The 72089-nt window shown below is 42.5% G+C and overlaps 1 protein-coding gene and 1 long non-coding RNA gene across 4 annotated transcripts in view; both read left to right on the top strand.

Moving 5' to 3' along the window:
• LOC142013419 (uncharacterized) overlaps window positions 1–9850 on the top strand; it is a 15145-nt gene extending 5295 nt beyond the window's left edge. The window contains exon 4 of the long non-coding RNA XR_012645637.1: window positions 9767–9850. This is a non-coding gene — a long non-coding RNA (uncharacterized LOC142013419). The remainder of the gene's footprint in view (window positions 1–9766) is intronic.
• Window positions 9851–20566: 10716 nt separating this feature from the next.
• Window positions 20567–42724, top strand: ANXA1 (annexin A1). Of its 3 annotated transcripts, none has more exons than XM_074994763.1 (14): window positions 20567–20678; window positions 22089–22218; window positions 23609–23688; window positions 26773–26866; window positions 28051–28145; window positions 28846–28959; window positions 30117–30207; window positions 30855–30934; window positions 33420–33476; window positions 34899–34992; window positions 36513–36608; window positions 38806–38864; window positions 40299–40421; window positions 42321–42724. In XM_074994763.1, the coding sequence occupies exons 3-14, from the start codon at window positions 23623–23625 to the stop codon at window positions 42378–42380; spliced, it is 1029 nt and encodes a 342-aa protein (XP_074850864.1). In that variant the 5' UTR covers window positions 20567–20678; window positions 22089–22218; window positions 23609–23622; the 3' UTR covers window positions 42381–42724. The 3 variants fall into 3 exon arrangements, with proteins under 3 accessions (XP_074850864.1, XP_074850863.1, XP_074850865.1); XM_074994764.1 differs by having other exon boundaries at window positions 20664–20678; window positions 22130–22218; XM_074994762.1 differs by lacking the exon at window positions 22089–22218 and having other exon boundaries at window positions 20578–20678.
• Window positions 42725–72089: the final 29365 nt, after the last annotated feature.

Here is a 72089-nt window from a genome sequence, read left to right as displayed (position 1 = left end):
TTAAGGCACAAACAAGACCACCCCCACCCCCGCAAAAAAAAAGGATTATGAAGAATGCCACAAGCAGCAAGAAGCCTTTAAACTTTGTCAGTTCACTGTCCAAACCAAAAATATTAGTTTCAGTGCTCTCTGAAATGATTTTTTTCTATGTTGGGCAAAACAGGTACAAAAATTTGTTTCAGGTTCAAAAAACTGTTTCATTCAACCTGAAACAATGCTTAGTTTGCTTTTGCCTTTTCTAGCCTTTCAATATTATTAAAGTTAATTTGAACTAGAAAATCATTTAAAATAAAGCCCCCAAAACATTTCATTTCCAAAATGTCAAAATGATATATAAGCTGAATTGTTTTGATGGGACACGTGTAGGCTTCCCAAACACTGTCCCTAAGAGGTAGGTTTTTATGTTGTTATTATTATTATTATTATTTATTTTGTTGGTCTCCTTTTGCAAAGCAGAACTGCACCCGTTCCTTTGCATCTTCCTTTTCCATAGCCACAGGACTAGATGACAGTATTGGCACTACACTGAAAAATAAATAGGACTAATTCTCCTGGGGTGTGTCTACATAGGCACAAATCTTCAAAATAGCCATGCTAATGGCCATTTCGAAGATTACTAATGAGGCGCTGAACTGAATATTCAGCACCTCATTAGCATTAGGACACTTCCGACTGCGGCGCGGCTTCACTGATTGGAATAAGGCGATTTCGAAAGGTGTGGGTCCTTTCGAAAAGGACCCTGTGTAGCCGCGCCGAGCCACACGCTTTTGAAAGCGGGGCTTTCGAAGCGCCGCAGCCAGAAGTGTCCTAATGCTAATGAGGTGCTGAATATTCAGTTCAGCGCCTCATTAGTAATCTTTGAAATATGGCTATTTTGAAGATTTGTGCCCCTGTAGACACAGCCCTTTTCCTTATACCTGGCAAAAATTGGAAGTAAAAACAGTGCTGTCATCACTGAAATGAGAATCAGGCACAACTTTGTTTTTCTTTTCTTACTCCTGCTTACTTTTCAGTAATTTCCCATGTTACTTCTTTTGCCTTCCATATTTCTATTTGTTCCATAATTTACTCAGACAGACAGGTTTATAATTTCCCTCAGAAGTTAGGCTTACTTTATTAACTTGTTTACATTTTTCTGTTTTGATAGACCTTGTTATAGGGATGTTTACATAGAGACTTAGTGCATGGCAAACCAGAGTGTAAATAAATCTACAGCTCACTAATGTACCACCCACTAACTTCTGGTGAGAATCCTGACACTGTGCACTAAAAATTATTGTAGGGCCCTTTAAAGTACTGCTGCAGAGGTCAAAGTGCAACTGTGAAACTTTGTGTGAAGTATCTGTATATTGTAACTTAGTGGTTGTTTCTACACTCGCCTTCTCCCGTCAGAGATGGTATGGTAATGAGGCAATTCAAAGCAGACTAATGAAGTTCTAATGTGCATATTCAGCACCTCATTATCATAATAGTGGCCATGTGAATTTCGAAGTGCAAACTTCGAATTGCAGATTGACAATGTAGATGCAGGCAGCTTCAAAATAAGTCCCCCACTTCAAAATTCCCTTACTCTAATCTAGTTTCGTGGGAGTAAGGGAATGCTGCGGGGGGGGTGCTTATTTTGAAGCTGACCGCATCTACACTGTCAGTCTGCAATTCAAAGTCTGCACTTCACAATTTGCGTGTCTGCCATTATGCTAATGAGGTGCTAAATATGCACACTAGCACCTCATTAGCCTGCTTTGAATTGCCTCCTTACCCTGCCATCTCCAACAGGAGGGGGTGAGAGTAGAAGCAGCCAGTCTAGCAGGTTAGTCCACAGTAGATTCACTTCTTGTCTTGCAGCACATGAATCTCCTAGCTAGTCATAAGAACATAAGAATGGCCATACTGGGTCAGACCAAAGGTCCATCCAGCCCAGCATCCCATCTGCCGACGGTGGCCAATGCCAGGTGCCCCAGAGAAGGAGAACAGAAGACAATGATCAAGTGATTTATCTCCTGCCATCCATCTCCTGCCCTTGTTCTGAAGGCTAGGGCACCATACTTTATCCCTGCCTAATAGCCATTTATGGACCTAACCTGCAAAAATTTATCAAGCTCTTTTTTAAACCCTAATAGAGTCCTGGCCTTCACAGCCTCCTCCGGCAAGGAGTTCCACAGGTTGACTGTGCGCTGTGTGAAGAAAAATTTCCTTTTATTAGTTTTGAACCTACTACCCATCAATTTCATTTGGTGTCCCCTAGTTCTTGTATTATGGGAAAAGGTAACTAATTTTTCTATATTCACTTTCTCCACACCATTCATGATTTTATATACCTCTATCATATCGCCCCTCAATCGCCTCTTTTCCAAACTGAAAAGTCCCAGTCTCTCTAGCCTCTCCCCATATGGGACCCGTTCCAAGCCCCTAATCATCTTAGTCGCCCTTTTCTGAACCTTTTTTAATGCCAATATATCTTTTTTGAGGTGAGGAGACCACATCTGCACGCAGTACTCAAGATGTGGGCGTACCATAGTTTTATATAGGGGAAGTATGATATCTTTTGTCTTATCATCGATCCCTTTTTTAATAATTCCTAACATCCTATTTGCCTTACTAACTGCCGCTGCACACTGCGTGGATGTCTTCAGAGAACTATCCACTATAACTCCAAGATCCCTTTCCTGATCTGTCGTAGCTAAATTTGACCCCATCATGTAGTACATGTAATTTGGGTTATTTTTTCCAACATGCATTACCTTACACTTACCCACATTAAATTTCATTTGCCATTTTGCTGCCCAATCACTCAGTTTGCTGAGATCTTTTTGTAGTTCTTCACAATCCCTTTTGGTTTTGACTGTCCTGAACAACTTGGTGTCATCTGCAAACTTTGCCACCTCACTGCTTACCTCATTTTCTAGATCATTGATGAACAAGTTGAACAGGATCGGTCCCAGGACTGACCCCTGGGGAACACCACTAGTTACCCTCCTCCATTGTGAAAATTTACCATTTATTCCCACCCTTTGTTTTCTGTCTTTTAACCAATTCCCGATCCATGAAAGGATCTTTCCTCCTATCCTATGACCACCTAATTTACATAAAAGCCTTTGGTGTGGGACCGTGTCAAAGGCTTTCTGGAAATCTAGGTATATTATGTCCACTGGGTGCCCCTTGTCCGCATGTTTATTAACCCCTTCAAAGAATTCTAATAGATTAGTTAGACACGACTTCCCTCTGCAGAAACCATGCTGACTTGTGCCCAACAATTTGTGCTCTTCTACGTGCCTTGCAATTTTATTCTTTACTAGTGTTTCTACTAATTTGCCTGGTACTGATGTTAAACTTATCAGTCTATAATTGCCAGGGTCTCCTCTAGAGCCTTTTTTAAATATTGGTGTTATATTGGCCGTCTTCCGGTCATTTGGTACCAAAGTGGATTTAAAGGATAGGTTACAAACCACTGTTAATAACTCCGCAATTTCACATTTGAGTTCTTTCAGAACCCTTGGGTGAATGCCGTCTGGTCCTGGAGACTTGTTACTATTCAGCTTATCAATTAACTCCAAAACCTCCTCTCATGTCACTTCAATCTGAGTGAGTTCCTCAGATTTGTCACCTAAAAAGGCTGGCTCAGATTTAGGAACCTCTGTAACATCCTCAGCCGTGAAGACTGAAGCAAAGAAATCATTTAATCGCTCTGCAATGGCACTGTCTCCCTTGATCGCTCCTTTTATATCTTTATCGTCCAAGGGCCCCACTGCTTTTTTAGCGGGCTTCCTGCTTCTAATATATTTAAAAAACATTTTACTATCGTTTTTTGAATTTTTGGCTAGCTGTTCCTCAAAATCTTTTTTGGCTTTTCTTACTAGTCAAGCTCTTATTCTAAATGAACAGGCTGAGTTAACTCCTAATGTAAGTCTGTTTTAGTCACTGGAGTTAAAACAAGGATGCCTGTATTCCATTCTGTTTAATTTGTTTTGAGAGCCTATTATGAGCTTTGTGCAAAAGTTTGTTGTCTTAAAATCCCAGGATGATAAATGTGAACTCACCCTTTAATTGTTGTAACTGAAAATATAATCCTTACCCAAGACAAAAGGTGTGAACCCACACAGAGCTTTCTGGATGAGGATTGTTTGACTATGTTCGGAGGGTGGGGTGAAGTGGGGTGGGAAGAGAACACAGGCAGGCTGAGATCACAGATAAGAACAGGGAGTGGCGGAGGAAAAGAGGAAAGAAAACCAAGTTCAAACCTGCAAGTGCAACATGACTTTGGTTAAACCTAGAGAGCTTTTGGGTCTATTGTTGGCTAGAAAGGCTTGAGGCAGTAAGCGAAGAATCTGCTCCTTTTATTTTCTGTGTTCTGGGACACAGGACTTTGTACATTCTTTAAGGATATGGCAACACTGTAGCCATAATTTGAAATAACTAATGAAATTTGCACATTGCAAACTGTGTAATTTATTTTGAGTTAATTTATTTCGATCTTGGTGCCATGCACGTGGCACAGAAGTTTGAAATACATGGCTATTTCAAAGTTTCTGCTACTCCTCATGTTGTGTATTGCAAGGGGTACCGGAACCAGAAAACCATGCTTGAAATAGCTATTTTGAGCGTGGTGTTTAGCCACGGGTTTGCTATTTTGGGATTCAAATATATCCCAAAACGGCAACTATAATGTAGCCATAGCCTAGGGAAATAAAACTGCATTTTAAAAAAAATAAAAGCATGATGTTGCCAATTAATACTTCTGATTGAAACATTCCCAAGGCCCCAAACTTTGACTAGATGCTAAGTTCAAAAGAGGTAACACTATTACCTACTGCTTTTCATAGTGCAGATTAAAAAACATACATCTCAAGATTTTTGTGAATGAAATATATATCTTAAAAATTCTCAAATCAAACTATTAATGTTGGTTGTGTTTTTAGCACTACAACATTCAGCATATTTACCCTAATTTCCTAATCTCTTTTTTTGTAGATATTAAGAATTTGCAATTGCTAAAACTTACTTTTAATACAGTAGGCTTATCGCAAAGCATGACACTGGTGTGTTGATTGATGTGTAGACTCAAGAAGAAAGATGCACAGTATAAAAACTTACTTTAAGAGAGTTATAAAATATTTGCAAATCAACTAGTGGTTTTATAATAGGACATCTAAAATAGTCAGGAGCTTGGGTTTTGTGATCTTCCAGCTTAAGCCTTCTGAAAACAACATACAACCTCTCCTCTGATCAAAGTAAAAATGAGAGCCAGAAGAACAGTTTAAAAAAGGTTAAACAGAAGTATTCTTACTCTAGCAAGATTATTAGGTCTCTTGGATTTTTCACATTTCATTAGTGGAAGCATATATTTTTCTACACGTTTAGCTCTTTCTGTAATTCCATATACAGCTGTGAAACCCAAAACATCTTAGTTTCACTGAAATTCGTTTGCAGTCATCGAGCCTAAGAAGGGGAGAGTAGATACTAAGTCATTTTCAGGCTCTGCACTCAGCTTTCCATATGCAAGTAGTTAAATATGTTACCTAAGTTTTGCCTGGAATGCCCCTCGTGTTCCCAGGAAACTGTGTACTGACTACCAGGCAAACATTTTGCCCCTTTTCCTTAGAGAATACACTAAAGCAAATTTACCTTCATCCATGGTAAACAATCTGCAGATCAGAGACTGGCTCCACACAGGTAAAAATTAAACCTTCTATATGTCAGACTCCTGCATTAGGCATATATTGATCTCAAGACAGACAAGAGTCTTGCCAGTGAACAGGATACTGTGTCCTATGGAAAGTCAGAAGTGCTTTTGATGGGATCAGGTTTCTTGTGCTGCCAGTGGTTACCTCATTAAGTAAATTGGTGATGATGGTTTGTCCTACTTTTATCTGTGGAGCTACGTATACTAAGGGCTATGATAGTCTACTTTTTCAGGGGCTTTAGATTATGATCAACAACACCTTGAATCTGGTGTGCCATGGAGCTGACTAAAATTCAGGAATACAAAAGCTCGCGATATATACCTCAAAGCATAAATGTCCATATTAAGGCCTAGAGTGGGTAATTTACACACAGGTTTGTATATAGGGCCTTATAGAGGACCATTGTCCTGAGAGAAGTAACTCCAGAGGTTTAGGGTATGTTGGGGAGACTAATATTAACACAAAAAAATGGCAAAGGTGCTAATGTGTGTTCACACTTACTCCTCTGTTGACAGATTGTGTTCATATTGAGACCTCCCAAATTGAAAGCAGGAGCAAGGCACTGTGGGTATGTATCCCACAGGGCCTGGAGATACCCATTCATCACTAGGTGTTGTGGGACCATGGAGGGGAGGACAAAGGGGAGGCAGTTGCCCCAGGGCCCAGCTTTTCAAAGGGGCCCGGACTTCCAGCCGCTGCTGCTACTACTTCGACAGCAGTAGTAGACAGAACTCTGGGCTTTTCTGAAATGCTGGGCCCCATTTCTGATTTTGCAGACATGGGATTTCCCAACTGAAGGGAGAGTGGAGAGGGCAATAGATGGTACACATATTCCTATTTCAGTGCTAGCCCATCTTGCCACTGAGTACATCAGCAGGCAGGGATACTTCTCAATGGAGCTTCAAGTGCTTGTGGATCGCTGGAGGTGTTTCGCAGACATCAAATTGGAGTGGTCTGGAAAGGTCCATGATGCACACATATTGAGGAACACTGCCCTGTACGGAAAGCTGGAGGTGGGGGACTTTCTTTCCACACCCAAAGATTACAACGGGGGATGTAGACATTCCTGTTGTGATCTTGGAAGAACTGGCTTACCCCTTGCAGCACTGGCTCACAAAACTGCATGGGGCAGCCAAACAGAAATAAAGGCCATTTTAAAAACAGGCTGAGTAGGTGCTTCATGGTGGTTGAATGCTCCTTTGGAGACTGAAGGTGAGATGGACAGCTAAACCGCATTGAGGACAATATTGCCCATGGTTATTGTCGCGTGTTGCATTTTGAATAACTTGTGTGAATTTAAGGGGCAATTGTTTGCTCATGGATAGAGCACTGCAGCATAGCTATTAGCTGCAGAATTTAAGCAGCCAAACACAAGAGCTGTCAGAGGAGCGCAAAGGGCTGCTGTTAACATCTGGAGCATGGGTGTCCAACCTTTTGGCTTACCCAGGCCGCATTGACTGAAGAGGAATTGTCTTGGGCCGCATATAAAATATATAATATAGTTAATATATATGAATCACATAATAATGTTAAAAGTTTACGATCTTGTGGGGCCGCATTACTAGCTGTCCAGGGTCGCATGCGGCCCGCGGGCTGCGGGTTGGACACGCCTGATCTGGAGGGAAGGATGTGTACAGCCAAATCCTGCCCTCTCTTTGTAGCCTTTCAGAAAATTTTCTCACTGAAGAAAGGAGTGAGCAATCCTTGCTTATAGGAATTGTTCTTGTTGTGGGCCTTAGCGCACACCATGTAAGGGAGGCATCTAGCATGACCTACAGTTCCATGTACTTGAGAAGTACTGATCACAGTCTGGCCCCAAGAAAAGTAACGGTGGTGCTGAGAATTATTTCTTTTATATTCCTTTACTTCCTCCCACCATATTTGAATATGTAGCTCTCATCTTGTATAGGCACTAGTATGCAACACAGAGCTCTGAAGAGTCTGACAGCAAAGCAAAATAAAGAACACTGCTTAAATTATTAGAGGACATTTTTAATGATCAGAGTTGATGAACTGTTTTGGATGCAAAGAATGCAAATCATAAACTTCCCTTAAAATCAGACTTGAGTGTTTGAGACGTTAGAAATGTTCAGTTTGCAAACATTGTCTGCATGTCGGTGCTGTCTGATTTCTGTTGAAAGCATGTGAAATACGATATTCCTGTCACAGTGCCAGACCTCATGAAAACCAGAAAGCACTGAATATTTCATGAGACAGCTTGTTTTCAGGTCCACATTTCAGATAAATTTCAGAAAAAGGTTTAGATAAATGTACACACTTGTACGTGTTTATCCACAATGACTTCTGGCTCTGATCCTTGTGTAACCTGGGCAACTGATACTGCCTTTAGAGCAAATATCTTTCCTGTATTGCAGAAGTGCTTTGTGGAGAAAGTATACAGAGCTCTCTTGCCCTTCTTCCCAGTCCTATGTACCTGACAAAGATCAGGGCAGAATTCAGACTTATCACTTGTAGGTCCAGTGGCAAGGAGTGGCCCTGGGAGGGAAAAAGCTCAGGCAGAGAAGGGCTGGGGCTGAAGGCAGCAAGCCTTTAGCCCCATCTGGACTACGGTGCTGGGCCCTCTTCCCAACTCTCAGAGTGGCACAGAGAAGCAGAATGGTGCTACTGCAGGGTTTCAAAAGGGCTCCAGGACCCTGGGCAGTTGCCCCTCTGCCCCCCATGCCCCCCCCCCCGCCCCGTGGCAGGCCTACACGAGCATCCTTCTCCCAGATACTGCACCTGACAGTGTGCTGCAATGTACTACAGGGGGGCATCATCAGTCATCTTGGGGAGAGACCAGCCCCAACTCTCCTCCCACTTTATGTATGTTTCTGGGGCACCGGGGCAAGCCGGCATGTATTCATTCCTTCTGGGACAACCCTAAGGAGAATTGTCAAGCATGTTGCTCTCAGACTTTCTGGACTCCTCCTAGCAGCTGCAGGGCAGGCAGAATGGCTTAGGATGAATCCCCACATAGCAGCTGCTGCTGTTCTGCTGCCCCACCTTTGGGGGCTCAGAGGAGCTAAAGCAGAAGTTTGCCATGATAATGTTATCTGAAAAACATCTTGGAACACCTGAACTAGGTGTGATTCAAAGGAGATGAATGACCTTTCTGGTCCAGCACTGTTCAGACCTGACAGTCCTGAACAGGAGAGTTGACTAGACTAGGGGAGATCCCCTGCTACCAGCCCCTAAGCCCACCACCTATTGCTTGCAAGCCATCACCCCAGCAAGTTCCCTACCTCACCCTTCACCCAAACTTGGCTGGACTGGTTGCTCCATTGCTGCCAACTTCCTGGGCTCTGGTTCCGGACTTGGGGCTCCGGGCCCAGCCCCACACTCCCGGGGCTGCTAGCAGGCTACAGCCCCAGCCCTGCGCTCCTGGGGTTTGTTACGGGGCTTCAGTCCTAGCCTCCTATTGAGTGACTGTTTCTGGGCCTGGACTGTTATGGGGTTCTGGCCCCACTCTCATGCTGCCCCCTAGCTCTCGGCCAACACTGTCACCCCTAACCCCAGCTGGCCCTCCTATTCTTATGCTCCTGGGTTCTCTGACCCAGGATTTCCTGACGAACCAGAGTGTCATTTCTCAGCGGTGCAACATATAGTGAATCTGCTTGAAGTTTTTTCAGATGAAATATTTTCCCCTCGCCAGCAAACAATTGTCTCAACAATGCTCAAATAATTTTTCCACTCAGTTCACTTTTTGAAATTTTCTGTTTTATTTTATGACAAAGTTTCAGATATTGATTTTCTCTTTACTTTTCCTCCCACCACCCCATTTACAGAGGCAAAATGGAAGAGAAAAGAGGGTGGGGAGCAAAGGAAGAGGAGGCAAAAGCAGAAAGAGCAAAAATTGGGTACTTGTGTATATCAGGTCCTTTTGAAAACTACAAAACAAATATTCCTAACATTCTTATTTTTCTTCATTCCTCCCCGCTCCTGCAAGTTCCATCTCATACAAGCTACTGGAAGCTTCGATGCGATATGTTTGCAAATATTTAAGGCTCCATTGAAGGTCACACAACTGATAGATTTTTCTGGGATTTTCTGGGATTTTCCCTTTCACTCCTTTTACCTAACTTCAGGTACAACGATGCTACCCAGCTGATCAGTGGACACTGATGGATCCAGTGGGGACTAAGTGATTGAAATGCACTTTCCTGTCAATTCTAGTACTTTCCCGGAATGAGAAGTGTATGCATAGTCACCAGGAGAGCATCTACCAACAATTTGCTTTAGTGAAGACTGTGGTAAGTAGATCTACCAGGACTTTGACTAGTTTTCTTGTGGCCTTTACAAACTGTCTGTCTGTGCCTGATTTAGCTGACAAAAAAATCCCTTAATATTCTGTTTCTTATTCTTCTCCTCCTCCTCATTTGTGCTAGCATTTATATCAGATCAGTCTCTATAATTCTCATTTCCAAAACGTCCAATCCTTTCTGAAAAGACACAAGACTAATTTTCAAGAATAATCAGCTATAGAGATGACTTCATAAATTAAAAATCAACACCAGTCTGAGACTGGACATTGTACTATTTGGCATGTTTTGTGTCTAAACGTCACTGCTGATATCACTTAGAAGAACAGAAGTGTCTTAGATCAAGAACCTTCGTTTAGTACAGCATTAATCACAATGAGGACATTAAAGTAATAACAGTTCTAATAATATTTTTGAACCAATGGGAGAAGTAATCCCTGGAGAACTGATTTAGCCTAGAGTTCTATCCGCTCTGAAATATCTGTTTTCAATATCTTTCCTTTGAGGAAATTAAGATCTTCTTCCTGACTTGCATCTGAACGTCATTGCTTGGGCAATCTCTATCAGGTCTGTTAAGTGGGGTAGGGAAGGGGAGCAATTACTTTGGGGCCCAGGAATTGAAAAGGGCTCAGGGCCCTCAGCTGCCACCATTGCTGCTGAGATAGCAGCAGTCTCCAGAGTCCCAGATCCTTTAAATTGCCACAGGAGCCACAGGTTCCTCTCCCTGCCAGTCTGTTGGAGCTGGGATGTGGCATTTAAACTGTGTCCCATCTCCAATGGGCTCCTGCTCTCCTTTCTTCCCCACATGCCACAGCATGTTTAGCATTTGTGTCTAAAGGCACAATCTAGCATTATGGCCGTGTCTACACTAGCCCCAAACTTCGAAATGGCCATGTAAATGGCCATTTTGAAGTTTACTAATGAAGCTCTGAAATACATATTCAGCACCTCATTAGCATGCAGGTGTCCGCAGCACTTTGAAATTGATGCGGCTCGCCCTGACGGGGCTCCTTTTCGAAAGGACCCCGCCTACTTCGAAGTCCCCTTATTCCCATCTGCTCACAGGAATAAGGGGACTTCGAAGTAGGCGGGGTCCTTTCGAAAAGGAGCCCTGTGGGGATGAGCAGCATGGCAGCAAGCCACGTCAATTTCGAAGTGCCGCAGCCACCCGCATGCTAATGAGGTGCTGAATATGTATTTCAGCGCTTCATTAGTAAACTTCAAAATGGCCATTTACATGGCCATTTCGAAGTTTGGGGCTAGTGTAGACGTAGCCTATGTGTGATGAGGAGGTGATGGTCCTATCTGGTCCTCATTTTCCTGTCTACAGTTACACCTCATATCAGACAGTCTTACTACCTCCAGTTATGAAGCTTCCAGCCTACAGGGGCTATCAGTTAACCGTGACATTGGTTATAACCTATCTGTTGGTGGTTGAACTAGTGTGTGTGAAAGACAGTTGATTCCTGTAACGTGGGACTAATGTTCTTAATTTAGAGTTTCAGTTTATGGCTAAAATTTCAGTTTTCCATCCTCTGCTAGTAATGTTTTAAGTATATTAATTAGCATGGCAATTAGAGTCAGTTCAAATTTTCAAAAGCTGAAATCTACCTATATCCTGTGTGGTCCTAAACCACATTACTGAATTAAACCAGGAATAAAAAACTGAATTGGCCCAGAGAGTCTGTTTATTGCTGATATTTTATGATTAATGGAAACAATGGAGAAATATTTTCTACAGGGCTTTAAGAACAGGAAATAGATTGGGAGTAATTCATGAGGCATATACAAGCATTTTACTGAGGCCATTTATATTTGTCTTTTGCTCTGTCGATAATTTCATTAGTTTTTTTAACATTTCTTTCCAGCATTCGTTCCTCCTTTTTTTACCATAACATCCCAGCATCCTGTGTTCCTATTTGCAGAAAGAGCTAAAGTCAAAATAGAGGCAGTTTTTTAGGGTTCTCTCCTAGTAGCTGTTGGCAATTGCTTTTTTTGAGAGTGTATGTGGCTGGAACTGTGTGACTCATCAACTTCCTGAAATTGGAGTAGTGAGTCACCAGCACAGAGCTGTACTGTACAGTACAGTCAGCACAGCCGTGAAACAGTGCTATAATTTGTCTTACAGATTGCTTGAGGTTGTATCACTCTTTTCTACAATGAAGTTGGTATAATGTGCAAAGGCTTGTTTTCTGATAAGTAGCAATATATGGAATGAGGCATCACTGTCATGGTACAAGTTATAGAGAGAAAAACACAAATGTTCTTCCTCTCTTGTAATCTTTATCATCATCTAATACACACACATGCTAGAATCATTGGTAAAAATTGGCATGCAACCAAATACGCAGCACACAAAATTATATATATTGGCACTGAAGTTGGTGCCAAGTGTTTAATACCATAGATTCAGATCTGGTTCCCTCCCCGCTTCCCCCTCCGAGATGGAGCTCCTGAAAAAGGAAGCAGAGCTATAGAGGATGACTGAAATTTCCTGGACCCATCTACCTACATAGTGCAGAAGAAAGCAGACTGATTCACAAAGCTCTAGGCTGTTCAGCAGCAGACTTTATTTTTGCTTAGAAATGAGCTATATGCCCTGTAGTGGCGGCTGCTGCTGCTTCTGCTGGAAATTGGTATGTGTACTGACACCTCCACCCCGAGGTTCTGCAGTAAAGGATTAGCACAATTTACTGCTAAGAAAGGGCCCTTTTGGCATTTCCATGAGAAAAGCTACATCTACACTGTGACGCTACATCGAAATAGCTTATTTTGATGTAGCGAAATTGAAATAAGCTATTTCGATGAATAGCGTCTACACATCCTCCAGGGCTGGTGCCGTCGACATTGGGCAGCACTACATCGAAGTAGGCACTGCAGGGGAGTGTCTACACACCAAAGCGGCCCAAATCACAATAAGGGTGCCAGGAACAGCTGCAGACGGGGTCACAGGGCGGACTAGCACTTCCAGGGCAACAGCTAGCCACTCCCTTAAAGGGCCCCTCCCAGACACACTCAGCCTGCACAGCACGCGGTCTGCAGAGCCACAAGCCCGCACACCCTGTGTAAGCAGCATGGACCCCCAGCAGCAGCAGCAGCAGCCAGAGGCCCCCACACCCACCCCTGCAGGACCAGTGGCTGCCCTGCTCAGTGCTATGCAGGAGGCAGCTGACCATCTTTTATTTGTGGAAGAGAAGCTGCCCCCAGGGGATGAGGAAGCAGCACCAGACCTTGCTGCCCTCCCAGCCCCCCCACCGCTGCACACGCCACCGGCTGTGGAGATACCCCACGAGCATGGCCTGGTGGGAGCGGCTGGTGCTCGGCGAGTGGGACAGCGACCACTGGCTCCAGAACTTCCAGATGAGCCGATAGACATTCCTGGAGCTCTGCCAGTGGCTCACCCCTGCCTTACAGCACCGGGACACCCCCATGCGACGTGCCCTGACAGTAGAGAAACGGGTCGGCATCGCTGTCTGGAAGCTGGCCACTCCAGACAGCTACCGAACCGTAGGGCAGCAGCTCGGCGTGGGCAAGGCCACCGTCGGAGCTGTCCTCATGGAGGTAAGAGGACCCGGGGGAGGGGGGAGCCCTGTGGGGACGGGGGGGAGCCCTGTGGTGAGGGGGAGAGCCCTGTGGGGAGGGCCAGACACACACTGCACACCCCTCACTGGTGCTCTCTCATGTCCTTCCCCTGCAGGTCGTCCGTGCAATCAATGCCCTGCTCCTCCACAGGTTCGTGTGGCTTGGGGACCCGGATGCCGCCATTGCGGGGTTTGCCAGCCTGGGCTTCCCAAATAGCTTTGGGGCTCTGGATGGGACCCATATTCCCATCCGTGCCCCAGAGTGCAGCAGAGGACGCTTCCTCAATAGGAAGGGATACCATTCCGTGGTCCTGCAGGCCTTGGTGGACAGCCAGGGCCGCCTCATGGACATTTATGTCGGCTGGCCTGGCAGCACCCACGATGCCCAGGTGTTCAGAAATTCATGCCTGTGCCGCCAGCTGGAGGCGGGGACCTACATCCCCCAGCAGGAGATCCCTGTGGAGGACACCACCCTGCCCCTCTGCGTCGTCACAGACGCAGCATACCCCCTCCGGCCCTGGCTCATGCACCCTTACACGGGCCAAGTCACAGCCAGCCAGGAGTGGTTCAACATGTGCTTGAACCATGCGCGCCAGGTGGTCGAGCGCACTTTCGGCCACCTCAAAGGGAGCTGGAGGTGTCTCTTCACCTGCCTGGATGCAGGCCTCACCAACATCCCCCAGGTTGTGGGCGCATGCAGTGCACTCCAAAACCTGGTGGAGAGCAAAGGAGAGGCCTTCTTCCAGGGCTGGGCTGTAGAGGCTGGCAGGGCCGACATCCAGCCACCCGCAGCCCCCAGTCACCAGGTCGACCCTGAGGGGATCCGGGTCTGGGAGGCCCTGTGGGCCCATTTTGACCAGGCTGCGGGGTGAACGCTGGCAGGGCCAGCTGCTGGTGAGCTACCCACTGCACCCTCCCATCCTCCACAACACTCCCTGCCCCCACGCCCACACCACAGAACTCCCGAGAGCACACACACCCCCACACTTTTCTTTGAAATAAATGGAAATGTTTTTTGAAACAAAACAGTGCAACGTTATTATTAAGAGAAGGAAGGGGGGAACTATGTACATGGGGGGGCAGAACAAAAACTATTTACAAACATGGGGGGAATATGTACAAACGGGGGGGCAATGTCCTCGGCCCCGCACCCTGTTGTCCAGTGCCTGGTGTTGGGGGGGCGCGACCCACGTCTCAGCTGGAGCCCTGGTCGAGGCTGGGTGGGGGCCGGGAGAACCGGCAAATAGGGCCAGCTGGTGTCTGCAGGCACATGGTCCCCCTTGGCGGCAGGCCCCAGGGTGGCAGACGGTGGAGGGACGGCAGGTGGAGCGGTGGGTGGCGCGACGGGCAGAGCGGCAAGCGGAGTGGCAGGGGGGGCCAGGTGCTGCGCAATCTGTTGGAATGCGCGCATGAAGGCCCCCCGAGCCTCCTGGCGCCAGGCCAGCACTCACTCCTGGAGCTCTAGCTGCTGCTCCTCCACCCGCAGGCGCCGCTCCGACACCTCCAGCTGACGGTGGAGGGTCACGAGCAGCTGGGGGTCCGTGGCCGTCCGTGGGTGGCTCCTCCTCTGTCGGCCTCATCCTGGGGCTGGTCTGTGCTCCGCTGAGGGGCTGGCCTGCTGGGATGGCCCCGGTGGGCTCTCCGGGACCACGGAAACCTCGCTGGCACTCTCCGGGCCCTCCGATGGTGCAGCTGTGGAACACGGGGAGGGAGACAAGAGTGGAGACAGCCGTTAGTGTGGGCCCCGACCCGTGGCCCTTGTCCCCCCACCCTTCTGCTGCTGGTTCCCCATCCCCGTCCCCGTCCCCCAGAGATGATGCTGCTGCTGCTGCTGATGGGTGTCCCCACCCCACGGGGGACCCTAGGTTCCACTCCCCCCATCCCCAGGGATGGGGCATGGCACTGTCCTGCTGGGGGCAGGGGCTGATGCACTCTTCTGAGGGACATGCCACTGCTGTCCTTGGGGCCATGGTCATCTGGGCGTGTGGAGGGCCCTGGTCATGTCTCTTGTCCCCGCCCCTTAAGCCCGGGGTTGTGCACTGGGGGGGTACATACCTGACTGTCCGCTCCCACGTTCGGGGGAGACCCATTGGGCAGACGCCCTGCTGGAGCTGCGGAACGGGAGGGCGATGTGGAGCGCCCCCGTCGCTCAAGGACTCCCCCCCCTCCTCCGGCATCCCGGGGTGGGCTCCTGGGGGGATCCCTGGAGTGCAGGGCTTGCCTCCGGGGCAGACTCCGTCTCCGGGGCCTGCTGGGGCTTGTCGGCCAATGTGTCAAGAGTGGCCAGGGGGGCGAGGAGGAGTACCGGGGGCCCAGGATGGACCTGAGCTCCCTGTAAAAGGGGCAAGTGGCGGGGGCGGCCCCAGAGCAGCTGGCAGCATCCCGGGCCCGGGCGTAACCCTGCCGCAGCTCCTTCATCTTACTCCTGACGTGGTCACGAGTGCGGGCAGGGTGACCCCGGGCAGCCAGGCCCTTGGCCAGCTGCGCGATCGCATCCGTGTTCTGCCTCTTGCTCCCCATTACCTGGAGCACCTCCTCCTCGCCCCAGAGCCCCAGCAGGTCCCAGATCTCGGCCTTCGTCCAGGAGGGGCCCCACTGTCTCTTCCCCTGCTGGCTGGCAGGCTGGGAGCCCTGGGCCCCCTTGGGGGGGTGCCCTGTGGGCGCTTGGGGGGCTGGCTGGATGCCATGGGGTGCAGGGCTGTAGATTGGGGCTGCTGAGGTCCGTGCAGGCTGTGCACATGGCTGTGCTGCTGCTTGCACGAGCTCTCAGCTTCCTGCACAGGAAATAAGGGGGTGGGGAGCTTTAAGGGGTTAGGGTTGCAGGGCTGCACGCGGCGACCATAGAGCTCAGGGGCTGGAGAGAGCATTTCTCAACCCCTCAGCTGATGGTCACCGTGGCAGACCCCGCTATTTCGATGTTGCGGGACGCGGATCGTCTACACGTGCCCTACTTTGACGTTCAATGTTGAAGTAGGGCGCTATTCCCATCTCCTCATGAGGATAGCGACTTCGACGTCTTGCCGCCTTACGTTGATTTCAACTTCGAAATAGTGCTTGGCACGTGTAGACGCGGCGGGCACTATTTCGAAGTTGGCATGGCTACTTCAAAATAGCCGGCTAGTGTAGACGCGGCTAAAGAGTAGTTACTGGTAAAGGTTGAACCTCTCTTATTTGACACCCTCAGGATCTGACCAGTGCTGAATTTGCCGGACCATGGGAGGTCAGTATTGTCTTCCACCATTACCAGCATTTCCACTGCTTACTGGACTCTTAGAAGACATTTTGGGGTAAATCACAGCTAAATTATAGCACAGAATGCAGAGAGCCAGGACTGGTGGCTGGAAACAAACTTTATGGGACCATGGGAAACTTGGCCACACCCATAACAACTAACTAACGTCATGCCAGATTACGGATGCTGCCTGACAAGAATTCTGGATTAGAGAGGCTCAATCTGTATGATGTGTGAATTCCTTGGGGAGGGACTGTGCTGTAGCTAGCCAAAGGGGATTCCAGTCATGACTGAAACGCCTGGGCCCCAGTCTAATATAAATACTAAGGGCTAAATTGCTCCATGAATGAACTTGCATTGCCTCTGCAGGGGCATTTTTGGCACACTGGCCTGTGGGCATATAATCTGTGGCATCTTTTTAAACTATAGCTCCACTTCTTTCCCAGTCCTTTCTGCTTTGCCTTCTCTTGAGCAACTTGCTCCTCAGTGGGAAAAACTTGGTAGCTGCCTCTGCACATCCCTGAGCACCAGGACTGAAATTCTGTCTGGCCTTTACACAGGCCCCATAAGCTAAGGAACAGCTTTTTCACTCCCTCCCCTTCCAAATGCACAGCCACATAAAGGCCATGTGCAGTCTTGCCCTTTGTTATATTACGGACAAAAACAGCTCAGACAATGGGGCCAAACGCCACCTTGGGCCCCAGGGCAAGGTGGGAGAGGGCCTGGCTCCAAGCCCCAAAAGAGCCAAAGGTGGAATGGGTGGGGTCAATGGCAGTCAGCTCTCGAGACTACAGCACTGTCCCTCCCTCCCTCCACCACACAGTGGCAGGGCATCACTACCAAGGCACTTCCAAGGGGCCTGGAGGTTCACCCACAGCTTCTGCTGAAGTAGCAGCAACTGCAGCCAGACCTCCGGGCCTCTTTGAAATGCTGGGCCCTGAGGCATCTGCCCTTTTACCCACCCCACCACCCCAGTGTCAGCAGGCCTGAGCTCAGGATGTTGCAAAACTCTGATGTGTTTGCCTCTGCCAGTATAGCACTCTGTGTAGAGGGCATCTCAAGTGTGGCAGAGCTAAGTTCAGGGAGATCCATGGGAAGCTCAGCATCAACTGTCATTGCTGAAACCAGAGTGTTGGGATTCCATTTCATTTTTATATCATGACCTGTTGATTGTGTGTGTGATTCGTCTGTGGATGGTAACGTTTTTTCTTTGGCTTTAGACGGAAGAAGTCTTTTGCTAGCTTCAAAATCTTGCTCTCCTGGCTCTTCAACTGCATGATGAAATAGGGGAGTGGAACAACTGACTAAACCAGTCAGTGAATTTTGGGTTAGGAAAGTGGTTTGGTACAAAATACTGTTGCTGCTTTGTGTACTGAGGTGTTTAAAAAAATGATATAACTCTAGAAAGTTGAAATGGGTCAGTCATTCACGGGCACTGGAATGCTCTATGACATTCTCAATGCTTTGAATCTTTGATTCCCTCACCCAATACATCACAGTAAAAACTTTTGTTTTATTGGGTATACCTCTCTGTTGATTTATTCAGAAAAAATCTTTGCTCCACTCTAAAGGGTAATGTCTTCACCAAGCTTATGAAGATCTTTGTTGCTTCCCCTAAGACCAAAGCAAATCATGTTTCAATGGATCTCATTCATAAGAAAATTGCCATTCATTCTCATCAACAGTCTGTATTTTTACATCTCATATGCACGAAGTGTTATGGATGGGTCCCACATTGACATAGGCCTGGTTTATGAGAATACAACAGTATCTGACTAACAGTTCACTTTGTGGTTTAAAGCCTCAATCTAGATGAAAGGCAGAAACATATTCTTTTTTTTTTTCCTTAAAAAAGAAGGAAACAGGAATAATCTGAACTTTCTGTATTAGTATTTCTAGCTTGTGTTTTACATTTAAATTTAATTTCAGTACATCTCATTTAGTTCATGTCTCAGAAACTTGACCTGTTTGCCTCATTTCAGATACGCAAATTGTACATTTGGTTGCATTTCATACTTCTCAATACATTTCTTTAAGGAACTGTACTTAGTCTATGATTCCTGTCTTTCTTGTTTGACTTCCTATTAGGTAATATTTTGCTTATAAAATCATTGAATCACTGTGGGTTCTCTTGGAAAAGAATGATGGGCCCCAAAGCAGAGCATACCCAAATCTCAAAACACTCATACTTTGGCAAATCCAAATCCAAATTTGAATCTGGATTTCAAGTGCAGTATTAATTTATTTGTATTGAAGTAGAGTGTAGGATCCATAAGCCATTGACTAAAACTCCCTTATGTTAGGTGCCATGCCAGCGAAGAACAAAAAAAGATGGTTCCAGTCTCCAAAAAGCTGATAAGTATACTTAAAACAAGAAGCAAGTAGATACAGATAGGCAAGGGGAACATAAAATCATGATGAGGCACTGAGAGTCAGCACATAGGCAGTAGTGACAGCATACCAAGGGTGCATCTACACTCCAAACTAACTTCGAAGTTAACTTCGAAGTTAGGCACTACATTGAAGTAGCCAGTGGAGAGTCTACACACATTTTTTTCCCTTACTTCAAAGTTAACTTTGAAGTAGGGAGCCCAACTTCGAAGTCCTTTACTCCATTTCCTGGAATTCAGTAGTGCCCTACTTCAAAGTTTAACTCTGAAGTAGGGTGTGTATAGATGCTTTACTTCGAAGCTGCTTACATTGAAGTTGTAATTCGAAGTAAGCAGCCCAATTGCCTACCCATTGTAGTTGTTCCCACTGTCTGCCAGCAGAACCAATTCGAATCCCAAAGCTTAGTCCTGCGGGAATTCTGCAATTTTACTATGGGTCCAAATGCAGCAATTGCAGATTTGCCTTGGGACTAAAAAATAAATATGAAAATTTCAGGTCAGGCCTATATGTATGTCTAAAAATACCAGTAGTGACACATCCATGACACCTGCCAGTTTTTATATCTAAGTTCTCTGAAATGGTCACAGCCCATATCCAGTCTTTTGCACCTAATAATGTATGAGATGGAAAATATCATCTACGATATCAACCCCAGTGAAGGCCAGGTCAGTGATCGCCAGTTTGAACTGAAGACATCTGCTGCTGTTTTCCTATCTTAGCCTCCCTGCAGCACTGAAGTTTTGCTGCTTTCTGACTTGATTTTTATCTGTACAGGTTGAACCTCTCGAGGCTGGCACACTCTGGTGCAGCAATGTCCATGGTGCAGCATGATTTTAGTGAGCCGAATGTCCACTTGGTTGTGGCCAAATTTCCTGAAGTCCCATAAAGTTTGTTTCCAACCATCAGTCCTGGCTCTGTGTTCTGTCCTCTTATTTATCTCTAACTGACCCCTAGTTATCTTCTAAGATCCCAATAAATGGTGGAAGAGTTGATAATGCTGCTAGACAATATTTACCTCCCCCATGGTTCAGCACCAGTTAGGTCCCAAAGGTGCCAGATTAGAGAGGTTCAATATGTATAACCAGATGAGTCAAAACATGAAAAAGTAACATTTTATTCAGCACTGAGCTTTATTTTTATCTCACATATATGGCTATAAAAGCTATTGACTTCAACAGACCTATCCCAGTTTGCACCAGTAGAGAATCTGACTCCAGAAATTTGTTTAAAAAAAAAGCTAAACAGACGGTCATACAAAAACTTCTCTTGTTCTCTCTTTCACTCTGAAATCTCCCCCTAGTTAACCGCAGTGAATAGTTTTGCAAGGCATTAGAGTGTGTGTGGGTGTGTTTTGGATAGAACCCACATTTAGCCTTCAGGCATGTATGAGACAATCATTTGAGTTGTAGAAATATTCTCTGGTTGCTAGGTGTGGTTGCCCAACGGCTTTATAAAAATCACAAGCCTTAGGTTCTCCTCTTCCAGGCTGCAGCTTCCAGAGAAGTAACACTTTCTGAGCTGTGGGAAGCAAAAGGTATGCATTTTAGCTCCTTGTGGGTCTCTGTGGGTTTAGCAAACTTTAATAAATATTTTCTACATGTACCAAGTAATTTTGTGCAGCTTCTTGCTGATTTTGTCGGTTGGCACAGGCAGAGCGGGTGGGGTCATTCTTTAGTTTTAAAGTATTGCATTTACATTCTGAGGTTTGAACTGTTGCTATTTTTCTTTACTTGAGCTGCACAAGAAATCTTGAATAAATATTAAGAATTGGACAGTAAATTGTCTGGGAACCAACTGGGTTTTGTTTTTTAATGGGTTACCATGGAAAGATATTTTTACAGCAAAACTATGAGTAACAGGAAACTCAAAACTTATATGGAAGTGATTTTAACACAGCTTTTACTTTAACAATAGTATCTTAAGAACGGCATTCATTGCTTCACAAACTTCAACTGTAAGTGAAAAAAGAAACCTTAACTATATTTTTAATGAAGTAGCTGAAAAGAATCTGTTTTTATAATTAAACACAGATGTAAGACCAACTCAGTATGAGTAAGGGCTACGGAATTGGGTTCTAAGTCTTCTCAGACTTTCCATTGCTCCAAGGGTGAGGCTGTTTCTCTGTTTCTCTCAGCACTGCCGTTCTTTTGTGTCCCAAGGACAGGTCTATATCACAGTGAAGCACTATTTCCTGGGTGTTGGCAAGAATGGACAGGAGCCATTTTGCAGTAGGTACACCTAAATGCTGAGGGTAGCTACACTATCAAAGCATTTTGCTAATGAGGTTAACAATATTAACAGACTCTCCTTCAAGACCAACTCAGTGGCTCTACACCACCCCTCATAATAGTCTGTCTGATCCAATTCCTGGCGTGGCAACACTCCAGGAAACTGGTATACAAAGGTTTGGCTTGATTCCAATCTCACAATGATTCACATCATGATTAACCCCACTGAAGGCAATGGAGGGTTTTTTTTTGGTCGATTTTTTTGTTTTGTTTTTTAAGTAAGGTAGAGTTCAATCTCTATTTTCATCCCAAAGACAAAAATTTAAAAAAAATAGTATTTAGCTACTGATTAATATTACCACAGAGATTCAGCTTTTGTATAGTGGGACAAATTCTGAACAGACTTCTGATATTCAGCCAAATTACTTTTTAAGTACTTATTAGAAACAGGAAGACATTTCTGTCTCCCCCATGATACCTGCCATGGTCACTTTTTCTCCCCTTCTATCTCTGTCATTTTAGTTGGTGCCCCAGCCTGAGCTTGGGAAAGGAGACAAGTTTAGGTGCCTGACAAAAGCCCAGCCAACTTCCACATTTTTTTTTCCGCAAATTCAAATCCTCTTGCTCTTCATCTCTTACCCCGTCTCTGAAAAACTTTACCCTCTCACTCAGAGACGGGGAGGTACCTTATTGCAATCTTTTATTATCTATTGTAGTAAACTATCAAGCTGCTACAGTCAACATACTTTGTTTACAGTGGGCCGATACGGAATTTAATCGCATAAACTCACCTACTTCTTAACCCTACAAATCAATAGAACAAACTGAAGAGGCAACCAGAGTAAGGTATTTAACCCTGCCAAGTGCTATTAACCCCCACAAACAGTTCACTAGTAAAAATGGATGGATGTATTTGGCAAAAAGTCTGTGTGGTAAAGGAAAATGAGGGACTGCACTTCCCACATGCCAGGATCTGCTTGGCAAAGGAGGTGGGGACCATAGAGGGCATCAGTCATGGCAAAGTGACAGTCATGACATATTACATTGGCCTTGTAAACCAGCGTTGTGAGTTCAATCCTTTCAAGGGTCTGGGACAAGTTAAAAACAATCTGTCAGGAGTGGTGATAGGCTCTGCTGTGAGGGCAGGGGATGGGGCTCGATCACCTTTCAAAGTCCCTTCCAGTTCTATAATATGATGATGCTTCTTTTTTGAACTAAGCCTTGGTGTCAATTAAAGCACACTAAGGGTTTGCAGCAACTGCCTATGGTACTCAAAAGTTGCAGGGAACATCTCTGCTCCCCTTGGTCCCTCCTCACCTACTTCACAGCCTTGAGACCTGTGCATCTGTGTGTATGCTTGCAGTGTGTGGGTGAGAGGGAAGCAGGGGGAAGGAGTTGTTTGCATTAGGGCCATCACCACCAACTTTATGATGACTAGGAGTTCTCTTGCATGCTGAGATTTCTCAGTTGGACAGCGGTGGCCAGATTCTCATCCCTCTGTGCCTCTCAGGAAACAGTGTGGCAGGAACTGGGAGGGAAAATCCAGCCCAAGAATTGCTAACTGTAGATAAATGCTTGATACATCTTCATTTCATGTAGAGATTATAGCTCATGCAGGTGCACAGAGTGCAACTCGAGTCTGGTATTGAAAACGTGAGTTTAAGCTACCTTTATGATTTCTTGATCACGGGCTTGCAATGCACAGGGCAGTCATCCGAGGGACTGAGACAGCATCTGGGAGTATGCCATTAATGGTACTGGTCCTTAAAATCCTCAGCTAGGATGAGGATTGCATAAATGTGAAAGGCCTTCAGGTTTAAATGAGCCCTGGGACCATTGTCTTTTTCAACCACACAAGACCTTTATGGTTGAAAATTAAATTTCATTTTAGAGTATTTATCCAGCCATTCAGGGATTGAAATGAGTCCATGTTTTTTTATTTGATTTCAACATCTGCAGGGTGGCCTGGTGCTTGCTCTGTAGCCCAAGATTCTTACTGGAATAAAATTACTCATGTAGGCATCCGTAGCGAGAATGTGGTCCAATGTTTGATGTTGCTAACTCTCAGATACAGTCAAAAGAGAAGATATTCCAAATGCAAAGCTAATACATGCTACTTAAACTGCTAGATACTGCAAATGCTTAAAATGAGCTGTGTTCAGAATATGGGATTTCATGAGGCTGAAAGTGCTGAAAACCAAATTCCATTTTCTAGTGTTTCATTGTCTCTCTCCAGAAATTTGGCTCAACATGTCACTTGTGCAATCATTTCTGAAGCAGGCCTGGTTTATGGACAATGAGGAGCAGGACTGCATTGTAAGTACTGCAAAAATATTGGAGTCAGTATTTATTTTATTTTGTTAAATACATAAGGGATGTAAAGGATGCTTTATTTAAGAGAATGGTCAATTCTAATTAACTTTTATGGGTCCAGGATTTTACACTAGGTACTAATGACATAAGTCTATGACAGAATGTCCAACATCAGAGAACTGATATTATTCTTATTTATGCACAGTAATATCTAGTCACCAGCCAACACCCATTTGGGACAACCATTTCAGTTCCTGCAGGTCAGCTGACAAGGGTGGGCAAAAGGGGCCACCTGAAAATCCAAGCTCCTTTGAAACGCCAATGGTACTGCTGCACCACGCCACATGGCTGTGTGGGACCTAGCGCTGCAGTCCTGGTGGTGCTAAGAATGACTGTCCTTGGCCCCACCCCTTTGTCCCAGGGCCAACAGTGGCTGTCAGCCCTGCTGAGTTACTATAGTATGAATGTCATGAATGAAATGTCATTCTCTTTAGACAGCCCTAATAATAGTCTAAGAAGGTTAAAGGCTAAAATGAATCCATCTGCCACACAAAGGAATGTAGACATCTAAGACCATGTGGATGAAATAACATTTAAAGAGGACACAAGGATTCTAGGGTGGCAGAAAAATGAAACCAACCAAACATGGGAAGGCAAGTCCAAAACTAGTAACGTGAAGCCGAAACTAATTCAATCAAAATAAGTTCTTTGTTCTCATGCACCTATGGTATTATCCGGATCAAAAATTATTACGATGGGAAGGGCCACTAAATATTATAACAAAGGGGAAATCCAAAAATGAGTACTGGCACCTAGTCTCAATGATACCAAAAGGAGTTTCAAATGGGAAACATGCTGCATCATTTAAAAATTTGGAGTATACGGAGATAGGAAACATTCTTAATAGACCAAGGAAGATGTGGCAAACTTGCAAGGTGACCAAGCTGATTAGGGCAACAGGCAAATGGATCTGTGTGTCAGTAAAATAAATAAATAAATAAAATAAAGTGAGCACAGTATGCAATAGGAGAGGAAAGGAACCTCAGAAAGATTGTCATGGCATGAAGCTGGGAGTTCTGGCGTGGCTCCTCTGTACTGGGTGAATTGTGCCTGTGTTTGGCTGAGGTGGCTTTAAATTTCTGTCCTTCAGCCTTTTTCCTCTGGCTGCCTGAGCACAGCAGCCTTTTGGCCAGAATCCCCTTTTACCAGCATGTCAGCCCCAGATGCCCTGTTAGAGCCCAAAATTCTTTTTATGAGCAGTTCTTTGTCTCAGAAGATTCACTGTGGCAACCCAAGTAACAATCAAACCATTGGAGATATCTGAGATCCTAGTTCACTGAAGCAGGCAGTGCCTCTTCTTAATGTGCCATTTCTACCAACAATGATTCTATGCCACATTTTTAGTATTAAATACATGTAACTCTTCCTAGTTTAGCTTTGACAAAATATGTGTGTTACTAAAGAGTGATATGATTGTGGAACTAGGCCATCCACACAGTTGCTCAGTGATATAGCTCTATAGATATATTAAGTAGTTCATTTTGTTCTATGTATCACAGTGCATCTGATTCATATATACCTTGCTTGTATCTTTTTCCTTAATCATTCATTTCCAAAGCTCATTAAAGCGTACCCAGTAAAGAGGGAAAAGGCAAGAGATAAGACTGAAGATACAGAGAATTTTTATGAAAGTTCAGGTGTTAGCACATTGTACTGCCAGATCTGTTGGGTCAAATGCTACCAATGCTATCCAAACAGGTTTTAATGCCAATAGTTTGCACTTGTGTATTTTATTTGATTAATTAATTAAGCTTCATAACACTATGGCTGGGTCTACACTTGCCCCCGACCTGGAAAGGCACATGGTAATCAGGGTGACGGGAGATTACTAATGAAGTGCTATGGTGAATATGCAGCACTTCATTAGGCTAATTCTCCCTCATGGCAATTTCAAAGTGTCAAACTTCGAAGTGCCGGCAAGTGTGTAGCCGTGGACACTTTGAAGTGCCTTTACTCCTCAAAAATTTGGGAAGTAAAGGCACTTCGAAGTAGCGTGGGCACTTCAAAGTGCCTATAGCTACATGCGTGCCAGCACTTCCACGTCTGACACTTTGAAGTTGCCGCTGAGGAGAATTAGCCTGAGGAAGTGCTGTGTATTCACTGCAGCGCTTCATTAGTAATCTCCCATCACCCTGATTAACATGCCCCTTTTGAAGTTGGGGGCAAGTGTAGAAAAGCCCTATGAGTTACGTAACTATTAATCTCATTTCATCGGGGATAGACTCAAGCATAGAATCATTAGGTGCTCTTTTTATCTCTTTTACACTGGTGGTAACACACTCACTTCAGTGGAGTTGCTCCTAGTGCACTGGTGTTATTACACAGTAAACAGGTCCTTATGTGACTTTCCCAAGGTCACACAACAAGTGAGTGGTAGGGCTGGTAATTTATAAAACTCGGGGGTGGCCAGTCTGCGGCCCTCAGGCTGCATGTGGCTCTTTGTTCAATGAAATGTGGCTCCCTCTGAGAGTCGCGTGCCCAGACTGCTCGTCACCACTCTGCACATGTGCCCCAGTGCTTGGCGGAAGAAGCACATGGCTGAGGTGATGGTGGCTCTAGCAAGTTACAAGCATTGGGCTAGAGCAGGGTGTCGGGGCTGGGAGGGGCCTGGCTGTAGGGGCGGGATGCGTGCTTTGGGATAGAACAGGAGGTTGGGGGTGCCTGGCTGTAGGGGAGTAGAGGGGGAACTGGGTGATAGCAAGAGAGATGGGAGTGCCTGGCTCAGGGGCAGGGGGAAGGACATTGTGCCATATATTATATACTTATTTTTTTCTATTTATCTATATATATAGATTGATAAAATAAATATATAATACATGGCTCTTTGCACTCTATCCACAGCTATTTTGGCTCTTCCTTGCTAACTGGTTGGCCACCTCAACGTAATTAAATAACCTTGTGCTGTACTCTCTTTCTTCTTTAAAAAGGGGCTCACAATAACATTCCCTCCCGATTGGGAAATTCACACAACCTGATTCTTGACATAAAAGGTGTGTCTGAGAAATGACCAAATTCTGTTTCTTTTAGAAAAATTCAAAAGGTGGCTCTGCTGTCTCCACCTATCCTAGCTTCAATCCATCATCTGATGCTGCCGCGTTGGACAAAGCTATAACTGCTAAGGGTAAGAAGAATACAAAGATATGATTTTTTCCTCAGGGAAGTTGAGAATGAACAATCTTGAATAAAATGGTCGAACTAGAAGTAACAGCGTTCAGCAAAGGAAACTCATATGTATCTAAAAGATTAGCAAGTTACCAAAACTGCTTCCCTCCTGAATATGTCATATGGGAAAAACCTGAACATTTTGACTTCCTAACTTTGTGGTTCAGTTTCAGACTGTAACATTGCTGTAACTGTTCATGCATGTATTGCAAAAAGGGTAAGAACATTATAAATGTTATCTTTGGAGAACTGAAGAAAAGTATTACTGTCTGCAAAGTTAAGGATTTTGATTTGATTCCCATAAAATTTCCCCAAAATTAAGACAATGTGAATTTGCTGATACTATGCCACATGCTGTTTCAGTTATTTTTGGGCTTTAACGAATTTCACACTGGGTACTTTGCGTGGAATATGCCACCTTTCCAATTAGACTTACTGAAGTTAAACATGAATGTAGGAGCTAATAGCATTTATTTTGTTTAGCTATGGCCTAATGTAAGAGCTTCTCTCAGAACATTTCAGTGCCTTTATATGACATCATAGGAAACATAGATTTCAACAACATTTAAAGCAGGGGTGTGTGAAGTGAGGAACGGGCCCCCTCAAGGGGGCATGACATTTCCTAAGAAGGTTACAGCACAAGCAGCTGCTGGGTCTCAGGCTCACACATTTCATTACAGATGTTGAAATATGTTACTGTTTTTAATGTATGTGCATTAACATTTATGTACTGATTAATAAAGGTTTTACATTCTACAGACTTATTTTCTTATACTTGGCAAAAGGGAGGTTTTCATATGAAAAGCACCCCTGAAATTTCTGTCAGTTTGGATTACGTTAGACAGCTGGGGGAGGGGGCGCTGCTAATTCCAGGGAAGAAAAGTTGGGCTGACGTAAAAAGTTCAGTCACCCCTGCTTCGAAGAACCTACTTACCTGTTTTCTTGGTTATAATCACAATTTACTAAATTAAATTGCTAATTTTTGTCCTTGGATCAATGTAGATGTGCCTGGCAGTGTAAACAAAACAAACTTGAGAACATAGTGTACAAATCATGATTTGACTGCATAATTTAGGGATACTGGCAACAGAATGGAAGGATTATGCAACTAATTTGCAAAGGTTTGTTTTCTGTCACTTTCAGGTGTGGATGAAGCGACCATTATGGATATCTTGACTAAAAGAACCAATGCACAACGGCAGCAGATCAAAGCTGCATACCAGCAGTCTAAAGGAAAGGTAATAAGAAGGCTGCCTTTAATAAGTGGATTTCGCTTTTCAGCTCCTGGTGGGGTCGTGCTAAATCGAACTCACAGGGCACCCCTGTCAGCACTGGTACTCCTGCCCTCTGTGAGGAGTAAGCAAAGTCAATGGGAACGCTTATTCCCATTGACCTCCTGCAGTGGAGACAGTGCAGAAGCTCAGATTAAAGTATATCTCAAATTAAAGTATACTCCAGCTACATAATTAACATAGTTGAATGTGCGTAGTGTAGACCTGGCCTCTCACTTCCCAGTACTAAAGTGTCAGGAAATCTCCATTGTAGTTCTTTTCCCAATTTCTTTATCCTTAAACAGGCAAACACAAAAGCCCATCCCGCTCTCCACCCTGCCAACCAGATGCACTTGTAAGCAAATCATGATCATAGTACCAACTTTAGCTTCTTGTAAGAACTGGAGAGTCTGCTTTGGTTTTGTCTTCGATGCATTATTCAGGAGAAAGAGCACTTCGGAACACTTTGCTTTTTATTCATGCTGATGATTCTTTAACTAGCTGCTACAAAGTACTCAATGCTTAAAACATGATTTTCTGTAATAGGTGATTTTTTTCTAAGGGACTTATGAGAGATGGAATAGTATTGCTTATTCATATTTTGCGTGCTTGTGAACTGTGAGACTTTAAAACTAGCCAGCTTACAATTGTATATTGTTCCATGTAGCCTCTGGAAGAAGCTTTGAAAAAAGCCCTTAAAAGTCAGCTTGAAGATGTTGTCCTGGCTCTATTGAAAACCCCAGCCCAGTTGGATGCTCAGGAGCTCAGAGGTGCTATGAAGGTATGGCAATAAAATCGCAGGACAACTCCAAACTTAAAAAAACCTCAAAAACCAAAAGAACACTTTACTGCTACCTTGGCTTATATTCTGCAATTATATTCAGATTCTAATATTGTTTGCTGTGCCACATCTGAACACGAATAAATCCGACATATCAGACAAGATTTCTGTCTCTATTATTTATTGCAAAGCTTGTGAAGATGCATTGATAGCTTGCCAGTGCCAATCAGTTAAAATTATGAGCTTGAATAATTCCAATTCAACTCTCCAAAAAATGGATTATTTAATACCTTGGTGCTAAAGAGCCAAGATATCAAGTTACACCTGCTAAATAACACCCTGTAGTTCCTTTTCATGCTTATAATTTTTTCATCCAGCTTGTTATGATCTGATTTTACTTGTATCTGTTTCATGTGCACTGTTATTTTGTTCTCTAACAGGTTATTCTGTAGACTGCATAAGAAAAAATTCCATGTAGTAAAAAAAGCTGTTTGAATTGCCCCAGGTGAATCAGAAGGAGCACAAATGTTCACCTCTTTTAAAAAAAAAAAACAAAAAACACCAGCACAAAAAGCAGAATCAGCTAATTTTTCAAAGCTGTAGTCAGGCCAAGTAACAACTCTGAGGGGAAAAAAAACTTATTTAACATGAGACATAATATAATCTATAAGCAAACGTTCAGTTGGCAGCTGCAGCCCTTGACAGTTAAATTACTATTTAAAAAATGTGTTTCCTTCTAGCCAGTTTCCTCTGAGCAAGGTATACCTATAAGCTGTTCAGTCTTTGTTAGACTTGTCTCAGGCATTAGCAAGTCTGACAAGGAAGAAGTATAGTAAAGATAATTAGGTTGGTGTAAAATGTTTGTTTTTTTATTTACTGGAAGGCTTACCTTACTGCACCCAGCCTTCCCAGCTGCAATAATCTTTCAAAAACCTATGTATGCTTCTGTAATCAAGGATATTCATTTTATAGTTATTACACAGGTTCTCTTAGGGTTACAATATTTGAACTTTCCAAAAAAGAGGACACCCCTGAGAGGGAGTGTGTGAGTATTAGTATCTATTGACTCAAGTTGTATTAATGTACTATATATAGTTTTGTGCCTCTAGATATTGTGTTTCCATAGTTAAATAATTTGCTCAACTATTTTCCAACAGGGACTTGGAACTGATGAAGATACCTTAATTGAGATTCTGGCTTCAAGGAGCAACAGGGAAATCCGAGAAATCAATAGAGTCTACAGGGAAGGTGATTCATAGGTTGTAAAACTGCATGATTAGGACATGTCCTTGGAGAAGGAATAAAGGCACATTCAGTCAAGCTGTTTCTCTCCTTCGTATTGGTGATCTTGAAGCACCCATGTCCAAAGAATATGACAAATCAATTCCTGTCATTAAAAGCTTCACTTCAAAATGGCAGGAGAGATCTTACTGTCCCCTGCTTCTTTCCCTAGAGACACCAGACTCCTCCTGGACAATGTCACACAAGGAATATATAAAAAAAGAGATCGGCCTAAGCCAGTGGTGGACAATCTGTGGCCCATGGGGGTTCTACATGTGGCCCATTCACACCCCCTGCCTTTGCCCCAGTACCATTCACACACTCAGGGCCCTGCACTTATTTATTCCTCTCCCTCCCTCTCAACACTTCCGGAGTGCTGTAAATCAGCTGATTCACGCCTCATCCCTGCTCCTCCTCCTTCCTCCCGGAGCTTGAACAGCAGAAATCATCTGATTCATGCTGCTTTAGAAATGCTGGTGGGGGAAGAAGGGACAGAGAGCACTTAGGGGAGGAGGCAGGGAAGAGGCCCCATATGGGGATTTGAGGGAAGGGGAGAGAGGAAAGACATTTTAAAAATGTCAATATTGTGCTCTTGTTTTGTTGGTTTATTGTAGAGCTGAAGAGAGATCTTGCAAAAGACATTGCCTCAGATACATCTGGAGACTTCCAAAAAGCTTTGCTTGCTCTAGCTAAGGTATGCTTATGTTCAGCTTATTAGTCTATATTAAAAATAACTCCCCAAAGTAATCTATGTGAAACAAAATTTCTCCTTAAACAAATTAAGATATTTTGAATAATGTTTTCATGCTACTAAAGAAAAACCTTTAATTTTTTTAATGGGCATCTATTTGCTTTGAACTTTTTCACATGATCAGCATTTACAAGTATTTTGAAAGGAATATAGGAAAGCTGGGAGGGGTTGCAACTGCTTTGGAGGATAGGGTCATAATTCAAAATGATCTGGATAAATTGGAGAAATGGTCTGAGGTAAACAGGATGAAGTTTAATAAGGACAAATGCAAAGTGCTTCATTTGGGAAGGAACAATCAGTGTCACACATACAGAATGGGAAGAGACTGTCTAGAAATGACTACAGCAGAAAGGGATCTAGGGATTGTAGTAGACCACAAGCTAAATATAAGTCAACAGTGTGATGCTGTTGCAAAAAAAAAGCAAACATGATTCTGGGATGCGTTAACAGGTGTGTTGTGAACAAGACACGAGAAGTCATTCTTCCGCTCTACTCTGTGCAGGTTAGGCCTTAGCTGGAGTACTGAGTCCAGTTCCGGGCACCGCAGTTCAAAAAAGATGTGGAGAAATTAGAGAAGGTCCAGAAAAGAGTGACAAGAATGATTAAAGGTCTAGAGAATGTGACCTATGAAGAAAGGCTGAAAGAATTGGGCTTGTTTAGTTTGGAAAAGAGAAGATCGAGGGGAGACATGATAGCGGTTTTCAGGTATCTAAAAGGGTGTCATAAGAAGGAGGCAGAAAACTTGTTCTTTTTGGCCTCTGAGGATAGAACAAGGGGCAATGGACTTAAACTGCAGCAAGGGAGGTTTAGGTTGGACATTAGGAAAAAGTTCCTAACTGTCAGGGTGGTCAAACAGTGAAATAAATTGCCAAGGGAGGTTGTGGAATCTCCATCACTGGAGATATTTAAAAACAGGTTAGATAGATGTCTACTAGGGATGGTTTAGACAGTATTTGGTCCTGCCATTGGGGCAGGGGGCTGGACTTGATCGGCTCTCAAGGTCCCTTCCAGTCCTAGTATTCTATGATTCTATGAAGAGAAAGAATATTCAGTCTCACGAGATGGAAAGTTAAAAATAAAAATCCAAGAAACATGGAAGTAAAACTTTCAGCTAGAATCTAGGCAATATTTTAATAGTAATGTAGCTGGATAAAAAGCAGAGTGTGGGGGAGGTGGACAAATTGTCCTCTAGGCAGATTATGCCCAAGTAGATTAGAGCAAATGTTAATGGGCACGATAAATAAAACAGTTCTGTAAACTCTGCAGGTATTTGACTCCATGATTCAGGGATTTCAAGCTGTCACAATCAGAAATTTCCCTCCAAAATGAGGGTGACCACATTGCCCTATGGCAATGGCAAATGCGGGACATGGGCCTCCGGGGACGGGGACAGGTCTGCTGTCCCATGTTTGGGCTCCTTGGCAATGGGGGCTGCTGCTCCAGAATGAGGTACCAGGGATGGAGGCTCTGCAGCCTCCAATGGGGAGGCACCAGAGATGAAAGGGAGTAGAGGATGAGGGCTCCAGAACCCCTGGTTGGAAAGTTGTTCCAAAGGCTCCCAGCAGGGAGGGCTGGGGAATGAAGCAGGAGCTGCTTCCTTGAGATGTGGGATGCCAGGGAACGAGGCAGCAGACCGTGGGGAGTCTCCCTGACAGTGTGAGCTGCCTCCCCTAAGTATAGGGCAGCAGGAAATGAGGCAGCCGCTCTGTTGTACAGTTTGCCGGCAGCTGGGGCTGCCACCATGGAGTGCTAGGGAATGGGGCAGCTGCCCACCTACAAGCTCCACAGCAGCAGGAGCTGCAGCCACAAGGTGCAGAGCTCTGGGGAACAGAGCAACCACTCAGTGGAGGAAATCCCTGGCAGAAGAGGCTGCCACCTCAAGGTACAGGGTGCCAGGGAACAAGAACCCTGCAAAATACAGGACAGTTTGCCTGTTTTCTTAAAGAAAGTTGGGATGCCTGTGAGACAGCTTAAATAAGGGACTGTCCCGGTAAGAAATGGGACAGATGGTCACTTTATCCAGACTGTAGGATTGAGGTTTCAAATGACATCTTCAGATAGAATCCTTTACTAAAATGTATACCAAATTCATAAAATGAAATTAAGTCTAAATTAAGAAGAGATCTATGTGTAGGAATTTCTACCTATTGGGTAGATTATTATCCCTTATTTATGTTGAACAGAAACTTATCTCAAAATAATTTCACTGAAGTTCATATGATTATTCAAAAATAATAATCAAGGCCCTACTTGAATCTGTCCCTAAATAAAGGAAACCTGATTGTTTAGCAAACGCTTTCGTTACATTTGTAGAGTGGTTGACTTACCTATGGGAATTTTGCGTTTGTGCTCTAAAACTTCATGCTAAAATGGCAAATGGCATTCATGTAAACAAAAAAGACAATATGAAAAAAATGAATTTTTTTAGGGTGACCGAAGTGAAGATTGCCGGGTGAATGAAGAGCTTGCTGACAATGATGCAAGGGTAAGAAAATGCTTTGAACTCTGATAAATGTTTTCTCTGGTCTGATTTTATTCAGAGGAGGCTGTCTATATTATTCTGATTGTATCAAGCACAAAATCCCTGGATAAGGACATTACATAATCTACTGGGATCCTGCCACCCAAGATCCTTTATTAGTTTAGAGGTTGACTGAGCCTCCTCTCTTGGAGAATGTTTAGTAGATGAGCAAGTAATGGTCTGTTGTGTGATTGATAAGCTATCCAGGGCCTCTTCCTTTTATTTAGAAAACCCAGTACATCTCTGGGAAAGAAGCCCACATGTTGGGAAGAACCACCTGCACCATCCTAGCCAAATACAAATTTGTAGCACTCCTCTTTTTAAATGTCACTTCAGCTTTGTAATCATAAGCCTTTTAAAATTCCTTGATAGTTATTAGTTCGCTGTTGTTTTAGATTTTAGAATCTTTTAATGAAGGTTGAAACAACACAAAAATGTACCATAGTGTGGCTTCCAGATTAGTGTGATTTACTTTATTATGGCTAAACATCGCAGCCAACAACACTGAAGTAGCATCTTATCCCGAGCCTTTATGCTTGTAGATAAAATCATGTCATCATCACCCCACTTCAGAATTTCAAAAATGAAATAAAGGCAAGTTAGTTGGCTTCATTGTAAAATTCAGTCCTTTAACATCTGCATTCAGTTTCCTAACACATGCCCTTGCTTTTGTGTGCGCATGTGCGTGCACACACTCACACACCTGAAAGGACACAAGATTCATCCCTTAGGATGGGAGAACTAAATTACAGCACTCAATATAATCTGTACAGGTCAACTAAAGTACATCATTCCTTGGATCTGAAGTGGGTACTTTTGTTAGTTCCTTTGCTGTATGGATTTAGCTATAATAAGGGGTACCATCCTACAGGTGATTATTGTGGGTGGAGGATGTCTGGAGATTGGGGGAAAATGAGTTTGGTTCTTCTGGTTTTCCATTAACAGCCCTCATGGAATGAAACGTAAGACCTGGTATGTAGCTTTTCCAGATTATATTTCTGTGCAATTCTTATCTGAGTTCATTTAACTTTTGAGTCCAGCAAGAGACAGAAAGTCAGTCCAGCCCTTTCCACACTGACAGCAGCACACTTCTCTCAAGAAAGATCCTGTAATAAAAGTTTGGACATGCCAATCACATGGTGTCTCATGCTCTGTGGGAGTACTATGACTGTAGTCAAGAATGCAGTAAGAGTGGGAAAAGTTAAGAATCCTCTGAATGAGTTTGTGCGAATGGGAGGCTTTCCATATTATGTATGGCATATCCTTAGTCCTTGATCAAGACAATGGTGCACTGGACTGTTTGTCTGAAGGTGACAACATTAGATGTATAATATTCCATGTTGTCTCATTATAAGGATTTTATAAAACTTCTATGCTTTACAATAGGCCTTATATGAAGCAGGAGAGAAAAGAAAAGGAACAGATGTCGCTGCATTCTTGAACATCCTTACTACGAGAAGCTACCCACATCTTCGACGGGGTAAGTTGAATAAAGAACTCGGCCTTAGGGGAGCTGTATTTTTAAAAGGCACCTTGCCCCTCTCATATATTTGAGTAATAGGTGCCAAAAGTGTTGAAACAACTAAGGATGTGAACCAGTACTCACTGAAATAAGTCTTCCTGTTGACTTTAAAAGACATTGGACTGGGTCCCAATTTCTAAAAGCCAGTGGTATATCAGTGTAAACAGATACTGTATATCCAATGGACAAAAGCACGCATATGAGAAAGTTTGTATGCTCTGGATATTTCAGCAAATGGTTGAAATAAGTCACTCTTGTAAAATATATCCCCAGTACACACTTTTGGATGGTGACATACAATAAGAGGCGCATAAAGTTGACATTTCACACTATGAGTTGAACTGCATCCCATTTTGAAGATCTTCTGGAGTAAATGCAATAAGCATGCATCTGTCTTAACTTGGTTTCTGGAGGATAGTATATGATTTGGGGAACATAGTTACAAAGAATACTAGGACTGGAAGGGACCTCAAGAGGTCATCAAGGCCAGTTCCTTGCCACCTATGTCATCCTTGTTAGATATTTGTCTAATATGTTCTTAAATATCTCCAGTGATGGAGATTCTATAGCCACCCTCGGCAATTTATTCCAGTAATTAACCACCATGATGGGAAATTTTTCCTAATGTCCAATCTAAACCTTCCTTGCTGCAATTTAAACCCATTGCTGCTTGTCCTATTTTCAGAGACTAAGGAGAATAATATTTCTCCCTCCTTGTAACACCATTTAAAGTACCTGAAAACTGATATCATGTCCCCTCTCAGCCTTTTCTTTTCCAAACTAAACAAATCCAGTTGTTTTATTCTCCTCTCATAGGTCATATTTTTTAGGCTTAATCATTTTAGGTGCCTTTCTAGTTTCTCCACCTCTTTACTAAAATGTGGGGCCCAGAACTGGATGCAGTACTCCAGGTGAGGCTTAATCAGTGCAGAGTAGACAGCAGAGTTATCTCTTGTGTCTTGCTCACAACACTCATGTTAATGCATCCCTGAATCATGTTTGTTTTTTGTAACAGCATCACACAGTTGACTCATACTCAACTTGTGGTCCACTGTGACCCCTAGAGCCCTTCCCGCAGTACTGCTTCCTAGGGAATCCCTTCCCATCCAATGCGCTAACTGACTTAAGTACAGAAGCAATTTCCATATGGTCAAGTTATCACATGATTAACTATGTTGGGGTTTCTTGTCACTTCATCTGAAGTATCTGATAGTAACCACTGTCAGACAGGCTATTGGGTTAAATAAGCCAGGTACATAACTATACTTTAGACCATGTAGTCTGATACATCAATTCCCACGTCAGCCATTGGAAACTCAAGCATATCTCTTGCTAATATGAAGACGTCAACATATCCTTAGCTAACCATCTGCTACATGTGGTGGACATCAGAGAACTGTCTTCTAAGATTAACAAAATAAAGTGAGGAAGAACACTGTATTTTCCCAGTTTTCACTAAGCTCCATATCCATATTCAGTCTTTCAGAAATATACCAAATACAGCCAACATGACATGAACAAGGCATTAGACCTGGAACTGAAAGGTGACATTGAGAGCTGCCTGACAGCAATTGGTATGTACTCCTCCTTAACTCCTTGTTTCTAAACTGTTCTTTCCATATTAACTATATGAATGTCAGAAGTAAATTGTCTTTCAGTGCCACAATGGGAAGGATTCCTAATCTCTTCTTATGTTTCATTGAGAGAGAGAATAGGTTCTGTACATGACAGGCTCATGTCTGACACTTTGGGAAGCCTAACTAGAACAAAATGGATTAAACAGGAGTTATTTCAAGTCAATACAAATATAAGTTAATGTGTGAAAATACATATTTCATAAACAAATGTTTTTGTTGAAATCCACCTGTAGACTCTGATTGTTATTTGTACTTTAGTTGCTTTATACTGTTGTGGTTTTGTAAAAGGACCATAAAGTGAGCATGAAAGTCATTTAAACTCACTTTAAGGCTCTTTGCCAGAGTGATACGAAATTCTCCTAGGCCGTGGCTACACTAGCCCCTGCCTTTTGAAAGGGGGATGCTAATAAGCCACTTCAGCAGATGCTAATGAGGTGCTGCATGAATATGCAGTTCCTCATTATCATAATGGCAGCACACGCATTTTGAAAGTGCTGCTTTTGAAACATATGCCACTTGTGTGTAGACAGCGGCCTTTCAAAAGCACCCCCATTTGGTTTTGGGAAGAAGGGGCTTTCAAAACCCAGGGGGTCCTTTCGAAATTCCCCTGGCTACATGAGCAGCATGAGTTTTGAAAGAGGCACTTTCAAAACACGCGTGGCCGTCATTATGCTAACGAGGCACTGCATGTTCATGGCAGCACCTCATTAACATCTGCCAAAGTGGCTCATTAGCATACCCCTTCCAAAAGGTGGAGACTAGTGTAGCCATGACCATAGTGTAAATAAAACTAGGGCTGTGGAGCTTTCATTCTCCACACTGATTTACTTTGTATTTTGATAAAATGTTACAAATTAGCCAGCTAAGACTTTGCTCAGGAGACTATCCTTGTGAAGATTCAAGGCAGATGTTTATTTCCACATCTGTTGTTATGTCCCTTAAACTTGGTATTTCTCATGAACAGTACAAATGATGGGAGACTAATTTAGCAAAAATCATGTGGCTGAACAATTCTCACTTAAAGCACCACACCTCAGTGGAGTGAGTATGGGACCTGGAATCAGGAGACCTGAATTCTATTTCTAAATTTCTCATCGACTCTTCATGTGACTTTGGGCAAATTGCTGAAAGACATGGCTATCTGCCTTCTACCATCTCCTGGGATCACATGCCACTTCAGAGAAGAGAAAGATGAGGCAGCGGCATGTCTCTCCCAATACACCAGCCAGTGGATCTGGCCAGTCATGTGAAGGAACAGCATTCTCCCTTAGGTGCGATGGAATGGGCATGTCATTCATGCACCAGAGAGCTTTAGGAGACTTTGAGACTCATGAATGCAAAGTGCTACATAGGTGTGAACTAAATATATTATTATTGTGCTGCCAGCTCAGCTCTGAGTATTTGGTGTAAACATAACCCACCAATTAACTTTATTAGGAAGGAATTAGCTTTATTAGCTTTATTTCTTTGTTAGTTTCAGTTTGGGCACAGTAATGGAAATATCCTAATGTTAAGTATATGGTTTGCATAATTAATTCCTTCCAGCTTATCAACTGCTGGACAGTGTTCCCTTTTTTTTTTTTCATCCATGGGCAGAATAGATTTTGTTATGTGCACCATGGATGTTCAGATGTGCACTACGAACAGACACGCATCCTGCTGGATGTGGGTGACCCCCTAATCAGATGGGCAGCACCTGAATCTTTCCTAGGCAGCCGTCCAAGCACTCAGCTTACCGGGAACACTGCTTCTGGGGGTTGTGTGATAAGCTTCATTATACAGTGAACAACTTGCTTCGCTTTGTCACCTGAGAACTTCAGCATCATTCTTAACTTCATGTTGGTAAATCCAGCTCAGGACTGTCTACAGGACCCTCCCCTGCCCGCCCACGCGCCCGCCCACTGAGAATCTACATCTGTATGAACATAGTGTGAAAGCAATTTGATAGTTCTATCATGTGTCCTGAAGGGAGATAGAAAAGTAGCAAACAAAGAAATGGTGCTGGTGAGGGATGCACCCTACACATGGGAGGGATTGGATACTCTTGCATTTATAAAGTGTTATCTTTACACGCTTTGTGCATGTGTGTTACTTATGTGTCACATTTAACTGTGTCACAATTATTTCAATGCAGTGAAATGCGCCACAAGCAAACCAGCTTTCTTTGCGGAAAAGCTCTACTTGGCAATGAAGGTAGAGTATACTGAAAAACTTTTGTTGGGAGAGGGAAAACTTTTTAAAATATAGGGTAATGACAAACTGGGCCAGAGCATCCTGCCATGGCTATGTTTACACTATGGGATTTTGTAATGAGACTGACATTTTGTTGAGAAAATCTGCAGAGCATCTACATTCCCAAGATGACGTATTGACAGAACATGGCACTTCTGTCGACAGTGTTCTCCCATTCCCCTGTGAGGCAGGATGCTTCTCTTGACAGATTCTGTCAACAGAAAGACAGTCTGGAAGTTCCAGGGACCTTCTGTTAAAGACAGGGCTTCTGGGTCACTGGATAAACCTGTCTGCTGTGCTTCCAGTTGGCTATTTTGTCCAGAGAGCAGCCGGGCAGTCTGGCCACTCTCTGGCTACAGAACAAATTGCTTTTTCGATCCACTTTGTGGTCTGGCTGCAAGCTGTTGACAGAAGTTTTGTCAGAATATATCTGCTGACAGTATAGGTCACTCTAGTGTAGATGTAACTAAGGGGGAGAGAATTACCGTACACTTTCCTGGTATTCAGTATGATGGACAGTTCGAACAGGTAGGGCAGACCCCAAAGAGAGTGGATAGATGATGTAGTAGATTGGTGCAGAGCTAGTCTACAGAAACTAAGCCACTCTGCACTGGACAGGGAAAGATGGAAGGAAATAGTGAGAGAGGCATCAGACACCAACGGGCGCTGAGCCCACCGTTATTGAGGATGATGATGATGATGATGATGATTCCTGTATGCTATAAGGGGCTCAGGATTTTTTTTTCCTCTAGAGGAACTCACCTGCACCTACCTACATACAATGGACACACATAAAAAAGTTTATTTGGTTCAGTGATATTAAAGCTATATAAAATTTGGAACTCTCCTAGAACTGATAATGTCTTCTGAACTTTAAGATTGTGCCAGTGATATCTGTATCCATGATGCCTGCATCTGACGAAGCAGGTCTCTACCCACAAAAGCTTATGCTCCAAAATATCTGTTAGTGTATAAGGTGCCACAGGACTTGTTGTTTTTGTATCTAGCCAGTAACTTATGTGGACTTGGAGATCACATGAGACCATCAGGGCTACTGTACTAAGGAGGTTTCCCCATGACAGCACTTAGTAGAAAGCAAAGGAAGCCTTAACAGCATGTCTACATTGTCAGGAGTCTGAAAAGGGTGGAGTTGAGGGCATCAGAGGTCATGCAGGGCCTGTGGCCTGAGCCCCATGCTCATTCAGGCGGTGAATGGTCAGATGAATCCACAGCTATTTTTGATTTATGTTGCAACTGTTCGAGTTTTCCCCCCTTGTTTGACATGCAATTCCTTTCGATGTTACCATCATACAGGTTGTCAAAAATAAACAAATTCCACACTGATTTAAGAATGATGCTTTGTATGCCCATGTACTCATGATTTATTTTTAACAGGGCTCTGGGACACGCCACAAAATACTGAACAGAATCATGGTTTCACGTTCTGAGGTTGACATGAATGAGATCAAGGGATATTACAAGAACATGTACGGCAAATCTCTCTGCCAGGCCATCTTGGTATGTTTTTCCTTTCAGTTGAAGCTATATTAACTACTGACCGTAAAATGTTGTTGCAACCAGCTGGTCATGGGCTATCTGGCCATGCTTTAGGTCAGCAACTTTAATTCAGGTAAGGCTGAAAAATAGTTACCAGCTAACGTTTTTTCAGTGACCCACGTGAAAATGGTGGTGAGGATGAGCCCTTTCCTGGTTGAGGACCATATCTCCCGAAAGCCATTTCCAATGGCGATATATGGCACTATTTGGCAGTTTCAGCCTGTTGGCAGAAAGACTGAGTGGACATAGAGACTGACGTGCTTTCTCCTCCTGAGGGATGGTCCTTCATGAGACACAGGGGCTGGACAGAGCAGGAATGCTTGCACTGCTTCTGTTCTTGCTGTCAGGGTAGACAGAAGGTTACAGTCTTCAGGGCTGCCAGTTTGGCACTCCTCTGTGATGCCTTCTACTGCTATATGCCAAGTAATGGTAGCAGTGGTGACCCCAGGGTAGTAGAGAAGCAAGCTGAACAAGGTAACATCATTTATTGGGTCAACTTCTGTTGGCAAGCAAGACAAGCTTTCTGAGTTCCTGTGACTTGAAGAAGGGCTGTCCCTCTTACCAGTAGAAGATGTTACAGTAAGAGATATAGAGATACACATCTCATAGAACTTGAAGGGACCTCAGGAGGTCATTGATATTGCCTCATCCAACTTGCCTCTTTAGTTCATCATCTAAATTAACAAAAATACATCTGTGGGGAAAAAAAGGGTCAAATTAAAAGAAGCTGGATTCCCAGAGCCACAAAGCATTCTCAGCAGAATGCAGAGGATGAGATCCTTAGCTGATGTAAATCACTAAGTATGCTGGCTACATATCTGTCCCTGTGTCTTCAGGCTTACTTTTTTAAAAGGCCAAACTGGAATGAACTATGGAAAGTTTAAACAATCTCATTCTAGTATCACTGAACCTACCACTGCTAAATAACTTTTTGAGAGTTACTGAGTACTTACTGTCACAAACATAGTGATTGTAGAGGAAATATGCGTACATGCACTAAAACATCATAATCTTTACCAGTATCTGCCATCTCACAGACAAAATACTGCAGATGGTATAGCAATTCAATTCATTAGTATTCTTAATGTATAGCTATGGAGAATACTTTGTGTTAGGTAACATAATATGATATTGCTTTGCATTCCATCTTGGGGCAAAATTACCTGACTGCACTAGTAAATTGAATCCGATATGGAATATGCCATCTGAATCGGGCAAAGCAAAATCACACTTGCAGCTTGATAAATTAGATGCTCATGGAAATTGTATTCCAAATTGTTGAATTCTGTGAGCAGTTAAATTTCATTACCTCTAAAATTATTTCAAAAGAGCCCTTTGTTAACACCAGTTAGGACTAACCCAATCTTCTTATGTGTTAATTATAGTTTAAATAAAAATTGATGTTCATGGATAAAGGATGATTTTTCCATTTTACTCCTCCCAAAGGGGTTAAGGCACTTAATCAGGACTCAGGATGTTCTCAGCTCTGCCACAGACTCACTGTATGAACTTAGGCAGATTACTTCATGTCTTCATGCTTCAGTGCTCCATCTGTAAAATGAATCCTTTAGGACTTCACCCTTATCTATTTTTCTGTATATATACTGTGATCCTTATGTCTTTCACATGTGCTTAGTGTCATGCACTGAGTACTCTCATTAGCGTAGTGAAACTAACCATACAGAGTTCACCAAGTTAATCATGTGTGTAAAACCTCTGCAGGATTGTGCCCTTTGTTTGGGACATAAACAGTTTCTCTTATTAGATCTATATCCAGTGTCCAGAAGAATAGGGTCTTGATCTTAGAAGGGGTCTTTAATCAGAAATATAATAATAATTATATCGTTCTTAAATTAACAGGATGAAACTCAAGGAGATTATGAAACTATTCTGGTGGCTTTGTGTGGTGGTGACAACTAAGCTTCGTGTTTTGCTGACACATTCCAGCCTCGTCACGGTGGTGATCATGCCCTGTATCTCAGCTGTTTACAATACATAACATAGGCTTTATAAAGACATGAATCTCTGGTTTGGATGATGGTCCAGACACATATTATCTGAAAAATGTGTATTTTGTAACCTGGAAAATGTATTTTGATATAACTATTCTGTGTGGCATTATTAATCCTTTTTTTTTTATTTATCAAAAGCCAAAGAGTGTACTTAAACATTCTATTTGCATCAAAAAATTAAACATATACAATGTAGCTTTTTCTCTGAGCAAGACAAGTATAACTTTACAAATAAAATTAACCCATGAAGAGGTCTAATATGTCCTTTGTTGTTTCTTCACATTTTTATATCTGCTGTAGTTGCATCTAGCAAGTGAGAATGAATGAGAATTTAAAACAAAGAAGAGAATTTAGCTTCCGGCAAAACAATTAAATCCACAGCCTAAATCAAAACAGAAGTGAATGGGTTTACAGTATATAAATCAGCCTCAGAAGCAGAACACAGGGTTAACCAGCAGTGCAAAATATATATATATATTTATATATATATATTTAATTGAAATTGCCTGAGGTACTATAAACAATTCACGCTCAAGAAGCCAATATTCAGTGAAATGTATACTGCAGAAGGGAGCTTTTCAGATCACTAGACGTCATGTAGAAGCCTCTGGAAGTCAGAGGGTTCCCACCCCCCCCTTAAGGACCAACCCTGCAAGACCTTCTTGGGATGCCAGACATTTAAGCAATTTTGGACCTTCCAGATATAATGGAGGAATAAACTATTAGGACTGAATTCTCCAGTCTGGTCAAGCTGCACTTCTTCCAGTATGGAAGGTGGAGATAAAAGACTTTTATCTGTTTTGGGAAAAAGCAATTCTGGTCTTCAGAAAATCCACCAGTAGCTTAGTAAGACAGATTCATGGGTTCTTTTTAGTTTCCTTGGTATGTCCATGGTTGAGCCAGTGTGTTTTCCTTCAGTATTTCTCACCACAGCATAATCTTAGCTTTGCCAGTTCTATCCACAAAGTGTCACTAGCTGACCATTATGACTGCAAGAGAACTAATATTGAAACCATGCAAATACCAGAACTAACAGGGTCAAATTACATCTATAAAATTAAAGCACAATGTAAACCAGATCACCAGAGCTAAAGGCAAAAATCAAACAGACCAGCAATGCTATAGCTAACCTATGTGTAAACATAGCTCGAATATAACTAACTTCTATATAGAGAGTGATGAGTCACTTCAGTGTTTAGAGACTGAACCAATAATCCAAACCTACTGAAGAACCCACCAAGTTCTGCAGTTCTTTGTGTGACTAGGACAATTACCTTTGAACCCTATTTGATATTATATTTTGTAGTGGGAAGACAGCCTGCTTCTGTCTTCCAAAATCTTTGGTGGGCATATTATTCTGATATCTGGTGTTCAGGTGCAGTGGAGGTAGGTTGTTTATTTAAAATATAGGCCTTCCCTTTTTAACAGTAGCAGGCAGCACTCTAAAGGTAACTTCTTGTTGCGCTACTCTGAGAAACAATTAGGCCAAATTTCTGCTACTGGCCCTCTGGGTCCCATGGAATAGGATTAGCTAATCTGGAACAGAAATGGCTACCCTGTGACCAACCTCAGCTAGCCAATGTGAAGCAATTAAGTGCAAAATTTTGTATTCATTTACAGTGTTTAAACTAGTTCCAAGCAGCAAAACATTTTCATTTATAGTTTCTTGTGGAAAAAACACAAGACTTCAGAGTTTGCTTCTGTTCTGACAATAATTGAGCCAATTTGGAAATAAGAATAATCTAAGAAGCTTTTCATTACAGTTCTTTTGCCCCTCTCAAACACCCCTTCCCCATTAGTAATATGTCATATGTTAAAGCACAGGATGTGTAACAGGCACCTTTGCATTCCGCAGCTTTATGAAGCACACCAGGCTATCACTGCGTTTTGGCCCAAACTCTTAAAAATGTCAGGAGTAGAACAGAATTCAGAAAACAACATTGGGAGGCAGGATGAGTGCACCATCCAGCTTCACAGGCCAATACAAAGGAAGGGCAAAGCCATCCCACACCTTCCCCATCCCCATATCCTTTGTGTCCATCTCTGCCAATGATAGGAGGGACAGTCCATGCAATCTCACCACAGACAAGAACCACAACACTGTTTGTAGGATCAAGAGGAAAAAAAGCCCCTCTCTCCCACCCTGGCACCTACACAATGGACAGCAATGACCTTCTGGCCATAACCATTTGAGAATTCTTATTCTCATTCTTACAGTTTCTACACAACCTATTTAAAGCCTTGATCTTTAGTAATGAATAGCTACAGCTCTGTTTTCACTTGCAAGTCTGTGTTGGCTAACCTGAGCAATTCAAGGACATGTTTCTGAGCTGTCATTGAAATTAGTACTCATTGCAGGACAGCTATCACGAATTTGGGGTGTTGAAATGTAGACTTTGCCTCTACCAAGCTGGTGTTGGCTCCTGGTCAGGACTGGTGCTTCCTGTTGGTGTTTAGGAAACATACAAGTAGTTCTGTAAATAAAAAAGTTCATGCTGACTCATTCCTTCTATGCAATGTTTCAAAGTCACTGTGGCAAGCATATTATTATTTGTAGTGGGGAGGCTGCACCACTTTGACAACAGAAGGGTTAAAAGCAGGCTGGAAGGAAGCTATGCAAACCCAGCCAATCAGTTTACAGCTAGAGACAACCAATCAGGGCCAAGCTGGGCCATATAAAAAGGCTGCAGAGCAGCAAAGAGCTCATTCTTGTCTGGAACAGTGAGGTTGAAGGATGGGTTCCTGGAAAAGTTGTAGTACCTTGGACTGACTAGTAGTCAGTAGAGTGACTGAGAAACTCTAGAATGATAGCTGGCAGGCAGTAGGCCTTGTTATAAGGGCTGAGAAGGTGAAGTAGCACAGGGACCATAGAGAGGTAAGGGGGAAGAAAGGAGTGCAGGACATGACTGCCTGCAGAGGGTCTCTGGGTTAGGACTCAGAGTAATTGGTGCGCCTGTGTCTCCTTCTCCCTGACACCAGACTGAACCACCACAGAACATGGCCTTTATGAATTGTAGCTTGACCTTGAGGCTAGGAGGTTGTCTTTGGGGCTGCAGATGGGTGCTCAAGTGGGTGTGTGGACTGAGGGCTGCTGATACCATCCTGCTTCCAGAAGTGGGAGAGACTGGATCAGCTGAGCATTGCCAAAGGGCGGTTTCCAGAAGTGGATGCTGTAGACAAAGAGAGTTAACTGGGGCTTAGAGCTGGAGGGTGAAATGTGGAGTGACAACAAATGAGACACCCAGCAGGAGAAGGAGCCTGTGAACAGAGAGCTAATTCATGGTGAGGCTATGCTGTTTAAATGTTACACTGGAGTTAAATTGTATAATGGTATTGGATTTCAGCCAAGCGTGAGTTACATGTAAAGAGAAACATAAGGGAGGAAGTCCTGGCCTCAGTGAAATCCATGGCAAATCAGTGGTGCCAAGAATTCAACCCCAATGATTTCTCTCTGTCAAAGTGGGCCCTTTTGGCTTGGTGTAAAACCACAGTTAATGTGCTGGCTGGGGTTTCCTTTCCTTAATGGGGTTACAATATATTCAATGAGGTTGTGTACAATTTAAAAAAAAACAACCTCTGTGAGGGTCTTATTTAATCAATCACCAAATATGGCAAGTAAACAAGCCTTGCGCTATTTTGCAGCTGTGCTGCTTTCCCGTATCTGGAGGTCTACAGTCTCTCCCCCGTTGGCTTGAAGTATCTCTCGATTTCTCTCTGCCTGGACAGCTCTGCTAACTCAGAGTATCCCTTGGTCTACCTAGCTAGAAACCTTCATAGTCTCTTTTTCTGGTCTCTTGAAGAACACACGCTAGGAGTAGCTTCCTCCCTGGGTTGGGAGGCACCTGCTTGAGCTGTGGCAACACATAAGTTCCAGGTGTTCCTTAATTAACTCTCTCACTTGCCACCTAGCCATTTACTGTTCACAGATGTATCTGGGATGGAGCATTCTCCTTAGCAGAGGTTGTTACAGGAAAGCTGGATGTCTGACCCCTCAGAGGGCTAGCCTGTGTGATACTGTTGAAAATGTATTTCAAACTGACTTATGTCCTAGGCTGCAGAGAAGCCAATATTCCTGTCTATCAGGGAACCTTCTCTTTTCTGGGTAGGTAGGTTGAAAGACTGAGCTAGAATAGTTTGGGGAACAAATACAGAATATTCCTCAATGTGTTTGCACACATCTGCACATGTATGTAGAGGGTGGAAGCTACACATGAAATCCCACTTGACCATCTGGGAGTCCCCACAGAAAGTCTGTGTGCACCTAAGTGTGTGCCTGCAGAGTTGCCTGTTTACTAGAAGATGCCATATATCAAACATTAACAGCATAAATTCTTCAGGAAGCTACAGCAAGTGTCACATTCTGCATGTTAACAGCAAACAAGGGGCAATGTGAAGGAAATGTTTTGCTTAATGAACAGAAAATGAAGATGGCATTCAATTTTTTTCCTTTCCTTTTGGTTAGCCTCCTTCAACTTTCTCTCTTGACAAACCAAATGGGCAATTTATGGCTAGCTAAGGCAGTATGAAGTCCAGTGTGTTGTTTAGTACTTTATTGGTAAACGGTCCCAAAACACTCCCAGGCAAGCCATCTGTCCTGTAAAGAGGCTTAAACCCGTGTAATGTATTCACAGCTGAAACGTGTATTGGTCCTAGATGCTTGACAAGTGAAATTACATCAACAGACCCAAATGTTGGCAACCAAGACACAAACAGCATACATGCTGTGTTTGACAGTCAGGTCTGTAGGGAAAGGAACCTGATTTCAATATTTGTGGTCACTTTGAAACGTTGGCATACAGCTTTGCAAAAAATTAACACAAAATATTTAGAGAATTTTTCTTAAGATCAAAAATAGCTTTTGTTTCATACTAGGCTGCATGACTGGTACCAGGCTTAGGTCTTATTTTTATTTAATTCAGCCTAGTTTCTTTCTCCATAACTATTTCTGTGAAAATAAACTTTACTTTTCTAGCTCATCAGGGTTCAACTGTTAACAGCCAAACACAAAAATACATGTTAAAAAGGTTTATTATAAAGCATAAATATAGACAATATCTTGTGAAGTCAGTAGAGGAAGTCACATGAATAAGGATTTCTCACATGAGTAGTGAGGGGTTTTGCAATTGTGGAGACCATTACTGTAGATGATATTCAACATAATTACTTGGCACTAAAACAACTTTCCTAAGGTTAAGGACAGAATTTTGCATTGATCCTACTCAGTAACTAAATTAGACGAACCGAAGTGTTAACTCTACTTGTGTCTGTTTTCTGTTTTGTTTCAAATGACCATTTATGTTTTTGGCAATCACCTCATTATCAAATATCCCATGAGTTGCTCAAGGCCCAGAGATGATGCATGAAGGGTTATATAGAGGCACAAATGGCTGAAGAATCCTGGGTTGACTGTTGCTAGGCTCCAATTATTCCTCCCAGGCTTTCACTTCTGTTATAGAAGAACAGTTTCTGAGAAGAGGAAAATGTGCATATTAGGCAAGAGGTCACTAGAACTACCAATGTCTGTCTTGATAACAATGCTTATTGCTAAAATAGAAAAATAAATTAATGGTAAGTTCCCAAGGCAATCAGATCAGAGTTTGCATTACCATTACATCTCTGTAGTTTTCCACTAAAAGATTTGAAGGATTATAGTGACATGCCAGGTAATTTTGAAATACCATAAACAGTGATCACCAGCCAGTAAACCAGGATCTACTGGTAGATCTTGGAGCCCCTGATGGGTGATCGTGCCTGGTGCTGTTGGGAGGCTATCAAGTGCCCACACTTCAGCTGCCCCTTTCTCCATTGACATGTTGCCCCTGGCTTCTGCCTTGGAGCTGCCTACTGCTTCCTGTGCAAGGTGGGGAGGCAGAAGATGGGGGGCACTGTCAGGTTGTCCCCTTCCTCTCCACTCCAGTAACCTATCTCCAGAGTGAGGGGGGAAATGTAACAGGGTTGGTGATGGAGGGAACTTGCTGGCAGCTGCTCCAAAATCTGAACATACTCAGCATACTTAAAGGGGCAGTGTGAATCTGTCACTCTCACACACAGTATGTCTGTCACTCTGACAAACCCACACTCTTTCACACTCACCTCCCAAACCAACAGATACTTGTGGTGGTGTTGATGTTACTTCTTTAAAATGTGTTATTTTAGGATTTTCTCTGGTCTGTGTATTTCATAAACTTAAACACAAGAGAAATAAAAAACTAGTTCTTTTGAGTAGTACATTCTAAAATGCTTAACCTGTTTTGGCTGTAGTAATTATCCCTATGGTAATTAAAATATATATTATATTTAGAATTTTGGTTTCTACTGGTAGTGCATTTTTGCAAATTGCCTTGATATCGATGCACATAATAAAATTAATTCTCTGTTTCTTTTTCCCTCTGAGGAACACTAATAGTCTGGGAATGATTTTGTCTCAGTCAACTAGAGGACAAGAAAAATGATGTTTAGAAAATGGAAAGTATTCAATAGAATGATAAAAAGTTTAGTTGATGCAGTGGGTGGCGAAATGTTTTGAAATAGCATTAGTTTATTCATTATTAATTGCCCAATGACCGTTTTAATGAATAGTAACAGAGAGGGAGGCATGCTAGTTTTTATACTATCAAACAAAAAGCAGTCCAGTAGCACTTTAAAGACTAACAAAATAATTTATTAGGAGATGAGCTTTCGTGGAACAGATCCACTTTTTCAGACCATAGCCAGACCAGAACAGACTCTATATTTAAGGCACAGAGAACCAAAAATAGTAACCAAGGTTGACAAATCAGAAAAATATTATCAAGGTGAGCAAATCAGAGAGCAGTGGGGTGGGGGAGAGGGGAGTGAAGAATTAAATAAAGCCAAAACAAAAACGCAGTCAAGTAGCACTTTAATTCGACACATTAACTCATGGTTTGAACTGGGATGGGAATTTCTAGGTCATTATAGGGGCTGTTATGCACACTTGGCTTTATCTAATTCTTGACTCCCTCTGACCCCACCCCTCTGCTCTCTGATTTGCTCACCTTGATAATATTTTTCTGATTTGTCAACCTGTTTTACTATCTTTGGTTCTCTGTGCCTTAAATGTTGAGTCTGTTCTGGTATGGCATGATCTGAAGTGGGTCTGTCCCACGAAAGCTCATCACCTAATAAATTATTTTGTTAGTCTTTAAAGTGCTACTGGATTGTTTTTCTAGTAGTAATGAAATGAGTGTTCCCATTTAATTTGTAAGGTTCAGCTAAGTTATTTTATGGACTTTGTGGGTTTGATTCTTTGCTGGTTTGCACCCTGAATAGTCATTTTCACCAGCACAAAGTAAGTTCAAAACACTAGTGGACGAGAATGTCAGCCCTCACTTTATGTTGTTGTAAATGACTGCGCAAAGGTAGGACAGTGTTACCAATCAGGCCCACAGTTTTCCAAAACATTCCCCGTTTTCAGCACTGTACCACCACCTAGTGGAATGTCTTCATAATAAGAAAAGAAAAAGCTCTGCTACTGCAGATATGTAAATACAAGTGTTTTAAAAGTCAAATGTTGATGAGCATCAGATGCTGTTTTTATACAACCTGCATGATAGACTCAGCTAAAATATTTAATTTACTGTGGAAGTTGACTCATTTCTATTTTTAATAATTTAATAGAAAAGAAGGAAAATGTGAATTTGTGTTAGATTAATAAAATCTAGCCAGCATCCAATTGTGAGTAATAGCTACTGTGGAAATTAGATAAATTATTGTGCAACAAAATATGCCCTGGAGTATCACTACTAGCTTAGTTAGAGCTGTGCTTACACCAGGACTGACTTTGACTCTGTAACTAAATGGAGAATGTCTTCAGTCACATGGGACACAGACAATATTAGAGATGGACATGTGGGATATATGTGTATTTGCAAGAGAGATTATTATGGGGTGTGCTTAGTATTTGGTTGGAGATAGATGTGCAGGTAGCTGTAATTAGCATTCTGGGGAAAATACAAGAAACTATACAGTGAGACATTTTATAGAATAACTTGTGTATTTAAGCTTTTGGAATAAGGGGAAGAAAAAGTTTATTCTGACTATTTAATATATTAGAAAAATACCAAAATTATGTCAAAGTACACTTAAATCCTCATGTTATGTACGTATATCTGTTCTGAATGCTTGAATAGAGACCAATGCCTTTCTGGAAACAAAACCTCCCCCACTCAATGCCCCACCCTGCCTCCACCTCAGAAATATAATTGTGGATTTTTTTTTTCCTGATAGTGTTGCCTTTTTGCATCCACCAGGTGCTGTACTGCCCCAAAATATTTTTGTGGTGGAAATATAACTAGATTCATTCCATTGTAAAAGGTCTTCCCCTCTGCCAGTTCCCTGTCCTACGTGAACATTATTTCATGTGAAACCGCTGGAAATCATGCACTGGGGCATGGGCTGGTTAAATATTTAAGAAGTTCAGCATCTGCCAGCCTGGTGTTATATATAAAATGTGTTTAGCTAAGTAAACAGCAGCTTGCTGTACTGCACATTCTTTCACTTACTGCGAAAGTAGGAGGATTTGTCAGTAAAATGGTTGTATTTTGACAAAACCCCGAGTAAATGTATGCTGGCTCAAGAATTTTCACCATAAGAACCTAAAATCTGGCCACAAGGGGAAAAAATATTTTCCTGCTTTTGCTCACTTTGTGCTGCTCAGGAGGTACAAAGCATCATGAACCCCCTGCATTTCCCCCTCTGAGGGTTCCCTGATGGGCAGAAGTCTCCAGTAGTGGAGCTTCTGTACCACCAACCCCCACAGCAGAGGTTGAAGGTTTCAGGAAGTTGATGAAATCTCCTTGATTCTTTGCCTGGCTCCCCCAGGGCTCTAGTCTTTGGCATTGAGCTACCTAGCGAATCATCTGCCTGCTGGGCTGAATGCTCCAGTGACAAGGTATTTGGTCTGTATGGTGAAAAACTGAGCTTGATGGGTTTAAAGGGTGATTGACAGCAACATTTTTTAAATTGTTGTCAGGAAGACATCTAATAATTGGTGAACAATATAGGTGTGCTGGTATGACCTAGTCTTTTCCTGTGGTCTCCCTAGACCAGTATTCTATCTGACAGCAGCCAGTACCAGAAGAGTTGGAAGAAAATACAAGAAACCAGGAAGCTAGACATTCATAGTATAATTTGTGTATTAGTAGTTTCTTTTTAAACTGTAGCAACCAGTGGCTAACTTATGCCGTGCACCAGCATGAAGGTTTTCATACGTTCAAATTTTCTCTTTTTTACTATAGATGTGGCAGCCCTTGTTTCTCATATAAATGTTTTATTGTTTTTCCAAATCCTACAGAATATCTTTTGGCAGTGAATTCTGCAAATTAATTATGTATTGTGTATAAAACATATTTCCTATTTTGAGTTTTAAAATGGTTTCCTTTCAAGTCTTTTCCTGTATCATGGGAAAAGGTAAATGGAATATCTGTCTTATATTATCTTCTCATTCATCTCTCTTCTAATCTAACCCCCAACCCATTTAATCATTCCATTGCTCATGTCTCATCTCTTCTATTTCTGCCCTAATTATTTGTGAAGGAGAAGAATGATAGGACAGGGGTTATGCTGCTAGCCTGGTATGTGGGATACTCCGTCATCTGCCACAAATTTCGTATGTGACCAAATCATTTTGTCTCTTTGTACTTCAGTTCTCCTGTCTATAACAAAGATAAACATATTAAAGCCAGGGTGGTACTCCAATATTTCAGGAACTGGGGTCATATAACTTAGGGCAAGGGTGGGAAAACTTTTTGACTTGAGCACCACATTAGAGTATGAAATTTGTATGGTGTGCCATGAATGCTCATGAAATTGGGGTTGGGGGAGTGAAGCCTCTGGCTGGGGTATAGGCTCTGGCGTGAGGCCATGGAAGAGGAGTTTGGGGTGTAGTAGAGTGCTCTGGGGTTAGATTGAAGGCTGGAGGGGGATCAGGGCTTGGGCAGGGGACTGAGGTATGGCAGGAGGTCAGGGATGCAGCTTCCAGGCAGTGTTTACATCAAGCAACTCTCTGAAGCAGCGGTATGTTCCTTCTCAAGCTCCTGTGTGGAGGTGCTACCAGGCACTCCTGCACACTTCCCTGTCCTCAGGTGCCACACCGGCAGCTTCCATTGGCCAAGGTTTCCAGGCAGTGAGAGCTGTGGGGGTGGGGCTTGGGATGGAGGCAGTGCACAGACCCCTGTGTTTACCCCTGTGCGTAGGAGCTGGTGGAGGAAAGGACATGTTGCTGCTACCTCTGATAGCCACATTGAGCAGGGTAAGCCGCTGATTCCTTTGTCCAGCTAGAGTGCCAGAACAGACCAAGCCCAAGCCCTGCTCCCAAGCAGGAGCCTGGGGGCCAGATTAAAATGGCTGACAGGCTGGATGTGGCCTGTCCCCTGTAGTTTACCACTGCCCCTGCCCCCACCCCCACCTTCAGGGTGACCCACACTTGATACAGCATTCAGGGTGAGGTTGTAGGGCTGTACATTTTCAGCATTACCTTCTGTCCCGTTCTTTCTATATTTTAACATAGGAGCCACAGTCATGCAATGAGTTGAGCAGGCAGAGTCCATTTATGCATCTGCCTGTGAATAACTTACTGTAGTAAGGTAACAGAGACACAGCTATGCTAGTCTGTATACTATCAAAACAAAAAAGCAGTGCAGTAGCACTTTAAAGACTAACAAAATAACTTATTTGTTGATGAGCTTTCATGGGACAGACCCGCTTGTTCAGATCATAGCCATACTGGTATGAAGTCTGTTCTGGTATGGCTATGAGCTGAAGAAGTGGGTCTGTCCCACGAAAGCTCATCACCTAATAAATTATTTTATTAGTCTTTAAAGTGCTACTGCACTGCTGCTTTTTTTTTTTTAAACTGTAGTAAAGAGGTCTTGTGCCTGCCTGGAGTGTATTTTTTATTTTTATTTTGTTTGGGGTTTTTTTGGCTACCACTATGCTCTGTAGTAGAAGGTTTTAATTATGTCAAAATACTTTTCAGTTCAGTTATAGCTGTTTATTACCTACCTCTTGTGTGACTAGTCCAAAGTTGACATGTCAATGTGCATTTCCTTACATTTGTCAACAGTGAATTGCATATGCAGTTGTGCTGCCCATTCACATCAGTTTGCTAGGTCTGTTTGGAATGCCTCACAGTCATCTCTCCTTAATTACTGTAAATATTTGGGTCACTTACGCGTGTTGCCACTCCCTTTTTCCCGACCATTGCTGACTATGCTAAATGATTATATTCCTGATGAAGTAACTTTGGATCTCTTCTTGTTAATTTTTATCCATGCTGAAAATGAGCATTTGAATTGACTTATTTTTGTCTTACATGTTTTCTAATTCTTGGCAGAGGTTTCATTCTCACTTCATTACAATATAGTTTCTTTAACAGCCTTTGCAAATAGACCATGTTATAGGCTTTTAGAAAGTTCAGATACTTTGTGAGTTATTTCTCCTTCAGCTACTATTTTACTTACATATACAAATGATTCTAGTAAATTGGAGAGTTCCTCCGCAGAAATCATTTTGGGTTGTTCCTATCATGTGGTGTTGATTTGGTATTTTATAATTTGATTTTTAATTATCATGTCAGATAATTTACAGAATATGTTGTCATAATTTTTTAAATTTGGGAAGTCTTGACTGCTCTCTAGGAAAGAGGAAATTAAGCTACAATTTATACTTGTGCAATGTTATATCAATATGCCATTTTTGTTCACGGTTTTCAGCAGAATTCTTTTATCAGAGTTTAGTTGTTACCTGAAATTATGGTATTTACTTCTGCATGGTTTAATTGAATTATATTATTCTCAGGGCTATTTGGAAGTTTCATTCTTCTGTTGCAGTTGTAGTGTTTGCCCTAGCACTGTATGGCTTTAATGATGGCGATGATAAATTTATTTGTGTCTACTTATGGGGAGGAGGGTAAAACCCTCTCTTAGAGCTAACAACAAAATGTGGAAACTAGTTTGTCAGAAATGTTTTCCTAATTGTTGCTGAAAATATTTTCAGCAACAAAGAATTTTCTAAGCAGCAGTAATGATCAGAGAATGTGGCAGCAAGATTATTCACCAACGGCCATGCTTTGCACCAGCTCCCTATGGCCCAGAGAATGTGATTCAGCTGTTAATAGTAGTAATTAAAATAATAAACTGATAAAAACAGATGGAAAGGTTTTATTGTAGCTAATGTTTAAAATTAAGCAAAAGATGGTTTTAACAAGATAAAATATGGGTGATCCAGGGGTCGAGGGTGGATGAAAGGATAAGCAAACACAGTTCAAAAAGCCGTAGGTGTAACTTGCCTCATCCTGGTTGTAGGTGGAACTGGGGTGGTGTTGAAATCTCATTTCATAAATGCTGTTGTGGATGTCGCCCATAAAGGAAAGTCTTAGTGTGTATCTTAGTTCTTAAGTCCACGGGTGAGGAGTGCCCCATAATTGGGGTCTGTCCTGTGTCTCTTCAGTCTGGTGACCTACCTGGAACAGAAAAAACCCAGTAGGCATAGTTCATCAGATAAAACAAGGCAGTGCTTCCCCTGACCTCATGCCTTGTCATCCTTCATGGTCCATCTGTGTTCTCCTTCCTCATCCCTCATTGTCTGTCAGGGATAGAGAGTTCCGGATGGAAGTGGGAGTATTGAAATGTTAGTCCGTAAGTGTCCTCCTGTGTGCCACCCATAAAACAAAGAGTCATGTCTCTAACAAAGTTCTGAAGTTCATGGGTGGGGCATACCCTGTGATGGGGTCTTTCCTGTGTCCTCTTCGGTCCTGTGGTCTTACTGAAAAGCAAAACAGGGAAAAATAGTCCATCAGCAAAAGATGCCAATGCTTCCCCTGACCTCATCCCTTGTCAGCTATCATAGACCCCCCAAGTCATCCCTTGTCATGTTCCATGCTATGTTCCAGAGTGTAGCCCATTGGGAGGGGTTGCAGATGCCTTCCCAAAACTCTGCCTTTGTTTGTTATCCAGGTCATCATTGTCATCCCTCATCAACCTGGTGTACTGCTGACGTTGGGAATGTAGTCCAGCAGATGATTCTTCACATGATTGTGATCCCACGGCTGTGGCCTTCCATGGCTGGTGACCGTGATTGTCTGTTTTTAAAAGCAGAGTCTCAAGTTCATCAGGAATAGATGGTGAGCACTTTCCCTGGTCTTGTACCTTGTCTCAGTTCATCCTCAGATTCCCTCAGTGACAGTCCGTTCTGGCATCGGTGGAGAGAAAATCTTCTTGTGGGAGGAAGTGGGTGATGCCCCCAGTTGTGTCCCTCCAAGACGGAAGACCTTGAGCATTTCTTTAGTGACCAAGTCCACAGTCTGCCAGGAAAGATGGCCAGCGCTGTCCCTGGTGACATCCTTTGGTGGCAACCCCAATCAGCAGTGATCTTTTTCCATTGGTGATCTGCTCTAGCACATGTGGGGAGGAGCAAAGCCTTGGGGTGTGAGGACAAACAGTTGAAGCCCCTGCCTGCATTCCTCCTTGCTGGGCAACCTAGGGGGGCTCTTGAGAAACAGAGGCCATAGTGCATCAGGGAAGGCAGTGGTGGCTGTCCCTGACCATCTGTCATTGAAAGTCCGTGTCCCTCAACAGTAGGTAAGAACAGATTGAATAAAGTAGAGAATTTTTGCAGCTCTTGAGTCCAGAGCTCGGAGCTCAACATGAGGTTGATAGGCTACTTCACAGGGTACCAATGCCATCTAGCTTTCCTGTTAGCATAGAATAAATAGTGTTTTCCTCGATGAGGATTTGTTAAGGTTCTAGAAGAGAAACCAATCAGTGATTATATCTTCTGTCCCCGCTAGATGTAGCTGTTGGTACATCTGGGAGAGTCTTTCCACTACCAGAAAATATTTTTCCCTTGCAAGGTTTCAGGGATTGTGTGAGGGACTCCATAATGTTCCTAAGTAAATCACTAAAGCTGCATTTACCAGTTCTCCCCTCCCAATTTAAAAAAAAAAAAAGGCTGTCAAAAAGTAAAGTGCAAAACTAAAGCCTGACATGAGTTCTCATGAATTAATTATGAAGTCCAATGCAGTGGTGTTCCAAAATAAATTAGGATATATGTTTCCAGCTGTCTGCCTCACATTGTAACTATGGCAGTGTAGTGCAGGTTTCTGTTGCAGCATCGATGCATTTTACATGGATAGGATATAGCAGTAATCCGATCAGCTGCAATTGCCACAATACTAGACAGATCCCTAAAAATAGAAGCACTCTGGTAATCTGTCTAGATAACTGAATTCAGTGACTATCTGGCAACAAATCAGAGAGTGTTTGCAGAACAGGATTTAAATAAGTCAGGAAATTTTGTTTGCATTACAGAGAACTCCATGAATGTTCCCATGTTCAGTGCCATGTTTTAATGGGAAATAAACTGAATTTTTGTCATGTACCCTTAAAGTTTTTCCCCCAATTAAGTCAACTACAGCAAAAACTAAAAGTCTAATAGTGGTCTTCTGTTTTTAATATATTTTGTTAAAATAGTTTAACTTAGAACACATTTAAAAGTACAACATTTCTTAGCACCTAAAATGTTGTGAAGTACCAGCCTAGACTCTGTGTAGACTTGTACACTGCAGTGATTGATGGCAAAATAAAATTTTGAAATTCTTGTGCAGAGAGAGACAGAGAACAAATGAGATGGTGGACGAATAATGCTCTGTTTTGTTTTCATATGTTAAGGCTTATCTGAGAATGGTAGACTGAACCAAAGCCATGTTACAAAGCAAAATCTAACATACATTGCATTAATGCTGGATCATTGACAAGGATAACGTTACTGGCATATTTACAAATGTGTACTGTTAAGATGTGTAAAGATTAGTGGTTTTAGTTCAGTGGAAATCTTTTTTTTTTCTGCTTTTCTTTGCAAGAAGGTATGGTGTATAGGTGTGCTTCGAAAATGAAAATTCCTTTGTTGTTCACAGTCACCTGACTGTGGGTTACAATGATAGGTACCAATATCTATTCATGCCAGTTGTTTTTATGTGAAACCCGGGTGTTCTTAATTAAATTTTTAAATTGTATTTTGTTCTCAATTAAATTTTTGCAAACACTGCATCAGAAGACCTGAGATTACCTGTGCCATCTACAGGACACCTATTTTAAACATAGTTACACAAATCCATCTGCCATCTTCCACTTTCTCTGGGATGCAGCAGCTCTCTTCACCTGCCTATTTTGGGAATTGTACCATTGCATCTTCACCTCCCATTTCAGGTTCCACTGTTTTATCCCCCAAGGCCAGGACCTTCTAACTATCTCTCACTGCTATTTGCCACCTCTGAGTCCCCAGCTGCAAGCAATACCCTGTGCAACTCTTGACATTAAACTGCCTCCTGGGCATCTCAATACCTATCCCCTCACCACTAGCACAGTTATTTCCAATATCTATGTTCATCACAGGTCCATCTACAAGCATCTTCAGTTGCTTGCTTGCAACTCATTTCTAATGATTCCGTTTATTGCTCTATTGCTGAGCCTGTAAATCATGTCTATATGCCACTCACCCTGGGCTCTGACCACACCCCTCTTCTACATCATAGCTTCAAACCACTATCTCTGTTCCCCCTTCTGACCTCACTGGTCTCATCTCTCCTTGTTACTTTCATCACTGACAGTTGTCACTAACTCTGCCTGCTCCTCTTCCTGGCACCATCCCTGTCACCTCTCTTCCCAACAGCACAAATCCAGGATCCACACCCATTCCTTTGACTTCTGTGCCAATCCTGGCACTCTGCACTTCCCATTCCCATCTTCATTTGTTTGTTCCCCACATTCCTAACCTCACTATCATCCTCCTCTGTCATGATCATGAGGGTTAGCCAGCAGCCTGGGAGTAAAAGGGTTAACCTCCTTAGCCAGGTGGGGTTGGCCTTTAGGATTGTAGATAAGAATTTCAAACTGGGACAAAGGAAATTTAGGGTAAAGTTTAGATAAATCCGTTAGGCTTTATTGTTTTATGGTTTGGGAAGTGGGATCTGATGTCTGTGCACTTTTTAGAAATGTTCTTTTACTCTCCTTGTAACTAAGTTTTAGGCCCATTGTGGAGACTCCCCATGTGTTTTACTTTGTGACTCATGTCATGGCTCCTTCCCCACTCTAGCAAGACAAATGCAGAAGTGGGGGCCAGCAAAAGTACCTCCAAACCTTATCTACCAGGTTTTGGTATAAAAACCTTAGATTTTGGGGATAAAATTCACTGCCACCACCCAAGTAATAATAAGGAAACCAGGGAGAAACTAATTGGGAAATCTTAGCCCCAAAAATATAAAGCCAGGACACAAACATTAACCAGTACCAGGTTAATAAAAAGAAAAAGAAAAAGAGAGAACTTTTATTATTACAACAATATTCGTGTTGCAAGCCTCATGACTACATGGAAAAGTCACAGAGTAGCCCGTGGCTACCCTGAGGTTATCCCTAACTTCTGATTGTGTTCTTCCTGTTCTCAAGCTGCAGAAACCTCTCAGACTAACTTCCTGTATTGTAAATTCATATTCTCCTGCTTCCATTCTGCCAACTTCCTGACTAAACAACTATTTCTCCATGAACTGAATCCATGCCCTTATGCTAGTTGCCATTTTGCCAGATCTGACTTGTTCCTCAAACTCTCACCTCCATTTCTCTCAGCACAATATTTTGCTGATTTTTTTTCACTACCAGCCTGTAAAAAATTGTGGTGTTGCATCAATTATCATCACCCCTCTGTCATATCCCTGTGTCATATCCTCTAGCATATCCATTGGGGGTATCCAACTAAAGTAAGTTGGCAGTCATACCTGTCTTGGAAGCAGTATCTCCAGTAACAGATCTCCTGACAAAGAGGTCATGAACAGGATACAGAAAGCTTCTCGGTCATTAGGAAAGCTATGTAACAAAGTCCTGAAATCCTCCAATACAAATCTCTCAACAAAAACTAAACTATATGATGCTTTTGTGCTCGCCTATCTCCTCTACAATTGCGAGAAATAGAAACCCATACAAATGGCATATGAAACAGCTAGAGGCATTCCCTATGTAGTCTCTGCACACCAATATGGGGATCCCCTGGAATGACAAAATTACCAGCTTGGAGGTTCTCCAAAAGTCAAATGCCATAATTTTCAGGTCTCTGCTGATAAAAACCCAGTGATGTTGGGTTGACTATATCACATAGGATTCCTGAATATTGACTCCTCAGGGGAAAAAAAGAAATTTTTTTCTCCGTGGAGAATTGGTGCAAGGACATAGAAATCAAGGCCACCCCGGAAAATTCAACAAGGACAGTATCAAGAACAGTGTACACATTGGTTCAATAAAACCAGATGATCTTGAGAAGGCTGTGTTAAGTAGGGCATCATTGCAGCACACACTCAGATTTCCAAGCTGATGAAGAGAACTGAAATAAGTGATTGTTAGGTACCAGGGAAAATCATGATGATATTACTGTAGCGACCAAGACGCTTGTTAATGACTTTATCTACCAAATATGTTCATGAGCATGCACATCAGGCTTTGGACTTCAGAGTCACTGAAGAATCCACAAAGAGCATGAAAATGGTTTCATTGAACCATGAGACTAACCACCCCCACACATACACAGCACCCACTGTGACTGGGGATCCTGTACACTACAAATAATGATCCATGGTGTCTGCTTCCAATCATCAACTGACAGATTCTTAAACACTGGGTTCAGGTAACAAAATATGAGCAGTGAGTTTTGCTTGTTTTTTGGTTGTTATGAAAAATGTGCAAGTTCACATTTGCACGATACCAATGACAGACAGAATGATGCTGAATAAGTGGATTTGCATGCATTTGAATTTTTATTCTTTAAATCATTTTAACTTGCTTTACTTTTTTCCTGTTGCAGATTTCCACTTTAGTTTGACTTACTCCTTCCATGGAACATTCAGATGAATAAGCCAAATGCGAGAAGTAACCAGAGCTGAGAAAAAAAGGTATAAAGTGTCAGGAAATGGGGATTTGGCATATATTTTTCTAAACTTTTTTTTTTATAGTGGCAAATACAGTAAGTGTTGACATCTCAAAGTCTGGCCTCCATTTCTGGACATGCAGTCCCCAATTGGTTTGGATCCATATGAATCCTTGAGTCCAACAGACTCTTATGGATGCAAATTATGGATGTTAAATTAAAAACTCACTCTTGGAATGTTCAGCATCTGCACAGCTGGAGCCTGGCTGAAAATTGTCCTTTCAGCATGCTAAAGTATCAACCTTTGAACCATTCTGGACACAGGGATCCCAGAGAGATACAAATACCACAGCCATACTTTTCTCTCAGTCGCAGTCCTTAAGAACATAAGAATGGCCATACTGGGTCAGACCAAAGGTCCATTCAGCCCAATATCCCGTCTGCCAACAGTGGCCAATGCCAGGTGCTCCAGAGAAGGAGAACAGAAGACAATGATCAAGTGATTTATCTCCTGCCATCCATCTCCTGCCCTTGTACTGAAGGCTAGGGCACCATACTTTACCCCTGGCTAATAGCCATTTATGGACCTAACCTGCAAAAATTTATCGAGCTCTTTTTTAAACCCTAATAGAGTCCTGGCCTTCACAGCCTCCTCCGGCAAGGAGTTCCGCAGGTTGACTGTGCGCTGTGTGAAGAAAAATTTCCTTTTATTAGTTTTGAACCTACTACCCATCAATTTCATTTGGTGTCCCCTAGTTCTTGTATTATGGGAAAAGGTAACTAATTTTTCTATATTCACTTTCTCCACACCATTCATGATTTTATATACCTCTATCATATCGCCCCTCAATCGCCTCTTTTCCAGACTGAAAAGTCCCAGTCTCTCTAGCTTCTCCCCATATAGGACCCGTTCCAAACCCCCTAATCATCTTAGTTGCCCTTTTCTGAACCTTTTCTAATGCCAATGTATCTTTTTTGAGGTGAGGAGACCACATCTGCACACAGTACTCAAGATGTGGGCATACCATAGTTTTATATAGGGGAAGTATGGTATCTTTTGTCTAATTATCTATTCCTTTTTTAATAATTCCTAACATCCTGTTTGCTAACATCCTTGTTCAGATGGGAGAATTTTTCACTGTTTCCTTTGCTGTATTACATATGTTGAACAAACTGAGGTGCAAGTTATATGCTTGACACAGTTCTTTGAAACTTCATTTTCAGATATTTAAATAGAAAAGTTGATGAGCTGACTTTAAAACATTCAGGTTGAACCTCTCTAGTCTGGCACACACTTGTCTGGCGACATCTGTAGTCCGCCATGCTTTTAGTTTGCCAGACAATTTATCATAGATGTGGTCAAGTTTCTTGTGGTTCATAATGTTTGTTTACAGCCACCAACCCTGTCTTTCGGTGCTCTGTGCCGCTATTAGCTGCTATTTACCCCTAAATGTCTACTAAGAGACCAGTAAGCAGTGGAAGTGTTAATGCTGATAAATAATATTGACCTCCCAAGGTCCAGCAAATTCTCTTGTTCAGCACCAGTCAGGTCCCAAGAGTGTGAGACTAGAGAGGTTCAACCTGTACTAACTTGGGGTGAAATCTGGTCCTATGCACATTTCAAGCACTATGCCTCCTGCACTACCTTTTGTAAAGGGGCTGCTCAGTGCAGCAAAAATAGGTCTACCCACAGGACTTCAGGCTGGGAATTTGCAACTGCATCAAAATGGAATTAGGGGAAAAAGCCAACTAATTAAACAGGAAGTTAAGGAGGGGCTGGAGCTTGACTTCTCCGCATGATATTCTGGGTAATTCAGTTAAGTCTGTCAGGACAACTTTATTACACTATTTAAATCTCATTTAAGCTTTTTTGTTGGGAGGAAAGGGGGTGGGGAGCAAAACGTTACTGTGGCAATAACACTAACAAGCTGTGAATCTGAGTCACCTTCAGAGCAAGTACTATCTAGTCAGATTTAGCTGGGATTTGTGTCTGCTCCTTCTGTATAGGAGGGTTTAATTGGTACTTCTTGTGTATACATATAAATCTCTAGAGAAATGAAATTCTTCCTTGCAGATCTCCATTGAAAAATAATGATGCTTTTTCTTTTTTCTTAAGATCAATATATTATTTCAGGTTCTTCTGGCTTTTACAAAGAATTAGTCATTTGAGTCACTTTCAGTGAAATGTATTTATACAGTTTCTCACCAGCACAGTCGTTTTGCTTCTTGAGCAGGCCTAATGAAAACCAGATTCATGTAATTTGCAAACAAACAAAATTCAGTTGGCTGCTTTTTGGGTGGTTTCATGCTGCTCATTCTTTGGGATTATTCACAAAATCATGGTTGCATTGGCAAATGTCATGTATTTGTACTAGAAGTGAGCACTTGCTTGCTGGTTGCACTCTTAGCACTCCTATTCATCATTCGCATCCACAGTCATCCTGTTAAAATTCAGTCATGCAACCTGGGAACAGAAACAATAACAGATGATGAGTCGTAGACCTTGAATCTTGAATAAATATGGTAAACAGTTGGTGAATAGTTCTTGTGAAAATTTGCTTACTTTTTCAGTGCATACTTAAAAAGAAACTACATTAGCAGAAATTCAGTGCATACTTAAAAAATAGAATACATTAACACAGCATGGCCTGTGAATAATTTGTGAGCCAAAAAAAGCTCTAAATGCATCAATTTCTTGACAAATATTTTTTAACCAGGTCAATTTTTATTCCCCAGGTTCAGCTCTCCCATCTCTCACATTGAGCACTCTGATCTCCCTTTCCTTTCTTTTTGTTTTCTAATTCTTTATTTGCCCTTCTTTTATTCTCTGGTATAGCTCTCTATCTTGGTCTGTAGCATCATGGGTGTACAACAACCCCACTGGCCCCATGTTCCCTTTGCAAAAGAGCCACGTGAGCTAGGATATTCAAAGGCATGTAAGAGCTGAGCTCCCAGCTCCCACTGAATTGAAGTGTTAATGGAGTTGTTAACTTCCTTAGCTTCTTTTGAAAAATTTGGCTGTGGGGCAGCAACTGCCTGTCACCACGTAGGTCTGGCATGAGATCTGTGGGTGGAAATACAGACTTTGAAGTGTCTGTTACAGAAGCAGAAGCAACTTCAAGGAATTCACCATGTGTTCATTTGCAAGTATGTGAGATGAGACCCCAGCAGTCACCCAATCCCTTCTGAACCAGGCAGCCTGTGGAGCAGCAAGTTCTTCCACCTTGTAGGGGTCGCCTAGGAGGTGAAACCACTCTACTGGCACATCCTCATCATCCTCATTGCCCTTTCAGAGATGGGTTCATTTTGGTAGAAGGAGGGAATGAGCATTTGGACTGAGGGATGTAAAAGACCCTTTAATGGATGCTGTGGGGTTGCTGTGTGATGGAGGTCAGTGTTGGGGGCTTTTATACATTACCTCATCTCCTAACTTCTTATTCTGTTCTTTGATTTGCTTCTCAATATATTGATTGCTTCTTTTGCGCAGGGTATTATCCATCAATTATAACATACTAATATTTACAGAAACATTTGGCATCCTTATTTTCAAATGGTCTTTGAGACTATCTCCATGTAGAAGTGCACTGCAGCAATTCAGCCTAAAAGCACAAAGACATACATCCTACGGTGAGGTCTAATCCACATCCTGCCAGACTTTACACAGTCCTTGCATAGGAAAACTTCAGTTGAAGTCAGTGTAGGCTAAATAAAAGCCCACTGACATGGTAACAGTAAGCTTGGATCATAATATTTCAAAAGAGAAAAAATGGGTGGGTGTTATATCCACAAAAATCTGTGAGACTGTTAAAGGCAATAGAGAGCTGATAAACATTGTGTGATTAAATACTTCACTGTGCATAGTTAATTGTCCACAACCCCTTCTTTCCACCGACATGCCCAAAGCTCCCCTGCTCCCTGGCAATCTTGGCTGCTGTACTAGCACATTGGGGCCATTATCATTCAGTATGATTTATAGCAACTCTGAGGCACAGTCAGCCCAGGATTAGTGGGGGTAAGAGATGGCTAAGGTCCTCCTGAGTTATCCCATGTATTCCTAAACCACAGCTGAGGACTGGGGCTAGTTTTATTTCTGTATGTTATTTGGAACATAAGCACGAATACACCGTAGGGAGACAGATCATTCCCCACTGAAAATGTGTCTCAGGAGATTTGTGTACATGGTTTACTCTAGCAATAACACCACGTGCTACAATATAAATTGTACTTGAGACATTTAATTCTGATGTAGTCATTTAACAGTGAGGCATGTCCCCTTTAGAGAATTTTCAAGGGCACATGTCCAAATCAAGCATAGTTCTCCTAATGCGTTTTTGAAGAAGATGGCACTACCCTGAAGTTGTCTTCAGACCTAGATTTCATTGATTTTGATGGAGATGTATGTGAGACAGTGGGAGAGTGGAATCAGCCCCCTCCCCACAAAATTACAAAATCCTTACTATACACAGTCACCTAGCATGAGTAAGGCTAGCTGAATTGCTGAGGCACAGCCTTGCAGTGGTGATGACATCAGATGAAGGAACAGTTTCTCCTGAGGAAGAGAAGCCAGAGATGTCCATGTTGACCACATGCACTCACCCTACACATGGGTATGGTGCCCATTCTGCTGTGCTAAACAATGGTTTTGACAGTCATTACTTCTGAAATGCATCTGATGAATTTGATTTCTGTCTGCAGAAAAATAACTGACCTTCCAGAGATGAGCACTACCAAAGGAGATATCCTTCTTAGCATTTCCCTGAAGGTTTCTGCAGTCAGGCTTTGAGGCAAATAGAAGCCAATAAAGCCCACAGGAAATGCTATTTAGGGTACAATGGTTTATTGTTGTTTCTTCCAAATATGCAATAATCCCTATTCAAAAGGATGCTGATGTAACGTGGTCTGTTAAAAACAGAAGACCCCTATAAATATACTACGCAGTATGTATTTGAGTTTATTTGTATCACGGCCTTCTCTGAGTTTCACACTGGGTAAGGTGTACAGGAATTGGCTTTTTTACTATACCAAGTTCAAATAATCATGTCATGTTAGACTGGGGTGTGTGCTTATTATGTAAAGTGCTTACATACCAGGACTCAGTCTGAAACAGATACAGTGGTGTTCTATTCAAAGTGTCCACAAGGACCACTGCTGGAGTGGGACAAAGGAGGCATTTGTCCTATGGTGGTGTGATTTAAAAGGGCCCTGGAATACGGACCACTGCTACAGCAGCAACAGCTGCAGCCAGAGCCCTGGAAATGCACTGAGCAGCACTAAGGGCTGAGTGAGGGGGAAGGACAGCAAGGTCTGGGTGACATTGAGGGCTGACTGCCTCTAGCCCCATCCCTTCCCCCTGAGACCAAACCCCTTTTGATGGGCCTAGAGCCGATCTCTCCCCCTGCATTGCTTAGGGCCCAGCAAAGTTTTTCATCAGTCCCACTGGTTCTGATCCCAAACTGCTCTACCAGAATAGCTCGATGTTTCTTCTAAAATGGTCAGAAATGACACAGGTGAGAGCAGTGATGTTTAAAATGCAGCCAGTAGGCTTCAGAAGTAATGCATTCTGGTGAAGAATATGAAGGTTGATCAGATTACTTTTCTCTTCAAGCCAAAGGTTCCAATTCTTCTTTGACTTACACTTACAAAACACCAAGAGTAACTCCACTGAAATCAAGAAAATTGCATTAGTGTGAAATTGTTGTACTGGACAAGAAAATTAGACCCTTTATTTTTGATGGGATCTGGAGTCAACACAACATTGATTCATTATTTGGAATATTCTCTTCACAATATAAAGGCTAAATCCCTTGCATACATAAATGAAACACTAAAGTCTATAGAAGCTGTTGTACAGCATATGAGCCAGCAGCAGCTTAATCTGACTCTGATGTGTATTTTCAGATACTGCTAAATTGTATCTGAGGGGACCACAGGTTGCAAGGAGGCAATGAGATATTTTGTATGCACTATGCCTTTCTCAGGGTGTGGTTGTCCCTTCTCAGTTTGCAATGACCATGGAATTACAGTGGAGAAAGAGTATAAATAATTTACAAGACAAACACCATCCAACATAGCTAAACCTACTGCGTACCTTTGATCTGTGTTCTTGACATGCTGGTAAAATCCTGGGTGTCAGGCACATGAGAATAACAATACCCCAACAACAAAGGATTATTTTGTTATTCAAGTGTGTAAGCCAGGGTCTTGGTTTGAGTAAAAGATGGTCTAATCAGGGGCTAAAAATGGTCTGAGGTCTGCTTTAGTGTATGATAAGCTGGGATGAAAGTCATTCAAGTGTCTTCCCTCAATTTCATGCAGTTGATTGTAATGACTGCTGATTGTAACTATGTTAGAGCCATTGTACATTAAAAGAAATGTCAAAATTTGTATTGCCCAGGTGCTCACAGGTTTACAAAAACATTGGTTAGGAGTTGCAGCTAGTGCAGTTTACAGCCTTCTTAAATGTTAGAGTGGAAGACATTTCACCATATCCTCCTCCACCCCCACACCTCTGTTCATCCCCATACACCTTATTGTCATAACTGATTATTTGCTTTTATGATTTTTATTCTGTGGCAAGTTTTGCCATTTCTACTATTGTCCTTTACTAATGTCTGCACTGACCACAATGTCTCTTGTAACTTCAACTTGGCTCTCCAAGATGCCAAGTGAGTGCCCTGACTGGCAAACAGTACTGGGGTGGGTCTCTTTCTCTCTCTCTGGTTTTGACTAACTGACCCATCCTGAACATCTGAAACCCTCCCGTTTGAAAGTTTTGTCAAAACAAGGATGTTCTCGACAAGCTTTGGTACTGACGAGATTGCATTTTCCAAAGTAAAACCATTTAGGAAAAAAATTCCTGATCTCCAAAACTTATGTCCTCTACTCCACCTAGCCAAACTTCCTTCTCTTTTAATTTCTCCCAAGCTGATCTCCCTGAGCCAAATAAACATACTTTACTGTTTCCATGAATACTGAAGCCTCTAAAATAAATATGCAAAAAACAAAGAAAATTGTGTGTCTAACTTCATATATCTTTTTTTATTTCTCAAGAAGGGGATACAAGAACCAATATGTCTGGAACCTTTCTTAGAAATAACATAATGCTAACAGACTTTCACTGTTAGCAGCTAGACTCAAACCTGGGACCTCTGAAGCTTGATGCATGAAGTGCAGAAAATATTTTATAGTTGGTACTCTCCTTCCAGATGATATATCTCACACGGAGGTATCTTTCCTGGGGGAGGGAGTCTCAATTATTAGTAAGAGATAATAGTAACAGGAGATTAAATTATTAGAAATATAGATATCTGGGTTTGTGATGACAAGGAGAACTGCATAGTGAATTAACTACATGAATGAAAGTTGAAGATTTCCCCTACCGTGTGGACAGGCTTAAAGAAAATGCAGAAAAATAATTTCCCTCCACTTGAGTTTAATGTTTTCCCAACTTGAGACTTTATCTTCCTCGACAATTATGGTAAACATACATACCAATGACATAGGGAAAGGTGGTTAGTCCAATTTAGGCTTCTGGGTAAAGGACTGAGGTCCAGAATCTCCCTGGTAGCATGCCCAGAAATGCTTGCAGTACCATGCACAAGGCAAGTTAAACCAGCAGAGCTGCATGGATGAGCTGACAACGTAGGTGGTGATTAGGCTTAGTAAGTACAAGGTTTGTACTTTTGGGAAAGGACAAACCTATGTAGGTAGAACGGGCTCCACCTATACCAAAAGAGAACCAGGCTGCCTGCATATTAAAGTTATCCAAGATGGTCAAGGATGCAGCCCCATGTTCTGAGTGTCCCTAACATTTGGCTGCTAGAAGCTGGGGCTGGACTACGGCAGATGGATCATTTAATAATTGTCCTGTTCATTAGTAAAAAGCACATGGTGTTGGCCACTGTCAGAAGACAGACCTTTGGGCTAGATGGATCCTTGATTTGACTAAATATAGCTCTTCTCATGGGTCCCAAAATACACTCCCTCACTGTGTGACAGGAGGGAATGAATGCAGGGACCGCCTGCACCCTGATCTCTTAGATTCTGATTAGTTCACCGGAGATAGATGATCGGTAATTAGATAATCACACTGGCGAGTTGGTTGGAATGAAGAGCCAATTAGCTTATCATGACAAATCTGAAAAATAGGCACAGGAATGGGGAGCAAGGAAGTAGTAACACTGGTGAAGGGAACTCAATAAATGACCATGTGAATGCAAAACTAGGGGAATCTGGGCAGTTTCTGTGAGGCAACAGGACAAGAGTGAAGGTGTGTTCAGATGGGGAGTAGAGCACAAGAATTCATATTCAGATCTGGTATCTTCTGTCACAACCAGCGCTCTTAGCCTGTCCCAGTTTGTTCTCACAGACTATCCTCCCAGCTCTTCTCACCTGTTGCTCAGACTTCTGTGTCTGGACTCCAGGTCCAAATCCATTCAGAGTTTCCCATAGGAGCCTCTGACTCCACCAGCTGTGGACCCACACTCCCTTGATCTCAGGGTCTATATTCCTGGAGTCTGTCTTGCTCCTTACAGTTTTCTGAGCTTCCTCCATCTTCTTGATGCTTTCTGTTGATTCTTGTTGGAGAAAACCTCTAATCATGCTCCAGACTGGCTAGCCAGAGAGCTTGCATCTTTAAGGCAAGCCACCACATTTTCTACCAATTTTACCATTTAGGGCTTTAAATATTGGACAGATACTTCATCAAGCTTTTTGTATTGACCATCATCATTAAATGTTTGTGTTAGATTCTTTTCTGCAGCAATTATTCCTAGAGATGTGTATTAACACCTCCCATTCTGAATTCAATGTAACAATGTCAGACACCAAGCTTTATATATATGGGAACGAATAGGGCTAAAGAACAAAATATCCCTTTTAGGAACAAGAATATACCATCAGCATGAGCTCATTCTTGTCATTTTTACTGGTATTTTGATGTGGGAACACAGCAAGGTTGAATCTATTGTACTAACATTCCTCAAAGAGAGAGGGGGTGAATCAAGAACAAGTCCTATATAACAGAAGGGAATGATTTGTTCTTAAAGGCCTCCCATAATGTAAGTGAGAGAGGGCTGGTGTGTGTCATTCTTGTTAAACTCATCAGCCTCTTTGCTGCTTTTTATGCTGTGAATCATCCAATTTTCCTTCACTCTTTCTCCTCCCTCAGCTCCCATGAACTTCCATCATTCTCTTCCTTCTTGTTATCAGCCACCGCTCTATTCTCTCATTTGGTCCCCATCTTGCACTCTCCATCTTCAGTGTGACACTTAAAGGTTCTATCTTCAGTTCTTTACATTTGTCCCTCTGTTCAGTTTCACTGAAGGATCCCATATGCCTTCAAATACTACCTACATGACAATGATTCACAAATATACCTTGACGTCATTAACATTCTGCCTAGTCTTACCTATGCATCTATGGCTTACATAATTGTAAGTGTCCTGCTCCGGTTTCAAATTTAATCTCCGAACCTGTACTCTTAATGTTCCCTCTCAAATCCTCTTCTTCTCTGATAGCAATATGTATCAATCATGGCTCTCCATGTACCGTTGCAATAATAATGGATGAATTCCAAATTACACAGTTTGTTGTTGTTCTTTCAAGCCAGAACAAAAGGGAGGAAGTAAACAAACAGAGGTAGAACAAAGACTAAAGCAATATTTAAAACACTTTGCATCTATTGAAAAGCACTTATTGTAAGAGACTCATAAAGGAAGGAACTGCAAAGACACTGTTCACTGCTTTCTTCCTTCAAATATGTGATAATATAAGATTTTTATTTTGAGCTGATTTCAGGCCAGTTGAGGGCAAGAACAGAAGAATAGGACTTCTCAGCTATGTCTACACTAGAAAGTTTTGTTGACAAAACCCATGGAGCATCCACATCCCCATACCATTATGTTGACAATAAATTGACAGAACGCAACACTTCTGTTGACAGTGTTCTGCTACTCCCCCACAAGGCAGAATGCCTTTGACAGAATCTGTCAACAGAAAGCCAGTCTAGACATTCTGTGGGGGACCTCTGTCCACAGATAGCACTCCCAGGACACTGGGCAACTCTGTCTGCTGTACTTTCAGATGGCCATTTTGTTGAGAGAGTTGGCTGTGCAGTAAGGCTGCTGTCTATTGACAGAGTGGATCGTTCGTTCAATCCACTTGGCAGTCTGGCTGCAATCTGTTGACAGAAGTTTTGTTGGAAGATATATATCTTCCGACAGAACATCCATTGACAGATCGCTCTAGTGTTGACACAGTCAGAGTCTACACCAAAGCTCCGTGAACAGGTGAGGAGAAGTCTTAAGATGCCTCATAGGAAATCACAAAAAACTGGAAAATTGGCTGCAGCCTACATGTAAAAATCCACATAGCTTCTGTAATATCAAGCAAATAGGAAATAGAATTTTATCCCATTTCTTGTGCTTCTGCTGCTCTTGCTGCTAATCCTAGAGCTACTGGGAAACTGCCTACCTAAAGCACTGCCCTCCTGAATGCCAACTGTCAATTCTGACTACCTGATTTTGAAAAAGTGATGACTCCTGAGTGTCATGAAGGTGGCAAGACCAGCCTGCCTTCTTCCACCCTCCTCAAAGGTTCTGAATTGGAGAAAGCTGGGAATCAGTCTCAATAAATGTAGCTGGTGCGCTTGGAGTACCCCATTAGCAGGCATTTTAAATCAATAACATCTGTGGTGTAGTAAGGTAATAAACAGGTTCATCAGAATCTGGGCCTGAAAGATTTCCATGATGCGTGATCCCTGTGTTTATCAAATGCCAGGCAAAACAATCTCTAGCTTAGAGTCTAATACTGGTCAGCTCCTTAGGCATGCCTGGTTGGGTTTGGTTCACTTGAGGGATAACTTTTAATCTCTTTCATACTAGAATCAGTGGTGACTGATCAAGCACCTATAAAAAATAGTACAATCTCAGAATGATTCTAATAGTGCCGGCTTGAACTGCCTCATAAGTACCTCTCTGCTGGCCTGGGATAGCCAGATCACAGCATGTTCCAGCCACTCTCTTGGAACACTCACCGTTATATTATTATTTACAAAAATCTCTGAAATATTTTTTTTTCTTCTTTTCCTATATTTCTAGCTGCACACACTGGTTTTAGTTGTAGGCTTGCTCAGCACAAGCCCTGGAATGTTGGTTTTAATTTGCTTTAATTTTAGGGGAAGATTGAACATTTGTTTCAGTAACAAGCCACTGAACCACTACATTGATTCTGTGAATAAATAAGCAGATAAGCCCAGGGAAAAAAAAAGGCAGGCCAAATTTTGTGAACCTTGACAAGCATGCATTACATTTTTGCTGATTAGGAGAGTAAGAAAGATGGGGAATAATGGCACAGGCAGGAGCTGAGGAAGGCAACAAACCACCAGCAGACAACAAATGAATGTGGAAGACTGATTAAGCTCCATCCCATCCTGATGCACCTGCAAGGCATGCCTAGGGTAGAAAAGGAATTTAAAAGAGCAGCTCACTTGTTGGTAGACTGGGGAGAGAACAGACCTTCAGTCCCAAAGGCCAGGGCTGAATAAAAGCAGGAGTTTCTGTGATAACCACAATGTGAATGCCTCGTTCAGAGGGAAGGGAGGACCAGATTCTGACTTACTCCAAGAGAGAATAATATTCTACTTATAAGAAGCACAGATGATGGATTTTTTCAGGGGAAAAGGCAATAAACT

The sequence above is a fragment of the Carettochelys insculpta genome, chromosome 5, assembly GCF_033958435.1.
Source record: "Carettochelys insculpta isolate YL-2023 chromosome 5, ASM3395843v1, whole genome shotgun sequence".
In the NCBI taxonomy this organism is placed as follows: domain Eukaryota; kingdom Metazoa; phylum Chordata; order Testudines; family Carettochelyidae; genus Carettochelys; species Carettochelys insculpta.
This window is presented reverse-complemented; position numbering and strand designations above follow the sequence as displayed.

Bases quoted from the DNA above. Each gene is read 5' to 3' on its own strand.
- ANXA1 (XM_074994763.1), top strand. From the start codon at position 23,623: ATGTCACTTGTGCAATCATTTCTGAAGCAGGCCTGGTTTATGGACAAT. The intron at 28,146-28,845 runs GTAATAAGAAGG...TGTTCCATGTAG, and splicing joins ACCAGCAGTCTAAAGGAAAG to CCTCTGGAAGAAGCTTTGAA. The intron at 28,960-30,116 runs GTATGGCAATAA...ATTTTCCAACAG, and splicing joins AGCTCAGAGGTGCTATGAAG to GGACTTGGAACTGATGAAGA.